We start from the raw sequence: 72,089 nt of genomic DNA, 5'->3' as shown, positions 1-72,089 counted from the left end.
ATCTATGAATCTATCTATGTATCTGTCTATTATCTATCTATCTATCTATCTATCTATCTATCTATCTATCTATCTATCTATCTATCTATCTATCTATATCTACCTACCTACCTATCATCATCATTATCTTTGTGTCTATCTAGAAAGACAAAAATGACTGAGGAGACCCAGCCCCCAACGGTTTGAGTCTTCCCAACCCAGATATCTGTGGAGAGCCTTTGTGATGACCCAGACAGTTCCTGTCTGCAACCACACAAGAGACCACCAAGCAAGAGCTGCCCAACTGAGTCCAGTCAATCCCAGATTCATGTGCAAAATAAAGGATCATTATTTTCCCCTCTTTTTTGGGTGGTCTGTTATGGCACAGTAGTTAATTTGAACGTCCTTCCTTTACTTCAGGTAGAGTAAGATGTATAGGATCCAGAAGGGAGATGAAAACTGAGGGAAATTGGAGGAAGCAATGAACCTTTAAGTTACTGTGAATCACTGGAAGCAGCAGTGGGGTAGGGGGTCAGCTCAGAGGAAGGAGTGCCAAGGTCTAAGCAGGTGACACTAGGAGTCACAGGGACAAAAGGGAAAGGGAGGGTACTGACTTTATTGAGTACTTATCATGTGCTGGGTCTGCTTGACACCAAGCCTTTGTGTTCCCACCATACTTTTAAGTAGGGCAACATTGTGGCTGTAGGCTGTCCAAAGAACCCCCAGTGATTCTCTCCTCCTGGCATTAACACACTTGTGTGCTCTCCTACCACACGCACTGGGCTGACCTGTGATGCACTAGGATATTGTGGAGGTGATGGAGTATGACTTCTGAGGCTGAGTCATAAGAGACACAGATGCTTCCACCTTGTTTTCTCTTGGGTCACTCACTCTGGGGGAAGCCAGCTGCCTTGTTGTGAGGACAGTCAAGTGGCCACATGGCAAGGAACTGAGACCTCCTCCAATAAATAGTCCTGATGTTCCAGGCCCATGACTGAGCTACATTTGAAATAGATTACTTAGCCCAGTCCAGCTTTCAAATGATGGCAGTGCCTGCCAACAGCGTGGCTGCAATCTCACGAGAGACTCTGAGCTGGATCCACTCAGCGAAGTCACTTCTGAATTCCTTACCCACAGAATCTGAGATAATAAAATTTTTGTTTTAAGTCAATAAAATTTTTGTTTTAAGTCACTAAGTTTTAGCGTAATTTGTTGCAGAGCAAACAATAATTAATACAGAGACAGAGGCACTGAGACATCTTCTTGGGTGGCTGCAGCAGAAAACTCGGAAGACTTTCCAGGGATGTGGCTATCAGCTGAACTTTCTGGGCAAGGGGGGAGTTAGTGTTAGTGGCACTGTGTGTGTGTGTGTGTGTGTGTGTGTGTGTGTGTGTGTTTACAGGGGTGTGTACACACACGTGAAGGGGTAGGGTCCCAGCAGTTGTCCTGATGGAAGGGTAAAGATTACTGCTGCCATTAGAGTGTCTTGGTTGAGAAGACAGGCTCTCCCTGGATTCGTTAACCAGCTCTGCCACTTACAAGCTGGGGGACCTAGTTATTTAACCTTGGTGAGCCTCAGTTTCCTCTTCTTTGCAGCAGTGATGATAGCACCTAGTTCATGGGGTAATTGGGAGGATTAAGAAAGTTAATACAATTGAGACTCTGAGAATGATTCTAGGTGTGTGGTGAACCAGAAAGAGTGCTGGCCATTGTTATTAAGATTCATACCCTGAACTGCAGAAGTGATGGAAGCAGCTCTATTTGTCACACATCAGTTTGCTGGAGAGTCAGTTTGCTGCATGACTCAGTCACTGGGTTCCTGAGGATACTTCCCCCACCCCTGACCTCTGGGATGCTGCACTGTGAGGTGAAGCAGTGGGTTTTCCTGTAAACACACTTTACTATTTTTATTCCAGACTTGTGTCCTGCCTTGACATCTGCCCCACCCCCTGCATTGTCCCTTTCTTGGGCTCACCCTGCTGCCCCTCTTCTATGGGCACAGTGGTTCATGAGTGGGCTTTCCCTCAAACCCACTTTACTGTATTCTCTATTTTTGTGGGCTTATGTCTCCATCTCTGGCAGAGACATGGCAGTGATGGAATATCTAGGTCTTAGTATCTTACGGTTTTAGGTGAATTGACTTATCTTGAATTGACTTCAGGTGAGGTGCCAGAAGCAGGCACTGGGCTTACAGCCAGCCACTGCAGGTGTCAATGGTCCCATGGCCCTAGCCGCATTCAGCTAAAACTTGACCCTCCCTATCCCAGTGACTTACAAGTGGCTTGCATCGTTGTACCCATGACCATTGCGTTATGCCATGAGAACTAGAACTAATGATTAATTAATTGGTCTATTTGCAGAGTGATGTGACCTCTGCACTCCTCATCTTACTAAAATTTGTAAGTACTTGTGTGAAGTGGAGATGATTCCTTCACTCATGTGTTCATTCAAAATCACCATCCAAGGACAGCACTCTTAGGCCCCAGGAATATAGAAATGAATAAATTGAAGTTCCTACCCAGGAGGATCTCATAATTTAATTAGAGAGACAGACTCATAATTATTGCACAATCAGTGTGCCCCCAGACACCCTCTGCTCTGGCACGTGAGGGAAAGAGAAGGGATCTGTATTAATTTGCTAGGGCTGCTATAGTTAAGTATGACATACTGGGTGACTTAAAGAATAGAAATTTATTCTCTCATGATTCTAGAGGCTGTTATTCAAAGATCTAGGCATCAGCAGGCTTGATTCCTTCTGAGGTCTCTCTGATTGGCTTGTATATGGCCACCTTCTCCTGGGTCTACACATGGTCTTCCCTTAGTGCAAGTCTGTGTCCTGAATCTCCTCTACTTTTAAGAATCCAGTCAAATATGATAGGGCCCACCCATATGACCTCATTTAATCTTAATTACCTCTTTAAAGATTCTATTTCCAACTACAGTCACATTCTGAGGTGCTGGAGGTTAGGACTTCAATGTATAAATTTGGAAGGCACACCATTCAGCCTATAATAGGATCTGAGGAGGGAGTCTGTGGGCCTGCAGGTGGCTGTCACAGGAAGGGTCAGAGCACCCACAGCAGTGAACGTACACTCTCATCAACTCTGGTGGAGGGTGTGGCTTGGACCTGGGTGACAGTGAAAAGGACCCAGGTCAGCAGGGGTGACTCTCAGGCCTGATAGAGTCCGGAATGCAGCAGTGAATACTAGAGGAGAATGCTCACTATGCAGAACCAGTGCAAGGAGTAGATGTCACCTGCAAAGCCCAGGGGGAGGCTCTGAGCTCACTTTCCCAGTCCCGTAAGTTAATACCCCGGAGCATCCCGATATCATCCTAAGAGGAGCAGGGGAAGAAGGAGCTGGATCAGAGAGACCAAAACTCAGAAATCTCATTACCCAAGTGAGACCAAGAAGTTGTTTTCTGGTAACAGGAAATTCTTTCTCCCTAATCCCACCCCAGGTCTCATGGGGATGAAAATCTCAATTATGAAAAGGTAAAAAGCTACATTTCCTTTGAGCATCTGTGTGCAGTTTCAAAAACGCTATATCTCTCATTTCTGCAGTTGGTATCATAACATAGTTGACTGATGAACAATGATGACATGAAAGAAGCAAGGAGTTGGAAGGAGTTTCAGTGTTTGAGCACAAGGCTTTAATTTTACAGATTTCTCATTCAATCCTCCTAAGAGCCCTCTGAGGGAACTGAAGCACAGAGAGGTTAATGACATGCCCAAGGTGAGGGAGGTGGATAAGCTGGAACCCTCCAGACCCGCAGCCTTAACAATTATGCTGTGCTGTTTCCAAACAATCTCATTAGTCCCACTGCTGGGATTAATGCACCCCTCAAGGGGTGGCCTTGAGGCTAATGTTGGCCCCACTGGTGTCCTCTCAGGGCCTAGAACGCTGCTAAGCACATAATAGGCCTTCAGTAAATTATCTCATGGCTGTTTGTGACCATGTATTGGAAACACCAGTGGACTCCCACTGGCACCACTCATCCTATGGCACTTGGGGATTTCCCAGCACCCGCTATCAGGAGGTTCATCTGAACCTCAAAGACCCCGGGGAGGTCAGCAGGGAGGTCTTTGTCCAGTCTTTTGTTTGTACCCACAGACATTTCCTGAGCACCGCTCTGAGTCAGGCATGAGACCTCCCAGTTTCCTGGGGGAAAAGTCAGACCTGTGAACAGACCGATTCAATATTTCAGGAGGTCAGCCCCAGTTCTGCGGGAGGACGGAGAAGGAGCACTTGTCCCCAAAGTGGTTTGGGAGGAGCTAACAGCTGTCTGGGGCTTTTAAAAACTTATTTAATAAAATCAAATTTATAGGGTCTGTCCCGGTGGCGTAGCAGTTAAGGGTGCGAGCTCCACTGCGGTGGCTCGGGGTTCACAGGTTTGGATCCCTGGTGCGCATGGACGCACCGCTTGTCAAGCCATGCTGTGACGGTGTCTCATATAACGTAGAGGAATATGGTCATAGATATTAGCCCATGGCCAATCTTCCTCAGCAAAAAAGAGGAGGATTGGCATTGGATCTTACCTCAGTGCTAACCTTCCTCACACACACACACAAAAATCAAATTTGTAGATATGTATGCTTTATAACATTCAGTAGTCTTAGAAAGTTTATAACAAAACTAGGAGTGCCTTGCCTGACCTGATCCCCACTCTGATTTTTCCCTGCAGAATCCACTTTCAACCTGCTTATTAGCTTCTTCTGGTATTCACTGATATTTCATGAAATGACATGCTTATACTGTTTCTTGATTGCTCTGGAAAAGGACAGTTTAAGTTTGTGATTGTCCTCCTTGCCTCACAACCACTTCCTGCCTTCACAAAACAGGGATAAGAATTAGATTCTTATTCAATGTCTGCAGCAATGACTGAAGTACTCGTTATACACAGTTGAGCCAGGCACACTTGTCTGCTTCTGCTTTTGTTCTTGACAACTTTTCATTTCTTTCAGAGTCTGTAATCCACTTTGTAATTTGATGGATTTTCTATTCCCCATTATCCACTTTCCACCAGAAGGGTAACTCTCCTCTCTGCAAGATCAAGCCCTCCCCGGCTCTCTCTTTGCTTCCGTCCAGGCTGCTCGCTCTGGTGGCATCTCCAGGGCCGTCCTCCCTAGTGCTCCTCTCGTCTCTCTGCTTTGCTGAAATACATTTTCCGAATCCTCTGGGTTTGTCCTTTTTGGTTTCTCCCTGGTTTGGGGAGAGGGCACCTTCTTGTACCTTTCAGAAACACAGCTGATTTGACCGAAGAACTGCGTTTCTGATTTTATCTAATTTTAACTGCTTTATATTTAAATTTAACTAGTCACATGTAGCTAGGGTACAGCCATATTGGGCAATGCAGTGTATTGACCTTTTGTTCTTGGAAATTTTCTTGAAATACACCTTTTTTTTCTTTTCTCTTTTTTTTTTTTTTTTGGTTCTCTCTTCTGAAACTCCTATTGGTCAGATGATTGAACTGGAATGAATCTCTAATTTTCTTATTTTTTCTTTCCCATTTTCCATTTCTTAATATTTCTTTCGAGGTGAATTAACTTCATCTTCCTACTTCTACAAAATGTTACATCTTCTGTGATCTTTTTTTTATTTCCAAGAGTTCCTTTCTGCTCTCTGCTCTGTTTTCATGTGAGTACAGCTCTCAGGCTGCTGTGACTGTTTTCAAAGCTTCCTTCCTCCTCCCACATTGATACTCTCCCTTTGAGCTCCTTTCTCTGCTTGTTTTGATCTTTCCCTTGAATGCAGGCTGGTCCTTGCATTTTGCTTATATTTGAGAGTGTGTTGGATTTGTCAATGGTGGGCTTCAGTGTAGAACCATCTGGCTGGAGAGCCCCTAAATATCAGGCCCTGTAAATAATTTGGACTACTCATCTTCCCAAGGAGGAATTCTCTGGTTTTCTGCCCAGAAGGTGGAGATTGATAGAAATCTCATGGTTTCTTCTGCTTTCAGTCCAACATCCCGGCCTCCTCTCTGCCAGGGGCCTCCAAGTCCAGAGTTTGTCCAGTTCAACAAGTGCAGAGAATTGTCCCCCAGCCTTCTGCCGGGTACATGATGTGGCCATGATATAATAGTGTACCACAGACTGAGTGGCTTAAAACCACAGAAATTTATTGCCTCACTGTTCTGGAGGCCGGAAGACAGAGATGAAGGTGTTGGCAGAGTTGGTTCCTATTGGAGTTTCTGGGGAGAATCTGCTCCATGCCTCTTCCAAGCTCCTAGTGGTTACCAGCAATCTTTGGTGTTCCCTGGCTTATGACAGCATCAGTCCAGTCTCTGCCTCTATCTTTGCACAGTTGCCTTCACTCTGCGTGTCTCTGTATCTCTTCTTATAAGGACACTAATCCCTGAATTAGGGCTGACTCTACTACAGTGTGACCACATCTTAACTAATTACATCTGCAAAGACCCTATTTCCAAATAGGGCCAAATTCTGAGATTGCTGGTGGACTTGAATTTTAGAGGGAACACTTCAACCCAGTACAGGAGGGAATCTGGAAGTCTAATTATTTCTTATACAGACTTTAGACCATCCTCTGTTTTCAGCCTCAATTACATCTTCCGATTTCATACATATGAGGTTGATTACCTTCCTGAGTCTTATTGGGCTCCAAAACCTGATTCTGTTTGTGCCTATTCGGCACAGTGCTCAGGCTTCAGCTTCAGCTCTCTCTGCCCTTTCATGGCAGAAGTACAGTGGTCACAGGTGTAGACTCTGGGGCCAGAGTCTGGGTTTACATCCTGGCTCTGTGACTATGTGACCTTGTGTAAGTGACTTAACCTCTCTGTACTGTAAAAAGGGGTGATGATAAGAGAACTTCCTGCATACAGTTATTCTGAGGACTAAGGACAGTGCTTAGAAAGGTGTCTGGCAGGAAGAGTTTGTGATGACTCTTGGCTACATCTACTTGCTGGGTTGAAATGTTTGGTGGCTCCTGTCTCCTCTCTGGTTGTCTTTGTCCTTGTGGATTTCTTAAAAGACCTTTCAAGAAAGCCCTTTGGTGCTTTTTGTTTTGTTTTGTTTTTTGTGAGGAAGATCACCCTTGAGATAACATCCATGCTAATCCTCCTCTTTTTGCTGAGGAAGACCAGCTCTGAGCTAACATCTATTGCCAATCCTCCTCATTTTTTTTCCCCAAAGCCCCAGTAGATAGTTGTATGTCATAGTTGCACATCCTTCTAGTTGCCGTATGTGGGACGTGGCCTCAGCATGGCCGGAGAAGCGGTGTGTCGGTGCGCACCCGGGATCCGAACCCCGGCCGCCAGTAGCGGAGCGCGTGCACTTAACTGCTAAGCCACGGGGCCGGCCATGATGCTTTTTACTGGGGCTTCAGGAGGCTTTTGAAGTAAATGCATGTGTTCACTCACCTTCTTTAAGTTTCTGAAGGAATGTTAAAGTGGAGGGGGCATTCAGGAGAGAATAAGGCAAGCAGAGCACCCTGAGCAAAGGTGTGGAGGTGTGAGCTAGAACGGTGTGTGCAAGGACCTGTGAAGAGTCCAGTCTGAGGCAGCATGAGGTTGAGGATGGGGGCTGGGAACTCAGCTGGGGCCTTCACCTCTCCCTGGATAAGGCACAGGCAGTGTCTGACTGCGGAAGTGGTTTAATCCGGGAGTGCCCTGATTAGGTGGGCAAAGGTGGCCCTCTGATGGGAGATCAGCCAAGAGGCTGTGGTTATTGTCTAGATCAGAGATGATGAGTGTCTGACTACAGGAGGAGTGGGGAGTGAACCAAAGTGTTCTGTCTGATATTAGTGTAGTCACTCCTGTTCCCGGTTGGTTTTCATTTGAAATTATAACTTTTTCCATCCTTTCACTTTCAACCAATGCATGTTGTTAGATCTAAAGCGAGTCTCCTGTAGGCACAACATAGTTGGATTCTATCTGTTTTGCCCAATCTCACAACCTATGTCTTTTGATTGAGTCATTTTATCCATTTATATTTATATTTAAAGTAATTACTGATAAAGAAGGACTTGATATTACAATTTTGATGTCTTCTCTATGTCTTACAGTGGTTTGCCCCTCAATTCCTCCCTTACTGCCTTCCTTTGTCTTTGGTGGATGTTTTGTAGTGACATGTTTTGATTCCCTTCTCATTTCCGATTGTGCATTTTCTATAGAGATCCTCTTTGTGGTTACCACGGAGATTGCACCAAACATCCTAACGTTGTAACAATCTACTTTAACTACAATCACATAAAAAAACTCTACTCTTTTTACAGCTCTGCATCCCCCCTGTTATTGATGCCATAAATTACATTTTTATTTAGTATGTATTTATTAACAGAGATTTATAGTTATTTTTTATGCTTTTGTCTCAAATCCTTTAATAGGATAAAAAATGGAGTTACAAACTAAAATTACGATAATACAGGTTTTTATATTTGTCTATATATTTACCTTTACTGGACAACTATATATTTTTGCATGGTTTTGAGTTATTCAGTAGAAAAAAAAAAAAAGAAGAATAAAATAACAGGAGAATCCATTTCAACCAGCCTATCAGAGTCCTAAGGGAATGGTCCACAATTCCTGCCTCCTTTCTGAGGGGTATTTAAAAAATTTTGGTTTCTGTCATTGCTAAAATAATTTCCCCAGCGCTGGGTTTTGGTGATGAAATTCCCCCAGATAATTTAATGGATATGAACCTGTTATGTTTCATTCAGCTTCCATACAGACTTTTCTTTGGTGATTACAATGTTTGGGCAGGCAAGTAACTTCCTTTTAGGTTCTACTTCAATGGCTACATTCTGTGAGAATTGAAATTGTCAAAGAAATCTTGATTTTTAGAGGCAGGCACTAGAGTTGTCCCATACTAGTGTGTTCCTGGGGTGAGCTGAGTTCATATTCTCAACCTTCCTGAAGTAGTCTGATTATAGGTGAACTCCCTAAGGTTCATGTGACAAGTTGAGGCCATTGTTTAATATTCAACAAGGATTATGCCAGCGAGGCAGTGCTGTAGGAAATCATGAGATGTGTGTCATCATTTGTGACTTGATTTGAGTTGCACCATATTCCATCTGGCTGCTGATCTCAGCCACCACCCCTGCCTTTTCTCTCTATCTCTGCAACCTTGGAAGTTTTGAACTTAGCTCATGGAATCCTAGTACCTGGGCACTGAGAGCAATGAAGTACAACCTCTCATGTGACAGACAGAGAGTTGAGAGTGGAAGGGTCTTGTCCACGGTCAATTGAGTGAATGACATCTTGGAGTTGGGTTAAAACTCCCATGATGACATCCTCCCAACAAGACTGTTCCAGTTGTCCCTTCATTTCCTCCATAATCTCACGTCTCGTCTGATCTGGCTGTTTCCTGCTTTCCACTCCCTGCCTTCTCCAATGCCCCCGTCCATAGGTCACTCTGTGACTCAGAGACCCTCTGTGCCCCTTGACCATATTCTTAGAAGCAATGCTTAGCTTTAATTTACAAAGATGTTCTGGGTGAAGCCAATGGGAGGCCTGGCCTTGTCCACTTGGTACCGTCATCTTCTGACATCTGTTTCCACCTCCGGAGGTGCTTTCTGCTTGAAAAGGCCTCATTCAGAAGGTCTGACTCGACCCTCTGGCTGATCTTGGGGTGTTCACTCGAGCTCTTGCCCTGTTCTTACTGTGGCTTCAGAGGTAAAAGCATGTGTTGAATCCAACAGGTTTAAGTCTGAAGGAATTTCACAGTTGAGTAGGAGCTCAGGAGAGAATAGGGCAGGCAGAGCAGCCTGAGCAAAGGTGCAGATCATGGGATGTTCAGGGACCTGCAAACACTCCAGTCTGATGCAGTATGAGGTTGAGGAGGGGCACCGGGAACCCTGCTGGGTGTGGTCACCTCTCTCCTGTAGGAGTCACGTGCAGTATGGGACTGAGGGAGGGGTCAAATTCGAGAGCATCCTGATCAGATGTGCAACAGTGGTCCTCTGAAAGGAGATGAGCCAGGAGGCTGTGGTTATTGTCTAGATCAGAGATGATGAGTGTCTGACTAGGGCAGGATGAAGGGGGATTGAGGAGAAGGGGAGAGTTTGAAAGATGCTTAAACTCTTAAAAGATGTTGATAGTTATTGCTTCTAAAAAATTTAATGACAATTTGTTGAATACAGAAAATTTGAACAAAAAGGTGAAAAAATTGTTTAGTTACCATGTACCCACCACCAAGATTGAACAATTACTGTTTTGCTCTATGCTTTATCACCTATCTATCCAGCCTTTGATACATCAATTGACCCATTTTACTTTTAACTGATTTTGGTGTATGTTGCAGAATGATAACACTGTGCTCCTAATCATTGCAGCACGTGTGTCATTAACTGGATGAATCCCAGGGTGTAAGTAAAAATAACCTACTGATCCTGTGTTTATTTAAAATTTTGATATTTTGTTCCACCTAGATATTTTTTGCATTAATATTGATTTTGAAAAATATTGGTTAGAGTATGATTTATCATGATTACTGAGATTTTTGGCAATTTCACACTCAAGTGGAAAGTCTCACACTCAAGTGGAAAGTCTCACATTCATTGCTCTAGTCCTGGCTCTGTCTAGAGGTTCTGACTGAACTTTATAAGCACTGTGTCTGTAAGGAGGGAATTAATTCTCCATCCTCCTATTGATGGTTTCTTTGACATCTGCCTTTTCTCTGCCTGCACGCACTCGACCTTGGGAACTGTGTAGAAACAGATTCTGCCCCAGTCTACGAGGGGGAGAGTGGGAGGGATTTCAAACAAGGTGGTCTTTGAGATCCTACAGGGGTGAGGAAAGGGGGTCATGGTGCTCTTCCTCTGGGCCTTGTGCTCAGACAGCTGAGCAGGCACCACCAGCCCCATTTAGGACCCAGGAAATTAAGTCTCTGAACACTTGTGACCTCAGTGGCTCCTACACAGCAGGAGGCAAAAAGAGCCATTTAAGCATAATCAGTAAGAAAGAAAAAGGTAAACAGTCCGCACAGCAAACTCCCAAACTTTTAGTTAGTTATTCAACTAAAACTTAAACTCACGTCTCCTCTTCTTGCTTAAAAAAATATTACACAGTTTGGGGTTACTGTATAACACTTGTCTTCTCTCAGCCACTATTTGAACTGTTCATGTTTTCATATAGGTTGAACATTTCTGGACGGCCTGCCATGGGTCAGGTGTCTGTCTGGGCAATATCACAGGTTCTCTTCACTCAGAACCGCCAGGTGCCAGACTTGCAGATCAAGGCCCCAAGACCCTGCAGATTGTGGTCCAGGGTCTGGTCTGATCTAGGCTCCTTTGACAAGGAAAGACATAATTATTGATGCTCATTTTATAGATTAGGCAACTGAGGCTGAGAGTGTTTATAAAACACCCACAAGGCCTACCTATCAGTCACATTCTGTGAATCCCTACCTGCCTGCTGTCTACACAACAGAGAACATGGATGTCCCTGGAGTCCATAGAGAGCTCAGGGGCCACCAGGGCCAGGTTCCGAGCCACACTCTTTCCTTATCCCCCTCTAGCTCTTGCATGTTTTTACAGATTCTTACCAATTGTGGTTGCACAAAGTCAAGGTGCCAGACGTTTTACTACTTCCCAACGACTAAGATGGCTATTAAAAAGAAGAAGAAGAAAACTGCAAGTGTTGGTGAGAATGTGGAGAAATTGGAACATTCAGACATTGCTGGTGGGAATGTAAACTGGTGCAGCCACTGTGGAAAACTGTTTGGCAGTTCTCCAAAACGTTAATCATAGAATTACCATAAGACCCAGTGGTTCCACTCCTGGGAATATACCTAAGAGAAGTGAAAACAACTTCACTAATAAATACATGTATCTTCATGTTCGTGGTAACACTACTTGCAGTAGTCAAAAGGTGGAAACAACACAAATCAGTGGATGAATAGGTATACAAATTGTGGTATGGACTGTTAACCAAAATTAGCAGCTTTCCAAGGCAAAGATACGTTTTAAAGAAAACAGAGGCTTTATTAAAAGGTTTGCAAAACGAGGAAGTACACCTCAACCCACAGGTTGACAGGTGAGCCTCCCTTTGGTCTGTAGGTTGCTGGCTTTTAAAGGCAAAAAGGTGCAGAGTGTGCAAGGCTAAGGCTGAGTCCAGTTCTGAGGGGTTGCCATTCCCAGCTACAGTGTATCTTTGTCTGGGGCTTTCTAAATGTCCTAACTGCAGGGAAAGACTACTGTATTGTTCTCTGGCCACCTGGAGACAGTCAAGGTTAAAATGTAATTTTTTATTTCTGCCCGTAATGCAGCCTGGTGGTAGTCATGGTAACCATGACGTCAACTCTGGCCTCATTCTTATTTCTTTATTTTATCAATACATAAAGTAGAATATTATTCAGCCATAAAAAGAATGAAGTACTGACACGTGCTCCAACAGAAGTGAAGCTAGAAAACATATCCTAAATGAAAGAATCCGGACACAAAGGCCACTTATTACATGGCTCCATTTATATGAAACATCTAGAATGGGTAAATCCAAGAAGATAGAGTGTAGATTGGTAGTTCCCAGGGGCTGGAGAGAGAAGACAGAGGGGAGAAACTGCTTAGTGGGCATGGGATTTTATTTGGTGGAATGGAAATGCTTTGGAACTAGACAGAGGTGTTGGTCACACAGCATTGTGAATGTACCAAATGCCACTGAATTGTTCACTTTGAAATTGTTAATTTTATGTTATGTGAATTTTACCTCAACGAAGGGTTTAGATCCGAGAAATGTACCCTAACAAGTACAAGACAGGCCACTCTGGTGCTTGCCAAGCCCAGTGTCTTGTTCTAGAGGCCCTGCACAGCATCTAGCCTCCTGATGACCAGTTGAGGGCAGAGCCTAAGCCCTAGAAGCAGAAGATCCCTAGCCTGGCTGGTGATCTGATTACTTTGTCTTAGCAGTAATAAAAGTTGGCTCAATTTAGACACTGTGTTTGCAACCAAGAAATGACAAACATACTCACCAGTGATAATGACGGTAAGCTGGGCCACTCTCACAGCCTGAAATGCCCTCTCTCCTTGTCTTCTTCTGGCAGAACACTCCTGTATCCATGATGTGCAAACAGAGTGTCTCTCTTGGAAGCTCACCCAGCCCAGGTAACTCCAGATCCCACTTATCTCTGCCTTCTTCAAATTCCTGATGCCTTTGGAGGTGTCTGCTCACAGTGGAGCACTCCATCTGGGTCCTCCGGGTAAGCACCATTTGTGATGGTCTTGGTCACACTTTGTCCCCATGGTGTGTCATGGCACTGGTAAAGTGAAGACCCAATTCACACTGATAGAGAGGTCCCCATGGCCCTGGGGATCACAGTGTGATGGGTCAGAACAGGGCATCTTGTGCTGGCATTCAGAGTGGGCTGAACTTGGCTACGCTAGATTGCTGGATAAGTCACTGGGCTTGGCAGACACCAAGGTGATATGCGTCCTTGGGAACCGCTTGGGTCTGCATGCAGATATGAGTGTTTATTTTCTGGGGAGATGGTTCATTACTCCCATCTGATTAACACAGGAGCTGGTGTTCTAACTAAAGGTCAAGAACCCCAGCCTGTGAACCTAGGTGATCTCGGCTGAATGAACGGCTGTCCTCTCCTTTCCCCCCTGCCTCTTGCTGGTCAGTTGAAGCAGCCTCACAAGGGAGGAAAATATTTAATGTTTTCAGTGATTTTCAAATTGTTCACCCTGAGATCCACAAGCTGGATTCTTGATAAAAACTATTAGTAACATACTTTCCATTTATATCAAAAGTTAATTAATAGGATTTTCATTATTTACAAAATATTATTTTAGAAAAGGCTATATGTGCACATAGTAAAACATTAAAATAGAAGTATACAAGGATAATGCTTTTATACTATGGAGATTGATGTTTTCTTAGGTTTTCAGGTAGATACTTCGATTAGATTTAGGAAATTACACACTATTAGTAGTTTAAGAGTTTTTATATCATAATTGGGAGTTAAATATTATCAAATGCTTTTTGTGAAACTATGGAAATGATGTGACTTTTTTTCTTTTAATCAGTTAATGTGATAATTCATATTTATATATTTTCTCTGTTAACTGACCTTGAGTTCCAGGTTCAAATCCATCTTGGCCATGGTGTATTTGGGTTGCTTCTAATTTGTTCAGGTTTTTTGAGTTGAAGCTCATGAGTGAGACTCACATGCAATTGTCCTTTCTTGTCCTGTTTTCATATGATTTGGATCAAGTTGATATGCCCTCATAGAATGAGCTGGGCATGACGTGTTCTTTTGCAGTTCTCTGGATTGATTTTATGTGACACCAGATTTTCTTGGCTTCACCTCTGTGGTCACAGCCTCTAAGACTTCTTTCAATGGTCCCTACCTCCTGGTAGCTATGTCCCTGTGTAATCCCCTGTCCTTGGTGTGTGCTGGATCACGTGCTTTGAATGAAAAGAATATGGCAGAAGAGATGGGATGCCATGTCTGAGACTAGATTATAAAAAGACTGTGGCATCAGGGCTGGCCTGTTGGCACAGTGGTTAAGTTCACGTTCTCTGCTTTGGTGACCACGGGTTCACAGGTTCAGATCCTGGGTGGGGACGCCATGCTGTGCTGGTGTCCTACATAGAGGGTGGAGGAGAACTGTCACAAATATTGGCTCTGGGGAAATCTTCCTCAAGCAAAAAGAGGAAGATTGGCAACAGATGTTAGCTCAGAGCCAATACCCCTGATACACACAGAAAAAACACTGTGGCTTCTTTCTTGGGCATCCTCCCTCCCTCACTCTGAGGGAAGCCAGCTGCCATGTTGTGAGCTTCCCTATGGAGAGGCCCAGGTGGAGGGATAACTGAGGGAGGCATCTGACCAACAGCCAGTGAGGAATTGAGTTCTGCTGATGACCACCTAAGTGGAACTGAAAGTGAATCCTTCCCCAGTCAAGACTTTGGATGGGACTGCAGCCCAGCTGGACAGCAGGACTGTAACCTCATGAGAGTGCTTGAGCCAGAGGTAACCAGCTAAGCCACACCTTGGTTCCTAGCCAAAGAACTTGTGACACAATAAATGTTTGTTGTTTTAAGCTGTTACATTTTGGGATAATTTGCTATCTCGCATTAATAACTAATTTACCTATCTTGCTCTTTGGCCACTTGTTAGGTTTCAGCCACCACAGCAGGGACCACCTTTGCATGGATTCCAACTTAACTTGTGTAGGTGTAGCCTGACAGTGCCTCCCAACTCATCTGTAATACAAAAGTTTTAGAAAGTTAATGCTCGAGGAGAAGAACATCTGACCAAAGGGAAAGTGAAACCAGTGGACACCTTCTTTCCCCTTCCTTTCCTTGTATGGACTGCCCTGGAAAGCATTGTTTGCTTTTGATATCAAATGTAGGCCAGGTTAATAAGGATCCCTAGTAGGTTCTCCTTCTGTCCATGCTTCATTCTCATTTTCCTTCACTGTTGCTCACTTGGTATCTTATTCACAAATAAAATAGTAGCACTAACATCTGTCTCTTAGACTCCCTTTTCGGAAACTGGGCTAGGAGATATTTGTCCTTGACATTTACTGTAAAACTTGCTGGATGTGATGTTTTCTTTGTGGGAAGGTTTTGACTTCTGCTTAATTTTTTAAAGGAGTTTTTGGACTATTTAGCTTTCAATTTCTTCTTGGGTCAGTTTTGGCCAATTATGTTTTCCTAGGAACTAGCCTCTTGATCTAATATTTCAACTAATGTTTTTCACAATTCTTAGCAACAATGATATTAATAGATATAAGTTTTGTTGAGTTTAGGTCTTCATCCCACAAATTTAAAAAAATTACCAAGATGTGTTACTGTTTAACTGCTAGTAAGTGCTTGCATTTGACAAAGTGAATGTATAAGCAGCAAGTAAATGTTAACCAAACAACTGGAAAATGACTGATTATGCCTTTTTCCTCACAGACATGTGCACTTGTGGATGTGACTTTATATTCCAAGTCACGTGTGATAGTGATATAGTTTTTTTAGTAGTGTATCTCATACTTGGTAAGGTAAAATTAAAAATATCAATATTTCAGGCCAGCCCCATTGTCCTAGTCATTCAGTTTGGCATGCATATTGACAACAGGTGTTAGCTCAGGGTGACATTCCTCAGCAAAAAAAATAAATAAATAAATAAAAATATATATATACACACACATATATATATATACACACACACACATATATATGTATATATATCAATATTTCATGAAAATAGACTCATGGCCTCTAGAAGCAGTTGTGTCCTAAGAAGGATTGAGCACTGCTGGCTTCTCTCTGATGTGTGGCCAGGATGGGAACCAACCATGCCCTCCACCTTCTCTACAAGCCCCTGCTTTGAGTCTGGTCCACTGGGAAGCAGTGAATACAGATATAGCCAAAGACTCTCAAATGACAGGGATGATAAATTTATTTCACATGGGAAATTGTTTTGTTCTTCCCACCTCTAGAGCAAACAACACCTTAAATAAACCAGTTTCTCTAAGTGGTGTTTGCATTTATTTTACTGTAACTTAGTTGGCTGCTACATATGATCAGTCAGATCCTTCTTGGTCATTGCTCTCATTCCTCGACTGTTTCTCAAATTTATCTCCCTTGGCTAGTAGCTTACTAGCTAGTTACCAGGTACTGAAATTTCGGTGTCTGGCTTGCTACCGTCTCTTATTTGGGATTTCTAGGCTGTTCTTTGCTACCTTCTTGTCTTTTATTTAACTTCATATGTTTACTCATTCAATAAGTCATTTATTTATTTAACTAACATTTAGTAGGTGCCCCTGATATGCCAGGCAGTGTGCTTCGCCAGGGATTCAGAATCAATAAGACAAACTTCCTACTCTTAGTTTAAGAAGAAAACCCACACGATGTGTACCTCATCTCCATCAGTGATTATCATCTGCATTTTAGCATGGCCTGGAGGAGAAAGTTTTTAATTTTGTTGTTGTTTTGTGTTTTAATGTTGATTCTTTCCTCCTACTTCAACTTTTCTGGTGGGGCCAGAATCTGTATTTTTTAAACCTCCTCGTGGACATGCATTGTAAGGAGTATCCTGGGCTGAGAGTCACTACATGTTCCTCCATAAGAACTGTGACTGTGCAGAAATGGGTTGTTTCCCATGGCCTACCTGCTGGGGAATGGACAAGGCTTGTTGGAGATGATTGATGCTCTGGCTGACTCCTGGAGGATGCCTAGGAAGTGTCCAGTTGGAAAATGGGTTGCGGCCATTCCTGGCAGACACAATGAGATACAAACATGTCTCATTAGGAGAGCTTGGATAGTGGCAAATCATACCATTTGCTTTAAATATCATGTACACATGGGGAAGTGAACAGACAAGACTGAAGAAGCCAGCTGTAACCAGATGAACAAGCCTCCTGCGTTCCTACCCTGAGGTGTTTTGATTTTATCCTGGGGATGATGGGAGTGGTTGGAGGGGTTTGAGCAGTGAGGAATGTTACGAGATCCGTGTTTACCAGACTCTGTCTGGTGGCTGAGTAGGGGACTCCCTGGATGAGGCCAGCCAAGGGTCAGGCCAAAAATGTTAGGAGGTTACTGCAACAATTAGGAGAGACATCCAAGGCTTTGCCCTCTTTTGCAACATACCCCGTGACACTCATCTTTTCCTTCATCTTACGTTTCCTGTTTCATTAACTCCTTTCCACATGGTCTTCTGAAATTTGCCTTCCATTCTCTGATTCCCCTTCTACTCATCCCTTGGTTCATCATCTTCTATCTCTGCTTTCTTGGAAACCCATATCATTCTGATTGAGACATATCAGAACTGTTTGCAACATCCCCTATCTGCTGTCACCTCGAGTTCAGTCAATATGTAATTCAGTAATGGGTAGAAGGATGTGCATGTCAATTTTGTGGTTGCAACCATCGCTAGCATTTTTCCAACTACAGTGCAAGTGTGCTGGGAGGTGTGGAAGGACACATTTATGTGATGTGAGACTGACACAACCTGCCTAGTTATTTCAGGAGAAATACAAGCTAGTATGCCACAGGCACAATTGGGAATCACAAGATCTGCTCCATGTGTTGGATTTATTTAATTGCTTGGGCAAGACTCTTCCCCACCCTGAATTTCTGTTCCACCTTTGTAAAGTGGGAATTAAGATAATCCCACCACTGCTTATCTCACCGAGTTGTCTTGAGGGTCAGTTAAGAGAGACATGAAAGAAGTTTGTAAACTGGATAGTGCGGTAGATATGTTAGTGGTTAGTTTATCAGGATTGAGACACTCTGGATGGAGTAGAATGTGAACACCCATGAGGACCTCCTCCTCTTCTCTTTGCTGTAAAGCCTCTGGAAGTGCTTCTACTTCAGAGCCAGGGGGCTTTCTGCCTGGTGTGGGTCAGAAAGGACATCCCCTTGTGTCACCCCAGTCCTCATCGATAGGCTTGCTTTGGGGTCTCACCCTGTCTCTGTGGTGGGGCAGAGCGCTGGTCACTACCCTCTCATGTAGATGTAGTGCTAGTCCCCCTGATAATTCTACGTGGCCTTGAACCTGGTTAAAGTTAAGACCTTGGGCTGTAAAGCTAGATAATCTAAATTTGAAAGCAACTCTGCTAGGAATTAGTGATGAGACCTTGGATGGTCATTTAATCATTCTGTGCCTCAGTTTGCTCATCTATAAAGTAGGGATGATAATAATACCTATCTCATAGGATTGTTGGGTGGACTGAACCAGCTCATGTAAGCCAAATACTCAGAATGATACATATTAGCTCTCACTGCTTGAGGCTGTATCTTGCTCTGTGTGTGTGTGTGTGTGTGTGTGTGTGGTATGCCGTGCCTCTTTCTCTGCAGTTCCAGTTGAGAAGCCAATCTAGAATTTAGAGTTCAGGGCTTAAATGGGTGGTTGTCTTCTCCCAGGTCTATGCTATTTCATCTTTGCTCTCCACCTTGCCCTCAGGATGCTTGGTTCCAAACTGGTATGGGGGACCTGGGAAAACTTAATTGACAATAAGGAGAATAAAGAAGGAGGAAGGAGGGTTTAGAAAATGCACAAAAGACACAGAGGTTGAGAGAGTCAGGCAGTGAAGGGGTCCTGTGGTTGGGATAATGTCCTCTTAGGTTGATTTTGTTCAATTTCCTACAGGGCAGAGGAGGAAACAAGCCCAGGCATGCCCAAGGTCACATCCTTCCAACGCATCAAGTCCTGTTGATTCCATTATCTTCATATCTTTCAAACGAGCAGGGAGTTTAAGGAAAGATGAAGGGTCCACTGTGTCCAATACTGCTACTTCATGGCACGTGTCCCGATTTATAACTCAATATTTATTTGTGTGGTTATTTGTGTAGTATGTCTCTCCCTTGTGCCTTCATGAGGGCAAGGATTCTGATTCTTTTATAGTCTGGCTTGACTCATAGCCTGAGCACAGCAGGCATAGAGCCCAAACAACATATAATGACACTGAAGAGAGGAGCTCTTTCCTCCAATGCCGAGAGAGAATGTCCATGGACCGGCCGCTTTCCTCACCACTCCCCCAACAAGAATGAGTCCCATCCATGAAAACATAGATTCCACCTGGTTACACCAAGTTGGCAAGACCAAGGTGTGTCCTACTGAGAAGAACATGGGCTTGAGAGCTGAGTTACAGACACTCAATCTTGCTTTCATTTTTTGCACATTCCAGATTACAACCTGTGAAATTTGAATCTAATGCACAAATCGTTCCAGAGCAACACTTCCTCCCCATACCAGGAGCAATTTTATTGGCCACTGGAAGTCAAGACAGGCTTCCCAGAAGAGCAACTACTTGGGATAAGAATATAAATTATCAGGAATATCAGACTGATGTTGCTCCTTGTATCACTGAGTCCCTGACAACCTCCAACTGTCTTGATATCTGAGCCTAATGCTTCCCTGAATGTTATTTGAGGGTCAACGTTGACCGATTGCTAAGGAGACCGAGACAGCAGATAAGCCACTCTCTGTTAATGAAGACACTGTGTTTATCATACCTGTATGATTACTCTTACTTGACTCTACTATAATTATCTTTTAATTTGTTTCTATCTTCAATCTGAATAATGTCTGGGTCTTAGTCATATTTGTACCCTAAGCATTTAGAACAGAGATTTGAAAGTGCATGATGAGCCCATTAGTACATAAAAAAGTAGATGTGAGACAAGGTGTGCGCGGTGTTCTTGCACCACACAGTGTCTTCCTTCACACTTTCAGCACAACTGTTATGCGAGTCTCTTCATGTTAGGTGTTCCCTTCTGTGGAATGAAGGGGCACAGAAATCATGCCTTCTATTATTTCCCTTTGCAGAGAAGGCCATTTGCATTGGGTAGCAAATGGTGCTGGCTACATTTTAGTCCCAAGCAATGACTAGCTTATCACCATAGGTTAGATCCAAACCAGCTGGACAAGGCCCTTCAGACCCACCAGGGCAGGTGGATGGTAATACTTGGCTTAGTTACAAAATCACTGTAGCTGAGTATGCATTTTGGAGGAAGATGAATATATATTAGTTTCCATCGAGGTTTTGTTTTCAAGAAGAAGAAGAAAGGCTTTGTGTTTAGGTGAGAGAATTAAGTTGTCAATAGTTATCAGATGAAACTCTAGTCTTTCCTTGTTTGGATATATTTTGTGTACCTCTCTGGTTGAGAGTACAGAGGAGAGATCCTACCCAACAATGTCCTTAGTATCTTCCTGACTTGCATCTGTCTTTGTTCCTGCTGAGATGAGGTGGAATCCCTGTTCTGGATGACCCATGGGACAGCTGTTGTGAGGGTCTCCATGGATATAGGAACCAGAATTTTAACCAGTTTGGGCTTTCAGCCTTGGGTCTCAGTAGTTCCCATAGTGGCCCTTACCAGGAAATGGCAAACATTGGATATTGGTATTTCAGGGCAGCAGCAGCAGCGTTTTCTGTCTCCCTTCCTATTAGCTTATTTATACTATGTTGTGATCAATTGTTGTTGGGAAGCCACTTGCTGTCACTGAGCCTCAGTTTCTATATCTGTAAACCGGGGGTGATCGCATGACCCTATTTAGCATGTGCCCAGGGAAGGCACAAAAAGGACACAGAAACATATTGGAATTCCTGTGACTCTCCACCTTACTTTTCCTGGGGATCATCTTCCAGCTTCCCAAGTCTGTCCTTTGTTAGTATTGCAGCTGTCAGCCACTTCTTTCCTTAATTACTTCTCTGTGGGGCTCCATTATGCCACAGATTGCAGTGGTAATCCATGTTCTGAGAACAGTTGTGTGTCTCTCTCCCTCTAGTGGGATGTTGCTCCCAAAGAAGGGGACTGTATGTCTTCTAGCCCACAGCCTTCAGGATACCTACACATAACATTCACCCACTTGTCTTGGGATCAGTGCATGAATGAGTAGATGCATTCGTGCAGTACACTTTCCAGTGGCAGCTATGGATTTTACCAGGTGCCTCCTTGAGAAAACCTTAACCCAAAGGTGACAAAGTGTGATGGTATAAATTTAAGATTTCATAACAAGATACCAAGTAAATAAAAGGAGGCCATGAGCTAGTTTACCAATGAGACATCCGCCTACTCAGGCCCGTGACAGGCAGCCCTGGGGACTTTCAAGTCAGAGAGTTAGAAAGAGTTGGTGAGGGGAGACTATCACTTCCTGCAGAAGCGCTGGAGGTGAGAAAGTATAAAGAGAGAAGGAAGTGCACAAACACAGGTTAAATGTCTCTGTTTTTGGCGAGTTCAGAGTTTTGATTTCCACACAACCCACAGTTTCTCAGGCCAAGCAGACACAGAGCATGCGTCAGAGTGATGATAATGAGCTGGTGTAATTTCCACATGCTCAGCCGTTGGATCTTTCCCATCAGGTTTGTGGTGGGGGGCTCACAGGTGACAATGACTGCTACTACAGGCTTTCTCCTTACCAGCTCCTCACCACCAATTAGAAACTCCCCCACTGATCAAAAATCAGGAAGCCATCTGCTCTGACCTCTTTGCCCTGGAGAAAAATCTCGTGTCACTTTTTTAGAGTCCTGGTTGCTTGTGTGCTGCCTGTGGTGACATCTTTGGTGGCTAAAGTGGTTGGGGTCCACCTGGCCATCCAAGCTGCTTTCTCCTCTTCACTCCCTTCACACCCATTGTTCTTGGACATTGATCTTTCTCGAGAGAGAGGGCCAGTCTTTGGTCAAGGATCTGTGTAACTGGCTGTCTACTGCAGGACCCTCTGAGGGGCTGGGCAGGACACAGAATGAATTGATACCACTTGGTGCAGCCATCACCACCTTGTCCACGTCCCGCCTCTCCTTCAGGAGCCCTCTCATCAACAGAATGTGATGGATCATCCTGAATGTGTAGTGATGGTGGTCCAGGCACAGCTAGGCCCTCCTATTGTATTAACTATCCAGGAAGATGGTGTGGTCACCAATGAGCCACAGGGAAAGGACGTACAGGGGGCCCAGCAATCTCACCTCTACCAACTCAACTCCAATACCTTTCTGGATGTCCCCTCTGCATAAGGCACTCTGCTAGGGACTATGGACTTAATGATGACTAATACCCAGACTGTGCCCTTGAGAATGTCTCAGTCTGATAAGGGAACTTGGCATGGCAACCAACAATGGTGCTGGAGGTCAGAGAGGACAATAACAGAGTTGGGGGGGAAATAGAAGATGCTCAGTGGAGGAAGTGGTTATATCTGTTCTAGGAGGCTGGTGAAGACAGACTTAGAGGGGTTTCAGTCTGAGCTGAGTTTTGAAGGATGAGTAGGAGCCTTCTAGGGGGCACAGGTGGATTTCTGGGCAGAGGATAGTGCATGGGAAAGGATCTATTGATGGCCAGTAGCTTTACTTGAGTTTCTGTAACCTTTGGGCTAACTGATAACACTGATTGAGTTGTTTATTGATTTACCACAGAATATGAACTCAAAGGACATCAAACTGGGAGTAACCATGATGCTGTGCCAACTCTCAGGGTGGAGAGGGCGCCTGCAGGTGGAGCACAGATGGCCTTCCTACTGGCTGCAACTGCAGCACCGCCCCCTTTCCCAGCACTTAAACCTTCCAGCCTCACTGAATCTCCGCTGGGCTGGAAGGGAAGCTCTGTATCCACAGGTCTGCACACAGTAGCACTGACTGCTGAAAGGAACACTCAGAGGAGAGAATCTCAGAAGGAAAGTGGCCATGGACCTGACCCCAAGCTTTTCCACAGAAACCTGGGTTATCCTGGCTACCAGCCTGGTGCTCCTCTATCTGTGAGTAAATGTCCAGGCTCATGTCCTCTGTAACCTTGGACTTGGGGAGCTAAACAGATCCCCTTTCTCTCATCTGTTTGGAAGATTAAACGAGTTAATCAAGGGGAAGTTGCTTAATTGTTGGATGCTAGAAACACGTGAGAGGTTATTATTGATCTGACCCAGATTCGTTGAAGGAGTACGCCCCCTCACCTTAAATTTCTGTAGCAGGGAGGGTTTAGTGACATTATTTGCTCCTGTGGATGATCTTCTGACTGACTACCAGTCTGGACCTAACCACTCAATGAGAATTCAGCTGAGGTTCTTTAAAAACCAACAGGCCACTGGGCAGTGGAGTCCTCAACCCTTTTCCCATGTCTGGGGATCCTGGGGGCAGGAGGAAGTTGCTTGAGTTTTTTTCTCACAATCTCCACCTTCCAGGCTCTGTGTTTACTACAAAAGACAAGTAGAAGGACTGGCTCCTGTGTCACTCAGGTGACTCCCACTCCCCTGCCTCCTGCTATCGGGGATCATTTACACAATTCACACGATGCCCCTAGAATTTGCTAAGGCTGGAGTCTGCTCTGCTGCTCTCCTCAGACTCAGCTCATCCTTCTTTGCTGTTCCCCTCACCTATGTATTCCCTCCTAAGAATCAATTCCCCCATCATGTAATATGCAGAACTATTTTCCCTAAATGAGAAATCTTTAGAGCAGAGGAAACCTGGCAGAAATCTTCAAATTGTATTATTTTCCTTTACCTTTTCCTTCCAGTGTCTGGGAGGGTTAGCATCAGCATAGAGATTTCTTTTCTCCCTGATATGAAATCTGCTAGCAGCCTTCAAAGGCACAAGCCCCAAAAGCCAATTGGTATTTTATATATTTTTTCCCTTTATGTTACAGTACAGGATGATGAATCAAAACCATCCAGCAGAGGAATTCCTTTCAATGGTGGGATCCTGGTATCATAGTGCAGGTTGGGCGAGGAGTTATTTTCAATGTGTGAGTAGGGAAGGCCCCCCCATGTCACATTTGACCTCTGTCTCAATCTCACTTTCTGAGACTAGAAAATCATGATAACATGAACATAGGAAATATAAATCTAGTTGTAATTCATTGATAGAAATGTGAGGATATCCGTGTATTTTGGCAACATATTTTCTGACTGATGACATTTTAAAGTTAATTGATGTGTTTTAATTTCATTCTATTTCATACTAGATATTTTACTGAGATAAAACTATTTCCATCAGGTACTTTCTGAAGGATCAAAGAGGGCTGTTGGTTCAGTATTTGTGGCTAGAAAAGTGCATAAATAACCTCACCTTTGTAGAATAAATTGAGAAATATGAATCTAGGGATCAAATATATACTTCTACGATGCAGATTGTATACATGCATTTAAATATCCCTGCCCAGAAGTTTCTTTTAATCTCTCAGTGCAGGTGAGTACAGGAGACTGTGAGCCAGTGATGGTAACAGAGGCCTCCCCTGTTTCCCACAGTCAGGATAAAGTGGAAGAATGTTCCTTATCCTTTTGAGCAGCGATCCTGCTCGGTCCTGGTCCTACAGCGCAGCAGGGTTAGCATCTCATCTGCTTGAAGCATATGGATCAGGACACTATCTAAACACTCTGTGTGTGGTCTGCTGGCAGTAGGACTGTCACCAGATAGTGTCACCACTGGACAAACAACACCGTAGCCAAGAGTCAGTAGCTGTAGAGTAGAAAATGCCCTCTTTATGCCAATACATATAAACAAAATAAAAATAGTTGGCTTTATTGTTAGAACCTTCATTTGTACCAAAAGCCTCATTACTCTACTAAAAAGAAGGAAGCTGGAAAGAAACTGAGGAATTCACCCAGCCCACACTCTGCCTTGATATGGAACCATGTTGAGTTTAGACACTAGACCAGATCTTTCCTTGGGGACCAATGTTGCTGACATATTCACTTAATTTCTTGGACTCACTTGACAGTTCATATCACACATTGAAAATTCAGAAGCAGAAATTGGTTTAATTGATTTGCCATTGTTGTTACGGTATAGGAAGGAACTGGGTGGGACTAACCGAGGCCTCCCCTGTTTCTCACAGTCAGTGTTCATACTTCCATCAACTGTTCTGGAGGAAGGATGCAAATGCCCAATTGGTCGAGGTGCCTCTGCTGGGTCCTTCAAACACAGGTCCTTTCGTGCAACTTTTTGGTTTTATTTTATCACATATTATAAGATTTGCTGGATTAAAACAGAATATTTGGAACCTGTACAGCCTTAAAGGCTAACCTCCAAAGAAGAAGAGACAAGGTCTTAATTCCACTCTCTGGAACATTCATTGGTTACTCATTTTATGTTGCATTATGCATCTTTTTCTATCAACAGGAGGATGCCTGAAGTTTGGAAGTTCCTCTATATTTTGCTGAAAGTCCTTGTAGAGAATGTTGTACCATTTATACATAACATACTTTTCAGCCATACTTTCCTAATTTGCCTCTACAGAGTAAGTCTTGTAAGCCTAGCAACTTCATGGTTAAAACAGTTGCCGGCAGCCTCTTCCCTCAGCCACTCTTCTTCCTTTATTCTGCCATGTCTCAAGAAACACAAGGATCCAGAACCCCCAGTTGTGGGATTCCACACACGACAGATGAAAGATGAGTTGCAGGCAGGCCTACCATAGGGACCACCACGCTTAATGGGTTTCTGAGACAGTTAATGCACAGAAGCAGTAAACTAACTGCTTTGTGACTGACCATCTTGAACATTGAGTGTTCCCTAGCACCGTGCGTAGCAGATGAGTATCACAGGTTGGAGAACCAGATGCCACGAGAGGTAGAACAGTCTGGAAATGGATTCTTGTCTATTGGATCCTTTATATAGTATCATTTGGGGTAACATATGTGTCAATCACCCTTGTCTTTAGCTCAAGTCAACCTAATTGTCTGACAGCAGAATCCTGAGTGGGACTGAATGATGCTCACAATTCTATAAGGCCAATGAAAGCCTTAAACAGTCTTCACTCTATTGAAGTAAGAACCCTGGCTGCTCCAAGGCCTGTATGAAGACAGATTTAAGAAGGACCAAATCCTAAAATGGGGCCAGGGCATAGGGGAAGGAAAAACAAAAAAGTCTTTGGGCCAAGGGTAACAATAATGTCACAGTAGGCTCTCAGTCAGTCAGTGTTATTCAGTGGATATAGTTATGCAAAATCTCATTAGAGCAGAAAAAATCTTTTCCCCTTTTTACCTAGAATGAGAATCTCTAAATCATGGGAGAGTCAAGTTACTAACGGACATGAATGAATTCCCTGGAAAAATTCCAGCCTGACTCTCTCAGGGGCCCTCAAGTTTGGAAACAGTTGTCAAGTATTCACTCTCGGATTGGGACCATGGAGACTTCAGCTGCTTTTAGCTACTTAGCATTACTTTTTGTGGGTCTTGCAGTGGTGTTGGGAAAGAAGATGAGCGAATGTAATTATTGCTATTGGAGTTGCTGTTATTGTTTATTGCCTCCGTGTTATCTCCTTCTCTTGAGTGTTTCAGTTCTGAGGCGAGCACTGGCCAGCCCCAACACCTATTCCACAATACCTGCAACCTGGCTCTTTCTTTCACTTTGTAGGTATGGCACCTATACTCATGGACTTTTTAAAAAGCTGGGAATTCCTGGGCCGACACCTCTGCCTTTTTTTGGAAATGTTCTGAGCTACCGTAAGGTGAGTGTTGTTTGTACTTCGTCTTTTGCTTCTTCTTTTTTTTTTTTGGTGAGGAAGACTGGCCCTGAGCTAACATCTTTTGCCCCACGGCTTGATGAGCCGTGGGTAGGTCCGTGCCTCGGATCCAAACCCCTCAAACTCCAGGGCCGCTGAAGCAGAGTGTGCGAACTTAACCACTACACCACTGGGCCGGCCCCCTCTTTGGCTTCTTATGGTTGCAAATCCCAGCTTAGTTCCATAGTAACAATGACCCTGCTCAGGGGGAATATCTGAGCTTTCCATCTTCCCAGAAATGGTGTTATAGGCCCCACCCAGCACATGGCCAGGTTTACCCCAGGGGTCTATTGTCAGCTGTTAGGAGTCTCAGGTTTTCCTCAGTTGGACAGCCCAGCTCTCTGGCTGATTCAGCACAGGACTTGATGTTCTAACTTGCGAGCCTCGTGAAGAGGATTTTCTTTCTGCCAGGTGCAGATTCCCAGGAAGGCACAATCGCACTTAGTATTTGGAGAAAATAAAGAAGGGAGTTCCCAGTTATAGCTCATGAAGTGTGTACACTAGAGTCAGACTTTCCTGTTTGTAGCATAAGGTCTGAGCAGCTCTTTTTTCTCTCCTTCCTTCTGGGTAGTTTTTTTTTTTTCCTGCTTAGGAATATTCTCCCTGAGCTAACATCTATTACCAATCTTCCTCTTTTTGTATGTGAGTCAACATCTCAGCATGGCCACTGGCAGACGAATGGTGTAGGCCTGCACCCAGGAACTGAACCCGGGCTGCTGAAGTGGAGCGCACCGAACTTAACCATTAGGCCACTGGGGCCCCCTGCTGAGTAGTTTTTAAACATCAGTTTAAAGGCAGCCCAAGTATTCATTGTCAGGTATTTTGCACATACGTGAATTCTCTCAGGAACTGCTAAACCCCTGCAGTTATACCCATTGATTTATTCCCCGTTTTGCTACCTGTGACATCTTTTGGGATTTGAGAGATGGAACAAGAGCTTTCTGCTTTACTTCTCTTCCTTCAGAGGAGGCGCCCTATGGGTGAGTCTGAGCAGTGAGTGCGTATGCTGAGACAAGATGGTGGCTGTCAATGGACTTCATGTATTCAACCACTAATTGAGTTGTGTGTGTTTTTTAAATAAATGCAGACTCACTTATACAAAATCACTAGAAGGGAGGTGATTGGGCAACATTATTAACAGTATAATGTAACTGAATGGAACATACTAGGTGACACGTCGACTGAGAGTTTTGGTGGAGCCATTGTGGTTAACTCAGCTCTGATGCCTCTCCCAGCACCTGGTCCCTGGGTGGAAGGTTTCAAGTTCATGTCCAAACTGCAAGAGGGAGAACCTTGCATGTAGGCTGGTCTCTGCCTAGATTCCCACAGACCTGAGGTTTGTTTCTTAGATCCCAATTCTCCCAAGTGAGGCCTTCAGTGCCTAACTACTGCCTCAGAACTTTCATATATTTTTCCCTCTGAAAAAGCAATATTTTCCTTTCTCCCTTTCTCAGATTAGCTCCTTAGTGGATTCACCCCAAGATCCACATTTCTGCGGCCTTTTTTTGCATAGTCAAAACGTCACAATTGAAACTTAGTGATGGGGAGATTTTCTTTTTTAAGTTGTAGAAATGAATACTCAGAGCAAGTGTTTTAATTTGCTCTGTGGAGTGGTGGCTTCTCCCCATCTTTTCCATGTTGAGCTGGAAAATTGCAAAGCAGGTCCACTTTGTCATTCAATCATTTACTCACTCACTTTCTCACTCAACAAACATGGCTTAGACTTATTTAAATCTGCTAGACTGAAATAGGTCACTGTTGTCTTAAACTTCCCAATTCTGCTAGAATTCTAGGGAGGGATCATGAGATAAATGAAAAGGATGCTTAACTAGGAGATGAAAGAGTGTGCAGGGCACTGTCACTTTTCTTCAGCTTCAGTTTTCTCATGTGTCCATGGAGGTCACAATTCAGAGGGTTATTTGATTTGAGAGACAAGCATGTACAAGGGAAAACACTTTAGAAAGCAAAGGAGTGACTTAGTATCCATATACATGGGTAAGTCATTTAGTATCTATGATACTTGGAGAAAATTCAAAATTAAATTCTCCGTTTCAGATATCTCCTCTATTTTCTCTTCTTTCCTCTAAGACATGTCTGAATAATAGCTCCCTCTCATTGCCAGTAAAACATAGGAAGACTGATATCATGGGTTTTGAGTAATTTTTGTGCCAATTATAGGTAGGGTTCAATACATTTAGATTAGTAATCTAATTTTATTTCTCCCTGCAGGGTTTTTGGGATTTTGACAAGAAATGTTTTAAAAAGTATGGAAAAATGTGGGGGTGAGTATTCTGGAAACTTTCATCAGATAGACTTGTTGTTATGATGATGCGCTCGCCGTATGGAAGGCAATCTCAGTTCAGAGTCTCTTTTAGACATTTTAGAAATAGGGCAGCGAAATAATTCATAAACCTACTATGTCTTTTTGAGCATTCCAAATCTTTTTCCATCTGTAGACACATTTTTATATATTTGTGATCAGTATGTCTACAGTTTTCATCTAATATTATGTCATATGCATTTGTTATGTTTTTGATAGATCTTCAGAATTATAATTTTTAATGACAGAGTGGGTGGACTTTCCTAATTAATTATTGTTTTGTTCTCAGACAATTTACTTACGTTCAGTTATTTACTAACCTCACTTTCTTTTTACAATGAAATACTTTAAACATAGAAAAAATTATGGAGAATGGTACAGGAAATACCCATGTACATACCACCTAGACTTCACCAATGTTCTAATGTTATTTCCACCATCATCTCTAGGAGTATGGATTCTGTAACGTCAGGATGAAAGTCTGGACTTTTAGGTTTGGCTCCAGCTGTAGAATCCAGCTTGTTCAATGTAATCAGCTCTGTTTTCCCAACAGGGTTTATGATGGTAGACGGCCTGTGTTGGCTATCACAGATCCAGACATGATCAAAACAGTACTAGTGAAAGAATGTTATTCTGTCTTCACAAACCGGCCGGTAGGTATCCATTTCTTTTAATGTAAAATTTTATTTATTTGTAAAGTTTGTATTTAGAAATAATTATAGATTCACAGGAGTTGACAAAAAAAAAAAAAGTACAGGGAGGTGCCATGTCATTGCCCTTCAGTCTGCTTCCCCCAGTGGTAATAAGTTGTGTAACTATAGTACAGTATCAAAGCAGGACGTTGACATTGGTACTGTCCAGTGAGCTAATTCAGATTTCATTAGTTATATGTGTACTCATTTGTGTGTATATGTGTGTGTGTATTGTGTGTGTGTATATATATATGTATGTATACACACACATTTTTATTATCCATTCATCTATCCATTTACATTTGAAGTAATTATTGATCAAAAGGACCTATTATTGCCATTTTGTTATTCTGGGTGTTTCATAGATAATTTGTTCCTTCCTTCTCTCTTCTTCCTCTTTTCTTTGTGATTTGAATATTTTCTATAGTGGTGTGCTTTGATTCCCTTCTCTTTATCTTTTCTGTATCTACTGTAGGTTTTTACTTTGTGGTTACCATGAGGCTTACATAAAATACCTTGTAGATATAACAGTCTATTTCCAACTGACAACAATTTAACTTTGTTCTCACTCAAAAACTCAATGCTTTTACTCCCCCCGGGCATTATATGTTTTTGGTGTCACAATTTACATCTTTTTATATTGTGTACCCATTAACAAATTATTTTAGCTATAGTTACCTTTAAATTTTTTGTCTTTAATCCTAACACTAGAGTTGTGATTTGCACACCACCATTACAATATTGCTGTATTATGAGTTTGACTATATATTTACATTCACCAGTGAGTTTTATACTTTCATATGATTTCTTGTTACTAGTTAGTGTCCTTTCTTTTCAGCTTGAAGAATTCCCTATATCCCTTCTTGTAAGGCAGGTCTAGTGATGATGAACACTTTCTGCTTTTGTTTGTCTGGAAATGTCTTTATCTCTCCCTCATTTCTGCAGGCTCGCTTTGCCAGGTAAAGTATTCTTGTTTGGTACTTTTTTTCTTTCAGCACCTGAATATATCATTTCAGCCTTTCCTGGGCTTCTTGGTTTCTGCTGAGAAATCCACTGATAGCCTTATGGGGGTTCCCTTGTAGCTCTCTGTTGCATTTTATTTCAGTCTTTATATTCTTTAGCTTTAAAATTTCTTTTTGGTTCTTTTTCTGTTTTATATCTCCTCGTTGAACTTGTCATTTTGTTTTAGCAATTTTTTTCTGATTTTGTTAAATTGCTTATCTGTGTTCTCTTGTAGCTCTCTGTGCTCCTTTAGAACATTTATCTCAAGTTCTTTGTCAGGCAATTTGTGGATCTCCATTTCTTTGGAGTCAGTTACTGGAAGTTTGCTGTGTTCATTTGTTGTTGTCATGCATCCCTGATTCTTTGTGATCCCTGTAGTCTTTCAGTGGCGTCTGTGCATTTGAAGAACCAGTCACCTCTTCGAGACTTTATGAACTAATTTCTGTAAGGAAACCCCTTTGCTTGTGTGTTGGGGCACACTATAGTGTGCTGTGGCCCTCCATCTAGTGGTGCTGGGTGCCAAGTGTGGGGCTGAGTGGTAGCTCTATATGCAGGGGTCATGGCTGGCTCAGGCAACTAGGTTCACGACATCACCAACTGCGTGATCTTTGGCAGCAAGAGCTGTGGAGGGTCCACAGTGGCTGCAACGGCTGTTGAGGTCTTCAGCAGCACCTCCAGTTCAAGTAGCAATGGACCTAGGCAAGAAGCAGTGGTGGAGACAGTTGGTGGTATGCACACACTCATCTGTGGGGGCTGAGTGTAGGCACACGCACTGCAGTGGGGGCTGGTGACTGGAGTTGAGACTGGCAGTGTGCAGGTGGGCAGCTGCAGGGGTTAGCTGTTGGCACATGCAGTGAAGTCCAGTGACAGGAGTCAGGGCTGACTCCAGGCACCTGAGCAGCTGCAGGGTGCTGGGATGCTCTCATGCACACATCCAGACACAGATGCTGGGGCTGCTGCTGGCATGGATCCCAGGGCTCAGGTTGTCATTGGTGGCACTGGCTAGGGCAGCTCTGACAGGGGAGGAGTGGGGCAGGGCAGGACTCAGGCAGCTGGAGTCTGTGAATATGACAACCTGTGGGGCTATCAGCTGCAAAATCTGCAGAGTGTCTACAGCATCTATGCTGGCTGTTGCTTTCCTCAGCAACAGAGGTTTCTGGAATCTTCTGCATAGCAGGCCACAGAGAACCATGGTCACTCCTGCCGCATGGCTATTACCGGCAGTCCCTGCCCTATTTGTTCCTAGCTGTCTTAAGTCGTGTCGTCTATGCCAGTCTCTGAGAGGGGTGAAATCAAAGCAGGTCATTAGTGCAGTGCCCTGAAAGGTTGGGGAGAGTGGTCACTTGCCCTGCTGTCCTTTCCCAGCAAGTAGAAATCTCTCAGGCTGGGAGTTCCCTCTTGGTGCTGAGCAGTGCTGGCTTGGGGGATGGGATGATGCACGCAAATGAAACTATTCTCCCTACTCATTTTGCAGTTATTCTCAGGTGTTTTTCCTCCACTGTGTTGCTGAAGCATCTTAAGTAGACTCCTGAGCTCTCGTAGACCTATTTTCATTTGTGAATAGTTGTCTAATAGATGTTCTCTGAGTAGTGATGGAGGCTGGAGTCCTACTCAGCCAGCTTAGTGAAGTCATTCCAGTATTTCATCATTACTGGGATGTTGGCTGTTTGCTTTCTTGTAGATGCTCCCTATGAAATTGAGGAAGTTTCCCTCTCTTCCTAGTTTTTGAGTTTTTATCATGAATTGGAGTTGGAGTTATCCATTTTAAAGCAAAAGATGAAAGAAAGTCTCAAGGAGCTTGGCTTGGTAGGCCTGTCTCAAGCTGAGAAATAGAATTATCTCTTTCTTTCCTTTCTATCCCTGGAGGAAAAATGCAATGCAAAGGGATTTTCATGTGATTGTACAATTTCTTCAGAATAGAAAATAGATTACTAGTCTTTTAAGTATTAACTACTATTTTTTAAATGTATCCATATCAGGACATCCCTTTTTCAAGTTGTTTTTGCCATAGATACATGTAAAGACAGAGCTGGTCTGATGCAACATACAGTTTTCCAAGGCTATCTGGCTATCTGTCACCAATCCCTTTCTACTCTGAGCAGCCCTGGATAATGTACTAGGTCTTATTCCTGCCTATTTCCCTGGAAGAACAGTTTCCCTACCACACGGGTCATTTACATTTAAAAGGAGATTGTAAGATAAGGCCTGGAACCACATCAGGTGGTTGGATGTCTCCTCTACCCTCACAGGAACCATGGCATTTGGAATAAATATTCATTGAGCATCTATCACAAGGTCTGCTACTAAGTAGACAGTAATTAAGTATTTATTGGATAGCCGATGCCAATTTAACAAATTTTCCCCAATTGTTGAGACCTCCAAAACTCATGAAGGGCAACATGTCTTTTTTTGAGTCTAGCGTGTTGGTGCACTGGGATTTATGAAAACTGCTGTCTCCCTGTGTGAGGATGAGCAATGGAAGAGAATACGAACGTTGCTGTCTCCAACTTTCACCAGTGGAAAGCTCAAGGAGGTAAGAAATTAATAGGACTTTTAATTAGAAACTTAAAGAATGCATCTGGGGTCAGGTAGAAAATAAGGTCATAGTCTCTTTTCAAGGAATATTTTGCTGAATTTGAGCTTCCTAGAAATGGTGTTTTATATTTACATCCTAGAAGAGACATTATAAGATTCACTATAAAGTGTCACTTACTGCTCCATGCTTGCTAAAGCCAAGTCCTTCTAGGACTCAAGTCTCTGCATTTGACTCTGGCTGGTGTTGTGTTTTGTGTCTAGATGTTCCCCATCATTGGCCAGTATGGAGACGTCTTGGTGAGGAACCTGAGGAAGGCAGCGGAGAAAGGCAAGCTCATCACTTTGATAGAGTAAGTAAAAGTGCACTTGCTAGTAGTCTGAACTCTGTCACAAGACCCTCCAGCGGCCAGACATGGAGCTGAAATTCCCACTGTTGAGTTACTCTAGTCACCAAACAGAAGTAGGTGTGTGGTATTACAACTCCAATGGGCCACCCAAGAAAAGGTGGCTTACCCAAAAAGGCAGGGATCCAGGAGGGACAGGGTCTTCTCACCTGTGTACATGAGCCAGGGTTATCCGCTTCATTGTCACATTGGATATTCTGGAAGACAAAAATACATAGTTTAGAAAAAAGAAACAGGGCCGGCCCTGTGGCTTAGTGGTTGAGTGCAAGCGCTCCGCTGCTGGCGGCCCCGGTTTGGACCCTGGGTGCGCACCGACGCGCCGCTTCTCCGGCCATGCTGGGGCCGCGTCCCACATGCACCAACTGGAGGGATGTGCAACTGTGACATCCAACTATCTACCGGGGCTTTGGAGGGAAAAAATAAATAAATAAAATTATATATTAAAAAAAAAGGAACAAATATAACTGTACGAAAGTTTTCTGTGTAGGGGTATGGAGTTGTGGGAGGGGAAGGCATTTGGTACCTATTGGTGAGCAGTGGGTGGGGCAGGAAAGTTACACCCTGGAACTTGGAACAAGTTAAACCCCTTCATGATTTTGCTGAGAATATCAACAAAATACTAAATATTAAATCTTACCACCACTTCTCCTCCCTTCAGTCTCAAAGAGAGAAGGCCCAGTACAGGCTACTGGTAGGGTGACCATACAATCTGTTGTCTAAAGTGGGATATTTTTAATAATGCAGGAAGAACAGGTGTTACTGGGATTGTCGTGGGGAAACTGGGGACATAAAATCAATTAGCTATGAGATCACCTAATTCAATGCTGGAGTGATTCATTACTATTTTCTAGCTAGGAACATTCTTAGTTTTTACATTTCATTGCAGTTCATACAGAAAGGAATCTGCCCTGAGGGCAACCTGAAATCCCTGGAGTAGAGGAGGAGTGGGTCTTTCAGAAGCCTTAGCATGGGTGTACAGATGGAAGGATGACATTCCTGGCAACTCAGAACAGGGTCCTCTTGTTCTGTAATGTGCTAAAGAGGAATTAGCTCTGAGTGTAGATACTGTGGTGAGGCAAGACCAGATCAATGTCATCTTTCTTGACTCCCCTAGAATGACTTAGCTATTCCACCCTCTGTCCTGCTGAAACACAGTGCTCATATAGGTACTATTGCCGATACTCAAAACTCACAATTGTAATTTTTCTGATTATGGGTCTCTATCCCTCTATGACTCAGCTCCTTTAGCTCAGAGGAGGGTGTAACATGCCTTAGTGTCCCCATCACCCCTAAAACAAGGCCAACTGTATCATTGGAACCTGATAAACCCCTCATGAGTGATAGTGATGGTAGTATAGACTCTTCAGATGATCCAGCAGAAGGTTCTGATGGTGTGTGGCTCTTTACTTGTCTTGCCTGGGCATATGAATTACATGCACTTCTTGCTGCATGCGTTGGATAAGGAGAGTAGAGAGGTGCTGATGTTAATTTTCCATGTCTTTCTTTTTCTACTCAGCATCTTTGGGGCCTACAGCATGGATGTGATTACTAGCACATCATTTGGAGTGAACATCGATTCCCTCAACAACCCACAAGATCCCTTTGTGGAAAATGCCAAGAAGCTCTTTAGATTTGATTTCTTCAAGCCGTTTTTTCTCTTATTAAGTATGTGGACTACTATTTTTCTTTTCCTTCATTTCTTCCTTCTTTCCCTCTCCCACCCTCCTTTCCTCCTTTTTTCCCCTTCCTTCTTTCTTTCCGTAACAGCTTTATTCATTTACAATTCACATACCACATATTTTACCCATTTAAAATGTACAATTCAATTGTTTGTACCTCCTAACTATCCATCTACAGATGAATGGATAAAGAGAATGTGTTATATATGTACAGTGGAATACTATTCAGCCGTAAAATGGATGGAAATCCTGCCATTGCAACAATATGGATGGACCTTGAGGGCATTATGCTAAGTGAAATAAGGTAGATGGAGAAAGACACATACTTGATGATCTCCCTTATATGTGGACAGGAAAACAAATAAAAGAACCAAACTCATAGAGAAAAGAAATCACATTTGTGGTTACCAGAGGCGTGGGTTGGAGTGGGGTAATTGGAGGAAGGTGGTCAAACGGTAGAAATTTTTGAGTATAAGATGAATAAGTACTGGGAATGTAATGTACAATATAATGTCTGTAGGTAACACTGCTGTATGGTATATTTGTAAGTTGCTAGAGAGTAGATTCTAATAGTTCTGTCATAAGGGAAATGTTTTCTTTTGTGACTATAAGAGGTGATGGATGTTAATGAAACTTATTGTGCTAATCTTTTCACAGTATATGTATGTCAAGTCATTATCCTGTCCTTCTGAAACTTATACAGTACTGTATGTCAAGTATAATTCAATAAACTGAGAAAAATGATTTTTATTACATTCAAATATATGTTCAACTATCACTGCAGTCAATCGTTAGAACTTTTTTGTCAACACAGATAGCCTGTACCTTTCAACCAACCCCGCCAGTCCCCTTAGTCCTAAGGAGTCACAAATTTAGTTTCCGTTTCTATAGATTTACCTAGCTTGGACACTTCATAGACATGGAATCATACAACACGTGGTCTTGTGTGTCTGGCTTTCTTTATTTGGCATAACATTTTCAAGGTTCATCCATGTTGTATCTTGTATCAGTACTTCATTACTTTTTACGGTCAAATAGTTCTTTAGGATTTTTTTATGTATAAGATCATGTTATCCGGCAATAGAGATAGTTCTACTTCTTCATTTCCTGTATGGAAACCTTTTATTTCTTTTTCTTGCCCAAGTCCCCTGGCTGGAACCTCTAGCACAATGCTGAATAGAAGTGGTGAGAGAGGCATCCTTGTCTTGCTCTTAATAGTAGAGGAGAGCATCCAGTCTTTCACTAAGTATGGTGTTAGCTATGTTTTTTTTTAGATGCCCTGTATCAGGTTGAGGAATTTCCCCTCTACTCTTAGTTGGCTGAAGGTTTTTACCACAAAAGGGTGCTGGATTTTGTGAAATGCTTTTTCTGCATCTATTGAGATGATCATGTTTTTTTTTTTTTTTAATTATTCTATTGATATGGTGTATTACACAACCTTGCATTCCTGGATTAAACGCCATTGTTTATGGTGTGTACTTCTTTTTATATGTTGCTGGATTCAGTTTGCTGGTATTTTGTTGAGGATTTGCAGTGATGTTCATAAAATATGTTGGTCTGTAGTTTTTTTATTTTTTTTCCTGTGATGTCTTTGTCTGGTTTTAGTATCAGGGTGATACTGTCCGTGTAGAATGAGTTTGGAAATGTTGCCTCCTCTCCTATTTTATGGAAGAGTTTGTGAAACATTGGTGTTAATTCTTTTTTAAATATTTGGTAGCATTCCCCATTAAACCATTTGGAGCGGAACTTTCCTTTGTGGGTAGAATCTTGATTACTAACCCAATCTTTTTACTTGTTATAAGTTTATTCACATTGTCTTTTCATTAATTGAGGTCACATTGGTTTATAACATTGTATAAATTTCAGGTGTACGTCCTTATATTTCAACTTATGAATAGACTGCATTGTTCTCACCACCAAAAGTCTAGTTGCCATCCGTCAGCATGCACACGTGCCCCTTTACCCCTTTTGCCTTCCCCCTGCCCCATTCCCCTCTGGTGACCACCACAGATTGTATTTCTTTTTGAGTCAGTTCCTGTAGTTCGAGTCTTTCTAGGAAATTGTCTATTTCATCTAAGTTATTGAAATTTTTGGCATACAATTGTTCATAGTATTCCTGTATAGTTCTTTTTTATTTTACTTCATTTTGTTTTATTTATTTATTTTTGCTGAGGAAGATTAGCCCTGAGCTAACATCTGTTGCCAATCTTCCTCTTTTTTTTTTTTGCATGAGGAAAATTAGCCCTGAGCTAACATCTGTGGTAATCTTCCTCCACCTTTTATGCAGTGCACTGCCACAGCGTGGGTGATGAGTGGTGCAGGTCCATGCCTGGGATCCAAACCCACAAACCCAGGCTGCTGAAGCAGAGTCCACTGAACTTAACCACCATGCTGCAGGGCCAGCCCCCCTCTTTTTATTTATTTTTTTTATGTCGGTAGTAACCTCCCCTCTTTCATTTCTGATGCTCGTAACTTGAATCTCTCCTTTTCTCTTGGTCAATCTAGCTAAAGATCTTTACAAAGAATCAGCTTTTGGTTTCATTGATTTTCTCTCTCTCTCTCTCTCTTTTTTTTTTTGTGAGGAAGATCAGCCCTGAGCTAGCATCTGCCAATCCTCCTCTTTTTGCTGAGGAAGACTGGCTCTGGGGAAACATCCATGCCCATCTTCCTCCAATTTATATGGGACGCCACCACAGCATGGCCTGATAAGCGGTGTGTTGATGCACGCCCGGGATCCGAACTAGAAAACCCCGGGCGGCGGCAGCAGGGTGCACGCACTTAACCACTTGCGCCACCGGGCCGGCCTCTCTCTCTTTTTTTTTTATCCTTTATTTCATTAGTTTCTGCTCATCTTTATTATTTCCTTCTGCTTTCTTTAGGTTTGTTTGCTCTTCTTTGTTCAGAATGTTAAGGTGTAAAGTTAGGTAATTGGTATGATATCTTTGCTCTTTTTAAATGTGCAAATTTGTAGCCATAAATTTCTCTTTGAGCACTGCTTTTGCTACATCCCATAAGTTTTGGATTATTGTGTCTTCATTTTTATTTTACCTCCAAGTAATTTCTATTGCCCATTTAATTTCTTCTTTGACCAATTTGTTATTTAGGAGTGTATTGTTTCATTGCCACATATTTGTGACTTTCCCAATTTTCTTTCTGCTATTGATTTCTGATTGCAGTTTATTGTAGTTAAAAGACATCATGTATTATTTCTATCCAGAGTGGTATTTCTTGAACTGCACAATTAATTAAAGTAGCATACTATGGTCTGGTTTATCCAAAGAGATTCTAGTCCAGTGCATAAAAGGCTAAGATGTCAAGAAATACAATCCTTTTCTTTGGTCACTCCAAAGATGCAGAGGGCCAGTGACCTCACTGCTGTAGCAATGGCCCCTATGTATGGACTTACCGTTGCTCAACCACTGGCTTGGAAGCCTGAGCAAAGGTGATAGAGGGAATGGCTCCTGGTTGAGAAGCCTGTTGCCTTTCATTCTTCTGACTGGTAGTGGAAATTATAATTTCTCAGGGTAAAATTTACATTTTCATTGTGCTTTCTTTTTTCTTTTTCCCTACAGCTCTCTTTCCATTTCTTAAGCCAGTTTTTGAAGTATTAAATATCTCTCTATTTCCAAAAAGTGTTACTGATTTTTTCACAAAATCTGTAAAAAGGATGAAAGAAAGTCGCCTCAAAGATAAGGAAAAGGTAAAATCTGGTGGTGGTTACATGTGGGTGTTGGCTTTTCATAATTTATTGAGCTGTATACATATTATTTGTGCATTTCACTATAATTATTTTTAGGATGTAGAGATCTCTAGGGTTTAGAGCAGGAGACTTCTAACATTTGGGGGAAAAGGAGGAGGTTGAAGTTGGGGAGGGAGATAAGAAAATGAGTCAGAGGGCAATGTATAAAATTAATAATAGGCATGACAATTACTATGTCACTGCATGAATATTTTTGAGGCAAAACTTTACCACTTCCATTGAATCAATTGTCAAAGGATAAACATTTCTATTTAAAAATTATTTTACTGGTATTATAATTTCCCCAGATCTTACAGAGTCAAGGAATCATTTCAATTCCAAGCCTCCTATTTTACACGTTCCCCAGTGGAAGCCCCAATTAGGTTATCTGTAGAGTATAGCCTGTGTTAAATTGGTGCCCTCTTATAGTCTGGAGTGGGCAAGAGTCTTCTCTGGCATTGAGGCTTCATGCTGGCTAACCCAGCTTTGCCTTCATGAGGTCTGGAGATGAGCACAAGGATGTCTGCCATCAGGGAGACAGGGCTGAGTACTCCCAGAAAGTCACTGAACATAGTGTAGAGTTCGGGAAGTGTGGGGCATTTGAAGATGTTCAGAGAAAAGCTGCTGATGAACTTGGCGTGTGTCAGCAGATTAATCAATGTGGCCATTCATTAAAAATTAAGACTGAAGAAAAAAAGGGATTGAAGTCAGGGACTTCTCCCTGAGCAAGCTGGCATAACAGGAGAGGGGGCAGGCAACACTTCGGCCAACAAGCTGTGATCAAAATCCAGAGAAGCTGAAGGTCAGAGAGAGAGAGAACCAAAAAACAGTTGGACACGATGGCTGGATTTCTCTTAGGGAAACATCTTGCTCTTCAAGATATGTAGCTGGGTGTTTCTGTTAGCTGATGACACAGGCAACACTAGTGAGACTTCTGGACTTAAAGGGGCCATAATCTCAGGAAAGAGGTTAAGTACTGCACTCTTCATTTATTTCTGACTTCACAAGTAAGTGTGTATTATTATTATTATTATTTTTAAATTTTTTGTTTATTGCAGTAACATTAGTTTATATCATTGTAAAAATTTCAGGTGTACATCATTGTACTTCTATTTCTGCATAGATTACATCATGTTCACCACCAAAATACTAATTACAACCCATCACCACACACATGTACCAAATTATCCCTTTCACCCTCCTCCCTCCCCCTTTCCCCTCTGGTAACCACCAATCCAATGCAAATCAAAACTACAATGAGATATCACCTCACGCCCATCAGAATGGCTATAATTAACAAGACAGGAAACAACATGTGTTGGAGAGTAAGTGTGTATTATTGAAGCGTGTCTCTCTCCTTCCAGCAGCGTGTGGATTTTCTTCAGCTGATGATTAACTCCCAGAATTCTAAAGAACTGGACACACATAAAGGTAACCAAGGAGTGTGTCAGAGGGCCACAGTGTGGAAGCTCAGAGGGAGAGGATGCTTCTGAAAACCTGCAGAAAGTTTTTCCAGACAGATGAGCGTTTTAAGCCAAATTGAAGAAAGACACATGTTCCTATCTAAATGGTAGCCAGAGGCACTTCCTAGAAAGCTACAGGCATAATTTTTTTCAAATCTTGAAGAGCAACCGTAAACAGGTATTTCATGCCCCAAAGTCAGTCAGTGGTCTGTGGATCACCTACATCAGAACCTCTGGGGAGCTTGTTTCCATGTCAGTTCTTAGGCCTCACCCAGACCCAGTGAATTTGTACCTCCACCTGGCAACTTGCATCAAGGCTTCATCACAGAAGGTACATTGCCCCGGTGTTGGTGACCTTAACTTGGAGAATTATTTAAAGTTCTGTTCACCAGATTAACCTACTGTAAAGTTTTATTTTTCCCGTGTATTAATATGTGACCTCAAGGGAAACCTTTAAGACTAGGTAAACATTCTGTACCTCTTCAAATTTCACCTACTAGTTTTATCATCCATTGCTGGTTTTAGATTGAAACCAATACTCTATGATCATTGCAAAATGATGACTTTCCGATTCTGTCATTTCTTCTAACATTTTTTAGTTGAAGCTGCATTTTAAGGAGAGATCTCCATCCTCTCTCATTTATTTATTTGTTTATATATTTATATCAGTATGATCTCATATATTACTAATTTCCTCTCTCATATTATTCTTTATTTCAATGCTCAAATTCTCTCAGTTTTCTCCACTCAAAGCCCATGCAAGTGGGCACCTGTGTCCTTTGAATTTTTTTCTTTCTTTTTTAATTTTATTTTTTCAATAGACTTATTTAGAGCAGCTTTAGATTCACAGCAATATTCAGTGGTACGGAGATTACCCATACCCTCCTTTCCCCAACTCTACACAGTCTCCTCCCCTACAGAAATCCCTACAAGAGTGGTACATTTGTCTCAATCAATGAGGCTCCCTTGGCACATTATCACCCCATGTCCATAGTTTACTTTAGGGTTCAATCCTGGTGTTGTACTTCCTATGGGTTGTGACAAATGTATAATGATATATATCCACCATTGTGGTATGCAGATTATCCTGCATCTTTTCACATGTTGTTTTCTGAGCACTTCCTTGCTTTCCGACAGAAGACATTCCAGGTTTCTCTTCTATTTCCCTTGACAAGCCCTGGAATCCACTCTTTCTCCAAGGAGCTCTGGTTCCTTTTAGTGAGAAATGGTATGCAGAAAACAAAATCTGGGACGTAGGAGTTCTCACTGCTACTGGGGTTTCTTGCTGCTAGATCATCTCAGTGGACAAAGCTGAAAACATCAAATATAATTTACACAGAACTGATAAACATAAATATTTCTATATCTACCCATAACCAGTGATATAAACATGCTCTGTATCTCTCTCTCTCTAAAAAAGGCTCTGATTTACAGTCTATATTCATGAATTGAATACTCCCACATGATTAATTTCAAGCTACCAATGGTTTGACAACCATCTCACAGAATTCCCGAATATATAACAATTGGCCCTTGAGAGCAGGGATGATCTGAATGTAGCACACCACTATAATTATATCTATATCTATATTATATATACTTCTATCTGTCTATCTATCTATCTATCTATCTATCTATATCTATCTATCTATCTATCTATCTATCTATCTATCTATCTATCTATCAACTGTATGGTACAGTACAACTTTCTGTGATGAAGGTAATATTCTGTATCTGCCCTGTTCAATACAGTAAGCACTAGACACATGTGGTTATTGAACACTTGACATGTGGCCAGTGACACTGAAAACCTGAATCTTCTAATGTATTTAAATTTAAGTAACTTAAATTTAAATTTAAGCATCCATATGTGGCTACCATATTGTACATCACAGCTCTAAACTTTAGGTATCAAGAGATTCCTGCTGACCAGGGGGAGCATTTGATATTTGAATTTACCCACAGCAGCGTAGCAGAAGTCATCATTGGGATGTAAGAACTCTGTAGACCTTTCTTACACTCATTTTGTAGTGTTTTAGCTGTGAATTCTGTGGTTGGAGCAGATACCAACCATGGTTATTTCAGTCCTCTAATTATCTAAAGGTCCTAATCTAGTCCCAAGCAAATCGATTAGAGTGTGACTATGCTTAGTTTCTTCCATGAGAAATTCAAAATGGAGGCCAACTTATAAACACAAGGGCTATTTGCTGACCATAAAGCAGGGCAAAGAAAGGCTGCATATGCTGAGATAGATGACATTCAGGCCATGATTGCTGTTACTCTCACTGGACCCTATTTTTCTACATTTCATGTTGGCCAAAGCTATTCTTTCTTCTACTATTTTAATGCCACTGATTAGACTAGGGTCAATAACCACTCTTGTAGCATTTTGTCTGTCTCTCTAGTTTCTCTACATATCTGAGATATTCCATTTGAAGACTTGTGCCCCAGGTCTTCCATTACCTGATGACTCTCAAGGTACAATCCATGCTTCTCAAACTAGGTTGTGTACAACAACCACCACACCTTGTGAATGTTCAGATTCTGATTTGATAGTTCTAGAGTGGGGGTTGAGTTTTGCATTTCAAATGAGGTCCCAGAAGCTGCTGATGCTGCTGGTTCATGGACCACACTTTGAGTTGCAAGATTTTATCTGTAGCTTATTATTTTTCTCTTAAATTCCCATAAACAGGTTAGGTGAAAGATCCTTTAATTTTCTCTACAGTTAAGCCTTAGTATTGCACACTCTCTTAAAAAAATTTAAGCTATATTTTAGCTAGAATAACTGAAGTTTTTCATGGGGGTGTGCTACTCTACATTACTTGTAGCTAAACTACTTTTAGGATTCTCCAAGGGACATAGTGAGCACTGTATATCTTAGACAGAAATTCTATCTCTTAAATTACCCAGCTGTGTTTGTGAGGATGATGGCATACCCAGGAGGAAATGTCCAAGAATAGTATAGACATCAAGAAAAACTGAATTAAGACAATTTTTGCCTTTTTCTGTTCTCTCAGATAGACATCAGAGTGCAAATCACTCTCAGTTTGACTCTGAACTGCTTTTCTACTTTTACCCTAGGGTTTGGGGAGTTTCATTTGGGTTTCTCATCCTCTAATCTGTGATGTGTTACATTGACCTGCTTTACCTAAAATGTCTTTCCTTTTCTCTTAGCTCTGTCTGATCTGGAGCTCGTGGCCCAATCTACTATCTTTATTTTTGCTGGATATGAGACCACTAGCAGTTCTCTTTCCTTCCTTATGTATCTTTTGGCCACTCACCCTGATGTCCAGCAGAAGCTGCAGGAGGAGATTGATGCAACTTTTCCCAATAAGGTGAGTGGCTGATACCTGGAGTGAGAGGGAGAAGGTGAAGTCTTAGCAAGAATGTCTCCTAACCACTTCCTATGAGAATTTCTAAAAAAGCATAAAATCAGTTCTTTCAACTACTTTATTTTAGATGGATGTACAGAGACCAAAACAAAGGGAAAAACCTAGGCCATGTATGCAACCCCGTAAATATGAGATCTTTGAAAAATGAGCTGGCCCTGATGTATCTGTTATCTTTTACCACAATATTGCCAGGTAAAAATCACAAAACCTCAGTGGCATCTAGCAATAAGCCTTTATTGCTCAAGAGTCTGGGTAGTTATCTCTGTTGATATTGGCTGGACTTGCTTTTGTCTGGCTATTGGCTGATCTAGGCTGAGCTGGCTGGGCTGACTCAGCTCCACACGTGTCTCATGCTCCAGAAAACCAGCACGGGTGTGCCCTTCTCAGGTTAACAGCAGAGGGCAAGAGCAAGAATCCCAGTCACATGGGTGCCTTTCAAAACTGTGCCTGCATCACACTTACCCAACATTCCATTTGTCTAAGGCAAGGGACATGGCCAAGCCCAGAGTCAGAATGGAAGGACACCACAAAGTTAGATGCCAAAGGGCATGGACATTGGAAGGGGTGAAGAATTTGAACCATTAGTGCAGTCTAATACCCATAGAAAACTTTGCAGACTAGGAGAGGCTGGTCACAGGGAAGAGCATAGGGTAGGAAATGGAAGACATGACCCTGAGACCTGACTGTGGTTTGTACAAATCTTATGACCTTTCTGAGTCTTAGATCCTTCAGATATAAGACAAGAAAACATTTTAGGGCCTACCCAAATTAGAGATTACCTTTTTTTCTGGTGAAGCCCATATTGGAATTCCTTTGTTTGCAAGATGATATAAAGGTCAGTTTGAGGCAGAGACTAGCTAAACATTGTGTTCTCCCTTTTTCATAATAATAATTACAAGGACAATAACAACATGAGGAGCTAACATTTGCTTATTACTAGATATGTCTCTTCTAAATGCTTTCTATTTATAAATGAATTAATCTTCATAAAATTCTGTATTAGTCAAGATAGGCTAGGCTTACCCTCAGTAACAGATTATCCCTCAAGTTTCAGTGGCTTTACATAGCAAAGGTTTACTTCTAATTGACATTTAATGTCCAACTGGATGTAGTGGAGGATGAGAGTGGGAGTCTCTGCTCCACATAGTTACTAGGGATACAGGCTGTGAGGCTCCATCTTCTTGTAGCTGATTGTCTGGAACAGAAGGCCTTCCTGTTGCTGGGAAATAAAGAGCTAGAGTGTTGCTCACTGGTTTTTAAATGTGTTGTCCCATATGACATATATCACCTCAGCTCACAGACCATTGCCAAAGCTGATTTCCCCTAAGTTCATGGGGCTGAGAAATGTGTGGCATTACATGGATATTGGGTAAGCAGTGAATGTCTCTGTCAAACAGCCCTGTGAAGTATAAACTCTAAATATCTCCATGGAACATACAGAGAGAGAAAATACTTTTATACACTAGTCATATAACTTTCGGTGAAGAAGCCAACCTACGATCCAGAGTGTCTGGCTCCAGACCAACTCTTAACCTCTACAACATTGCGTCTTCAAAATAATACCAGGTGATAACCACACATTGTCCACACAGTTTTCAGATCTCTTCCAAAACAGGATTTCTTTGTGATAACCACACATTGTCCACACAGTTTTCAGATCTCCTCCAAAACAGGATTTCTTTGTGATGAGAAGAGACCTGGCCTCTGTGGCTGGTGTGGCTTGTTTAGATCTTCAGAGCTTACAGTCAAATCCTGAAGCAGCCACTAGGAGACATCAAGCAACAGGGAGTGGGGTTCCGATCCTCTTTATAACTTTCCCTAGCAGTAAAATTGAAAATGCCAAAGTAGCATCCAATTTTATCTTTCTTTTTTCCTATTTGGCTTATAAAAGAAGTAGTTTCTCCCCAAGTTATTTGTAATTTTTTTTTGATAATACAGTGTTTCTCTCCAAATTACATATATATATACACTAAAGAGTTATCAAGTAGGATTTTCCAACTCAAAAACATTATGTTGAATAGGGGATTTGCTCTTTTATACATTTTCTTTCTTTGTTACTGATATGGGGCCTCTCTTTTGAGAGGAAACAGTGACTTTGGTATATTTAACTTAAGAGTAAGAGTCATAGTCTATTCGTCACATTTGTTCACATGAGAAAGAAAAACCACTACATGGTAATGTGAGGGATATCAGACCATGCTTAGGGGATTGTCCCAATAGTCTCTTATAGTCCTGGGAGACCATGTTACTCCATGGATCTCAATGGGCCATTGAGCGGGTCAAAGGACATAATAGATTTGAAAATGTCTATAAATGCTAATCACCTTTATCAAAATAATTTATTCTTTCATACGCCTAACATTTCAACAGTACTGCAGAGAATGAGTGAAAAGTTGATCCCAAATCTCAATTTATCAAAACCTGTTTCTTTCTTCCCAGGCACCTCCCACCTACGATGCCCTGGTACAGATGGAGTATCTTGACATGGTGTTGAATGAATCTCTCAGATTATTCCCAATCGTTAGTAGACTTCAGAGGGTCTGTAAGAAAGATGTGGAAATCAATGGAGTGTTTATTCCCAAAGGGACAGTGGTGATCGTGCCAACCTTTACTCTACACCGAGCCTCGGAGTTTTGGCCAGAGCCTGAGGAGTTCCGTCCTGAAAGGTACAGGGCCCCTGGCAAAGAGAATCCACCCTGATAATGGCAGATTAGAGCATATTTTGACATCTCTTAATATAGATGACAAATGTGTGATTATACAACCATTTATTTGTACATCTTTTTATCGTTGGCAGTTTTCTTTTCTTATTACAAGAGTAGTCAGGGGCCACCCCAGTAGCGCAAGCAGTTAAGTGTGCGCTCTCCGCTTCGGCGGCCTGAGGTTCGCACGGTTCCAATCCCAGGCGTGCACCAACACACTGTTTGTCAACTCATTCTGTGGCGGCATCCCATATAAATTGGAGGAAGATGGGCACGGATGTTAGCTCAGGGCCAAGCTTCCTCAGAAAAAAGAGGAGGATTGGCAGCAGATGTTAGCTCAGGGCTGAACTTCCTCACAAGAAAAAAAAAAATGAAAAGAGTAGTCATTGTTGTTTTCAAAATTTTAGAAACTGTAGACTGGAAAAAGGAAAATTATAGCTGTCCACGTTGTGAATAACTTAAGATAGGCCTCATTAACAATGTGATATATATCCTTTTGAACATTTTTCTATGCGTATTTAGATTTTAAAAAATTAGAATGAGTCCAGCCCCATGGTGGAGCAGTGAAGTTTGGCGCACTCTTCATTGGCAGCCTTTGTTCATGGATTCACATACCCCAATCGAATCTAGACCACTCACCAGCCATGCTGTGGTAGGAACCCACATATACAGTGGAGGAAGATTGGCACAGATGATAGCTTAGGGCTAATCTTCCTCAGAAAAAAAGAAAATATTAGAATGGTATTATATTTTATTTGATTTTGAACTGCTTACTTTATTTCCCAGTCAACTACAAAAAAATCCTGTTACTATATCTATATATGCATATATATACACTCAGATATTTATGTATATATAAATAGTATATATATTTCTGTGTCATTGCATGCATTTGACATAATTTATTGAACAACTATCTGATTTTAAGAATATAGGCTCATTTTTCCTTTATGTTTTCTATGCTGTTCCCTTCAGCTCCCTAATTTACGACCAACATCCCCACATGCTGTGTTTTCAAACATTGCTGCTGTTTCCTCTAGCATTTTTGTGAGAGGGAGGCAACTACCTGAGAGGTCCTCATCCTGGTGGTTTAAGCAGCCTCATTGAGGACGGAGGTGACCACAGGTCCACAGTGCTGTCTGTGGCTGCAGTCCTGTCCCAGCTCCCATCCACTCTCAGTATTGTGTGACCCTTCCAAAGGGAATTCCTCTGCTGTCTAGACTCTGAGACATCCTCCTTGGAGGGGTCTTGAGCATGCTCTTCTGGGAACTCAGAGCCAAGGTCTGACTTTGGGCACAGCTTGAAGTCTGGAAAGAGTTGATGCTTTTGCATTTATTGTATCGGTGAGCACAATTAGGAATGAATTTTTAGGACACTAGTTGGGATCTAGACTTTTATAAGCTCCTGACTATAAACTCCCTGATGGCAGGGACCTTAACTTGTTGGCATAGCGTCATTAATGCTGATATAACGTCTAAACACGTGCTTGTTGAAAGAATAAGTAAGAGTAGACTGAGTGCTCTATTTCTGGACCAGAGGATCTCTGTGGTTCCTCCAAGCTCAGCAGTTCCCCTCCTGTAGTTTGACAAGCATAAAACCAGAGAGCACTTGCTGTACTTCTCTTTTATTCATTCAGTCATCAAACAGAGACTAAGTGCCCACTGTGTGTCAGGGACTGGACAAGGCAGTGAGAAATCCAAATGTTAAAAAATGCCTATTATGAAGAATTATTGATATATACACAGTATATGTGTTTTGACTTATATACAAGAGTATTCTATAGACACTAATCTATGGAATAGTTTTAATGTATCTATATGTGTCCACCACCTGTCCAATAACCATCAGCCCATGTCAGCAGCATCATCCTCACACCTCTGCTACCCTTCTCCTGATTCACATATATTTAAGGCACATCATGTATAACTATTCCAGAATGTCCTTCAAACTATAAGGACTCTTTAAAAGTACATAACCACAATGCCATTACCACTTCCTCTAAATCCACAATTTTTCTTCATGTAATCACATATTGAGGAATCAAATTGAATAAAGCATAGGTGTAAACTTCAAGGAATTTTTAGCTGGTGAAACAGAAAGAGAAGGAAATCAGTGATTATGCTATGTAGAGTAGCATTATATGCCCATGTAAATCATTTGATGTAAGCTATTCCATGGCGGGGGTGGGGGGGGTGACGGGGGTATGGGGGGGGTGACAGGGGCGGGGGGGAGGTGGGGAGAGAGAGAGGGAAGAGAAGGGAAAATAACAATTTAAATAATGGGAAGCATTTCTCTTTTTTCAATAATGGCTTATACCTTTCAGAGTATAGATGTTTCACCTCCCTGATTAAATTTATTCCTAGGTATTTTATTCTTTTTGTTGCAACTATAAATGGGATTGTATTCTTAATTTTCCTTTCTGCTAGTTGTTGTGTCAGGGGAGGGAAGAAGGGGCACAACGTTTGGATTGACTTATGGAATGGATTTTTTTGGCTCAATAAGACACCAATATGCTGGTTTTAGTGAGAAATAGTGCATATATTTATTAGGAAGGCAATAGGCTATATATATATATAGGTACACTACAGCATAAGCATAAGCAAATAATAATTTAATAATAATTGCAAGAAATAGAGGAGAGAGAGAGAGAGAGACATCAGATTGGCACTCACAATATTCACACCCCTATGTCGGGGAGAGTCTCTTTGACTGACATGGCTAGGCGGGAGTGCCTATCAAAAGAGGAAAAACTTCATGACCGAGAGAGGAAAACATCAGATCGATGGAAAACGAGAAACACCAGATGCCCGAGAGAGAGAACATCAGATTGGGTACTTATAACATTCACGTCCTGACGTCGGGGAGAGTCCCTTTAAAGGACACGGCTAGGCGGGAGTGCCGATTGAAAGAGGTCCTGGGCAAGGCATACCCCCCACAGGCGAGACTCGCGCCCAAGCAGAATTGTGAGTTGCTTTTATGTATGTTTTTACTTAGAGACCATCTCTGTGGGAACATTTTTTTTGTTTGTTTTTGCTGTTATCGTGTGTGTATGTGCACTGTAACTCCCGCTAGTTATCTTGGACTGACACAGATGGCCTGTCTGTGCCTGTCCTTGACATCCCAGGAGTTTTATAACCTAAATAATTGCAACTAGTATTGTGGGAGAAGGGCCGGTTCCCACTATAAACAGCTGCTCTCCATTCTTTTAGTGCGACTGGTTTCCCAGGGGTCACCAAGCGGACAAACAAGGCAATACTTAAGTCATCTCGGCCGCGGCTGCTCGGTTATCCATAAGAAACCAGCCGCACAGACAGTGAACTTTGTACACAGCTACACATAGAACATCCCATGATTACAATGCCAGTGCATAGAACAAATAGAAAGCAATCACGAAAAGTAGATCCCATATGCCAAGGCAACCAATGAAACAATCCTTTGGAATAAGAAATGTTATCAATTTGGTTTTGTAAGTCATTGATTGCAGAATCTAAAGGAGAATTTTCATCAGTAACATTAAAACAACACATTTCTGGCATCTGAATACATGACAATTTATGTAATAGGAAAAGGTAATCTAGAGTTGCTCGTTGAATTAATGCTTCTCTTCGTAACTCTTGTAATTTTTTAGAAATAGTAAATAAAGCTCTAACAGTGTCATTCATAACATGAGTGAGTAAACAGGACAGATGTTTAATTTGTTTGTAATTATTTACAATTAATCCTGGATCGGGTAACAACAGGATAGCTAATATTGCCACTGTGGATATTGGTAGTAAGTTGACATGCAGATCACAATCTGGAGCTAAAGTTCTCTTATGTTGAACTCCTTCTTTAGGATATCTAGCGAGCAGGGGTATTATTACTCCTACTCCACAAGCCATTGAAGTATCTTTTGGAACATATGAATAGGCTTGATTACCGCATAGCCAAAATAGTCCTGTAGGAAGAGTTACAGTTGTGGCGCAACGGGTTACAGTATGACTACAATAGGTAGAGATATAAGTGCAATTAAGGCAATAACAGGTGGTACTGGTAGTACCGGAAATAGGAATTGAGGGTAGGGGGAATGAAGTACTGGCGTTAACAGATGAAGTAAAAGTATAGGTATGGGGTAGACCTAATCCTAGCAAGTTAGCTTGGAGTAAATTGGAAGGATCATCACTATTGCGCAAGCAGAAAGAAGTAACATTAAGAATATTGTTAGCCAAATGAAGCCAAATATTAGAGTTACCTAGAGTGCTGGTGGCATTTGGTAAAATGCTGACAAAAGCAGTACTGTTCATATACAGCGAGTCAGGTTTCCCTTTTTTTTTTTTTTTTCTTAATACATGAATAAAATCCTCCACTTCGTAAAGTGGAAGCAAGCAAAAGGATGGAATAATTTGTATTTTGTCTGTGTGACTGGTCAGAAATGTCATGATATGATGAGGTGGAAATCAGCTTTTGTGACCAAATAGTCTGTCCATTTAATGTCCAAGTTACAGGTCCAACCAGCGTGAAGAAGTCCGTCCAGCACTGCAACAGCAGTGGTTATCCAACTGTGACGTTTAATGGCATAGCAGTCCAAAGAAAACAGGAGGTGCTTATTGTGGCAGCAATCAGAAAGCTGATTAACAGTACCTATTCATGTAAAGAAACAGTGCTTTTAGGAACATGATATTGATTATTGTCTTTGGGGTACATAACAATCAGGGTGGTTGTGGTTCCTTGTGCTATTACTTCGGCCACTCGGGGAGTGGTATGTGGAGGGTGTGTAACCCAAACTTTGGCTCCAGGTTTCCAACAATCTGTTGAGTTGAAGCTTTGTAGTTCTCTTTTGGATAAAATTGAGGGAGGGCTCCCCCTTTCTATTTGTGGTGTTATTATGGGAAGGATAAGTAGTTGTCCAATTTTGTCTCCCTCTTGTAATGTAATTTTAGCATCATTGGTATTATATAAAATAAATTTTAATTTACCTTGAAAGTCAGGGTCAATAACTTCTCCTAATACATTTATACCTTTAATGGCTAGTCCAGACCTTTGTTGTAATAATCTAGAGGTCTTATTTGGGAACTGTATTTTAATACCAGTAGAGACTACCTTTCATCCTTTTGGGGGCAAGGACGTAGAGACAACAGCAGTTAAGTCTATTCCAGCTGCCCCCATAGTTGCTTGACAAGGTGCTTTTCCTTTGTTATTAATGGGCCAGTATTTTAGAGTGGCCAAATCTCTAGATACAGTGTTTACATGAATGGATGTTGAAGGCAATAACCTAGTCAAAGGAGTGTCATTAGGTCCTATGGGCCTATTGTTTAAAACATGCAAAGCAGCATTTAAATGTGCATACCAGTTTTGTAAAGAATTTTTACCCAATTTGCATAGCTGTTGTTTTAACAATCCATTCATTCTTTCAGACTAGCAGCTTGGGGGTAGTAAGGAATATGGTATTTCCATTCAATATAATTTTTTTTGGCATAGGTACATACCAACTTACCTGTAAAGTGGGAACCATTGTCACGTTGTATTTGTTGAGGAGTGTCATAATATTGCCGAATTGAATCTAATACTTTTATTGTATCTTGTTGTGTAGCTGCTCATGTAGGAACCGCAACAAGGTATCTTGAGAATGTATCCACAGCTGTACAAATACATATGTAACCCTGGGAACGTGGGAGAGGTCCCACATAGTCTATTTGCCATATTTGTGCAGGTGAGATTTCTCACTTAACTTGTCCTGTATAAGGGTGGAGAATCTCCCTCTTATTTAATTGTTCACAAATCGTGCACTGTTGGATGGCAGATGCAATCTCATCATGTGTGACAAGGATTCCCCTTTGTAACGCCCACATGTATGTAGCTTGTTCTCCCAAATATCCACTCCTTTCATGGACCCATTGTGCCACTGAATTAGTCTCGGTGGAGTAAATCTGTACTAGTTGATCCACTGTTGTGTTATATTTTCATTCTGTTGAAATCAAAGGACTATGAGCATCAACATGAAATACTGAAATAGCAGTTGATTTACTCCATTCCCAAATATCTTCCCATAATGGTGGACCCAATATTTGTTTGTCTTCAATTTTTCATCCCTGTCGTTTCCATTGTGTCATCCATGTTGTCAATTCCTGTGCTACCGCCCATGAATCAGTATAGATGAAGCATTGTTGCCCCTGTTCCTGTTGTATTGCCTGATATACTGCATAAAGTTTAGCATATTGGCTATTCATATTATCCCTGGTAGTAACAATTGTCTGTTGAGTGGATGGATTATAAGCTACTGCCTTCCATTTTTTCAGTCCCCCTACAACTTTAGCAGAACCATCAGTAAACCAAGCATGTTGTTTTTGCTCCTCTGTGAGAGAATCATATGGGTCTCCCCATTTTACGGGGGATTCTTCATGCTGCCCTGTGGGAGAATGAGTCTCCATGTCATAAGTAGAAACTTGTTTACGTAATAGTGATATTCCCTTAGGTCCGGTTTTGCCCTATCTTGGATATACCATTTCCATTTAATTATATTAGCCTCCTGAGTATGACCAATTTTATGTGTAATGGGGTTACTTTGGATCCACTGCATTATAGGGATTTGAGGTTTTAATATGACTTTATGGTTTAAGGTTAATCCTTCTGAATCTAAGGCCCAATAACAAGCCAATAGCTGTTTCTCAAAGGATGTGTAATGTTTACTAGCGTCTGAAAGTTGATGGCTTCAGAAACCTAACGGAAAGCATTTGGCTCCGTGATTTTGTCAGAAACTCCAGTTAGCATAGCAATCAGTAACATCTACCTTAATTTCAATAGGTCCTTCCTGTATAGACCATAAATCTAATGCAGTCTGTATTGCTTGTTTAGCAGTTTTAAAAGCCTCCTCCTAGGAGAGGCCCCACTCAAAATCATATTTTTTCCTGGTTACTTTATATAGGGGAGCTAATAAATGGCTAAGATGAGTTATATGAGCCCGCCAAAATCCAAATAATCTGATTAACTTGTGGGCTTCTTTTTTATTACATGGGGCCGCAAAATCAAGTATTTTTTGACGTACCTTAGGTAAAATTATTTGTTTACCAGCATTCCACAGTATTCCTAAAAACTTTACCATTGTGCTGAGTCCTTGTACTTTTGCTGGATTAGTTCTCCAGCCTTCTGTAGTTAAAAGCTCTATTAATTTAGTTAATTGCTCTTGTGTTGTCTCTTCTGATGTTCCTTGTATCATTATATCATCTATATAATGTGTCAACTGCATTGCTGGTGGTAATTTAAACCGAGAAAGAGTTTCAGCCACCTGCCTATGACAGATGGTCAGACTATGTATATATCCTTGGGTGAGTCTAGCAAATGTATATTGTTGGCCCATCAATGTAAGGGCAAATTGCTCTTGGGCTTCCTCAGGAATTGGTATGGTAAAGAAAGCATTGGCTAGGTCCACTATTGCATACCAAGTGCCAGGGTGACGTTGAATGGACTCTATAAGGGACACTAAATCAGGGATAGCAGCCTGTATCGGGGGAGTAACTTGGTTTAATTCCCGGTAATCTACTGCCATTCGCTGGGTATCATCTCCTTTTTTTATTGGCCAAATTGGATTATTCCAAGCTGTTGTAACACGTTTTAATACTCCTACAGCTAAATAGTCTGTAATGGTGTCAGTAAACTCTTGTTGTCCTCCTGGGATTCTATACTGCTTTTTATTAATTAGCTGAGTAGCAATGGGTATTGGCACAGTGTATGGCAATTTGCCCACAATGACTGCATGTATGTGGAAGGAAACAGCTCTTATTGCGAATTGATATCTCCCATCAGCAAGATTTAAGGGGAGCCCCTTAAGAATGTCAATCTCTATTATATACTCTGGTATTGGAACAATCATTACCAAATGTATTTGTTTTGGTAATTGGCTTATTTGCATCATAATATTAGCAGCTGTGGCTCGAATTTCCTTTCTTCCCAATCCAGTAATCATAATTAGTGCTCCCTTAAACTTTGTAGAGTTTCCATTAATGAGACTGGCCTCCGCCCCCGTATCTTCTAGAGCTTGTACCGCAGTAATTGAACCATTTTTTCAATATATTATTAGTGGGACGTGGGGGCATGCACCCCGCCGAATAGTGGCAGCCATCTCAAGCAGCAAGGGGGCTTGGCCTGTTTCTCAGTCCAAAGTCCTGCAAGTAATGGATCTGCTGTGGGAGGTGTACTGGGATTGACAGGGGTACATAGTTTCTTTAGCGGGGGAGGCCCCTCTTCCTTGCTGACCCTCTTTACATTTAGCCCCCTTTTTTTTGGTATAGTTTCCATGGATCTCTTGTGTCTGCCCCATCTATTTGATCTTTTGGAATTCCTGCCTGTAGCAGGGCCATGAACATGTCTTTCCATGACATTCGATCTTTTGTTTCCATTTTATTGGAAGGAGGCTTGTTAGCCTCCTAGTCCCTCCAATATCCTAATTGCATAATTTTATCTATAATCCCCAGAATAGGATTCTCAGTTTCATTCATTAATAGAGTCATAATAACTTGTTTATATGTGGGGGGAGCAGTTTTTTTTTTAATTTTTTGTTTATTGCAGTAACATTGGTTTATGACATTGTAAAAATTTCAAGTGTACATCATTGTACTTCTATTTCTGCATAGATTACATCATGTTCACCACCAAAATACTAATTACAACCCATCACCACACACATGTACCGAATTATCCCTTTCACCCTCCTCCCTCCCCCCTTCCCCTCTGGTAACCACCAATCCAATCTCTGTCCCTGTGTGTTTGTTTATTGTTGTTATTATCTACTACTTAATGAAGGAAATCATACGGTATTTGACCTTCTCCCTCTGACTTATTTCACTTTGCATTATACCCTCAATGTCCATCCATGTTGTCACAAATGGCTGGATTTCATCGCTTCTTATGGCTGAGTAGTATTCCATTGTGTATATATACCACAGCTTCTTTATCCATTCATCCCTTGATGGGCACTTAGGTTGCTTCCAAGTCTTGGCTATTGTGAATAACGCTGCAATGAACACAGGGGTGCATGTACCTTTACAAATTGGTGTTTTCAAGTTCTTTGGATAAATACCCAACAGTGGAATAGCTGGATCATATGGTAGTTCTATCCTTGATTTTTTGAGGAATCTCCATACTGTTTTCCGTAGTGGCTGTACCAGTTTGCACTCCCACCAGCAGTGTATGAGAGTTCCCTTCTCTCCACATCCTCTCCAACACATGTTGGTTCCTGTCTTGTTAATTATAGCCATTCTGACGGGCGTGAGGTGATATCTCATTGTAGTTTTGATTTGCATTTCCCTGATAGTTAGTGATTTTGAACATCTTTTCATGTGTCTGTTGGCCATCTGTAAATCTTCTTTGGAGAAATGTCTGTTCAGGTCTTTTGCCCATTTTTTAATTGGGTTGGTAGTTTTTTTGTTGTTGAGATGCATGAGTTCTTTATATATTTTGGAGATTAAGCCCTTATCAGAAGTATGGTTTGCAAATATCTTCTCCCAATTGTTAGGTTGTCTTTTCGTTTTGTTGATGGTTTCCTTTGCTGTGCAGAAGCTTTTTAGTTTGATGTAGTCCCATTTGTTTATTTTTTCTACTGTTTCTCTTGCCCAGTCAGACGTGGTGTTTGAAAAGATGTTGCTAAGACCGATGTCGAAGAGCGTACTGCCTATGTTTTCTTCTAGAAGTTTCACAGTTTCAGGTATTACATTCAAGTCTTTAATCCATTTGGAGTTAATTTTTGTGTATGGTGTAAGGTAAGGGTCTACTTTCATTTTTTTGCATATGGCTATCCAGTTTTCCCAACACCATTTGTTGAAGAGACTTTCTTTTCCCCATTGTATGTTCTTGGCTCCTTTGTCAAAGATTAGCTGTCCATAGATATGTGGGTTTATTTCTGGGATTTCGATTCTATTCCATTGATCTGTGTGTCTGTTTTTGTGCCAGTACCATGCTGTTTTGGTTACTATAGCTTTGTAGTATATTTTGAAATCAGGGAGTGTGATACCTCCAGCTTTGTTCTTTTTTCTCAGGATTCCTTAGCTATTCGGGGTCTTTTGTTGTTCCATATAAATTTTAGGATTCTTTGTTCTATTTCTGTGAAAAATGTTGTTGGAACTTTGATAGGGATTGCATTGAATCTATAGATTGCTTTAGGAAGTATGGACATCTTAACTATGTTAATTCTTCCAATCCAAGAGCACGGAATATCTTTCCATTTCTTTGTGTCTTCTTCAATTTCTTTCAGAAATGTTTTATAGTTTTCAGTGTAAAGATCTTTCACTTCTTTGGTTAAGTTTATTCCTAGGTAATTTATTCTTTTTGTTGCAATTGTAAGTGGGATGGTATTCTTAATTTCTCTTTCTGCTACTTCGTTGTTAGTGTACAGAAATGCAACGGATTTTTGTATGTTGATTTTGTATCCTGCAACTTTACCATATTCGTTTATTAATTCTAAAAGTTTTCTGGTGGATTCTTTAGGGTTTTCTATATATAAAATCATGTCATCTGCAAATAGTGACAGTTTCACTTCTTCCTTTCCAATTTGGATCCCTTTTATTTCTTTCTCTTGCCTGATTGCTCTGGCTAGGACTTCCAGTACTATGTTGAATAGGAGTGGTGACAGTGGGCATCCTTGTCTGGTTCCTGTTCTTAGAGGGATGGCTTTCAGTTTTTCACCATTGAGGATGAAATTAGCTGTGGGTTTCTCATATAAGGTCTTTATTATGTTGAGATACTTTCCTTCTATACCCATTTTATTCAGAGTTTTTATCATAAATGGATGCTGTATCTTGTCAAATGCTTTCTCTGCATCTATTGAGATGATCATGTGATTTTTATTCTTCATTTTATTAATGTGCCGTATTACGTTAATTGATTTGCGAATATTAAACAATCCCTGCATACCTGGAATAAATCCCACTTGATCATGGTGTATAATCTTTTTAACATATTGTTGTATGCGATTTGCTAGTATTTTGTTGAGGATTTTTGCATCGATGTTCATCAGTGATATTGGCCTGTAATTTTCTGTTTTTGTGTTGTCCTTGTCTGGTTTTGGTATCAGGGTAATGTCAGCTTTGTAGAATGAGTTAGGGAGCTTCCCCTCCCTCCTCAATTTTTTGGAAGAGTTTGAGAAGGATAGGTATTAAGTCTTCTTTGTATATTTGGTAGAATTCACCAGGGAAGCCATCTGGTCCTGGACTTTTATTTTTGGGGAGGTTTGTGATTGCTGTTTCCATCTCCTTATTGGTGATTGGTCTTCAAATTCTCTACTTCTTCTTGATCCAGTTTTGGAAGGTTGTATGATTCTAGGAATTTATCCATTTCTTCCAGATTGTCGAATTGGTTGGCATATAGCTTTTCATAGTATTCTCTTATAATCTTTTGTATTTCCGAGGTGTCTGTTGTAACCTCTCCTCTTTCATTTCTGATTTTACTTATTTGTGCCCTCTCTCTTTTTTTCTTGGTGAGTCTAGCTAAAGATTTGTCAAATTTGTTGACCTTTTCAAAGAACCACCTCTTGGTTTTATCAATTTTTTCTTTTTTTTTTTCGGTCTCTATTTCATTTATTTCTGCTCTGATTTTTATTATTTCCCTTCTTCTACTGATTTTGGCCTTGGTTTGTTCTTTTTCCAGTTCCTTTAGGTGCATTGTTAGATTGTTTATTTGAGATTTTTCTTGTTTGTTGAGATAGGCCTGTATCGCTATAAACTTCCCTCTTAGAACAGCTTTTGCTGTATCCCATAAATTCTGGCATGTCGTATTTTCATTTTCATTTGTCTCCAGGTATTTTTGATTTCTTCTTTGATTTCTTCGTTAACCCAGTCCTTGTTCAGTAGCATTTTCTTTAATCTCCACGTATTTGTGGCTTTTCTGATTTTCTTCCTATAGTTGATTTCTAGTTTCATATCGTTGTGGTCAGAAAAGATGCTTGGTATTATTTCAATCTTCTTAAATTTATGGAGACTTGTTTTGTGGCCTAATATGTGATCAATCCTGGAGAATGTTCCATGTGCATTTGAAAAGAACGTGTATTCTTCGGTTTTTGGATGGAATGCTCTGTATATATCTACTAGGTCCATCTGTTCTAGTGTGTCGTTTAAGGCCAATGTTTCCTTATTGATCTTCTGTTTGGATGATCTATCCGTTGGTGTAAGTGGAGTGTTCAAGTCCCCTACTATTATTGTGTTACTGTCTATTTCTTTTTTTATGTCCGTTAATAATTGCTTTATATATTTAGGTGCACCTACATTGGGTGCGTAGATATTTACAAGTGTTATATCCTCTTGTTGGATTGTTCCCTTGATCATTGTGTAATGCCCTTCTTTGTCTCTTTTTACAGTTTTTGTTTTAAAGTCTATTTTGTCTGATATGACTACTGCTACCCCAGCTTTCTTTTCATTGCCATTCGCGTGGAGTATCTTTTTCCATCCCTTCACTTTCAGTTTGTGAGTGTCTTTAGGTCTGAAGTGTGTCTCTTGTATGCAGCATATATATGGGTCTTGTTTTTTTATCCAGTCAGCCACCCTATGCCTTTTAATTGGAGCATTTAGTCCATTGACGTTTAAAGTAGCTATTGATAAGTATGTACTTACTGCCATTTTTTAACTTTTTTTTTCTCAGTGTTTTAGTAGTCCTTCTCTGTTCCTTTCTTCTTCTATACAGAATTGATAGTCACTTTAGTTTGACCTCTGTCTGAAAGCTGTACTCTTAACTCCCCTCCTCCCTCCTTTTATGTTTTTGATATCATATCTAACCTCTTTTTTGTGTATTTCTATCCATTACGTTCTAATCATGGAACTAGATAATTTTTCCTATCTGTGGTCTTCTCTTTTCCCCTTAAATCAGTCCCTTTAAGATTTCTTGTAGCACTGGTTTCTTGGTGACAAACTCCTTTAATTTTTGCTTATCTGGGAAAATTTTGATCTCTCCTTCCATTTTGAATGATAACCTTGCTGGGTAGAGTATTCTTGGCTGTAAGTTTTTTCCTTTTAGCACTTTAAATATATCATGCCATTCTCTTCTAGCCTGTAAGGTTTCTGCTGAGAAGTCAGCTGATAGCCTTATGGGATTTCCTTTGTATGTAACTTGACATGCTCTTGCGGCTTTTAGGATTCTATCTTTATCTTTAATTCTGGACATTTTGATTATGATGTGTCTTGGTGTGGGCCTCTTTGGGTTTATCTTGTTTGGGGCTCTCTGTGATTCCTGTACCTGGATGTCTGTTTCCTTCCTTAGGTTAGGGAAGTTTTCATCTATTATTTCTTGAAATAGATTCTCTGCCCCTTTGTCTCGCTCTTCTCCTTCCGGGACACCTATAACACGGATGTTAGTGCGCTTGATGTTGTCCCAGAGGTCCCTTAGACTGTCCTCACTCTTTTTAATTCTTTTCTCTTTTACCTGTTCACCTTGGGTTTTCTTCTAGTCTTTCGTCCAGCTCACAGATCTGTTCTTCTGTATCCTCTACTCTGCTTTTGAGTCCCTCTAATGAATTTTTCATTTCTCGTATTGTATTCTTCATTTCTGATTTGTTCTTTTTTATATCTTCCATTTCTTTGTTGACATTCTCACTGAGTTCATCTATTCTTCTCCCCAGATCAGTGAGCATCCTTAACACTCTTAGTTTGAACTCTCTGTCGGGTAGGTTGCTCATTTCTGTTTCACTTAGTTCCTTTTCTGGGGTTTTGTCCTGTTCCCTTACTTGGAATGTATTCTTTTGCCTCCTCATTTTGCCTCTTTCCCTGTGCTTGTGTCTACATATTAGGTAGGTCAGCTACGTCTCCTGCTCTTGGATAGGTGACCTTATGTAAGTGATGCCTTAGGAGGCTTCCAGTGTGCTTCCCTCAGTTCTCAATGTTCCAGGGGTGACCCCTATGTGGGCTACGTGTGTCCTTCTGTTGTGGCCTGTTTGCTCTCCCTGTAGGCGCCCAGGGAGGCTGAGTTATGCTCCTGGCCAGCTGTTGTAATGCTCAGCTGCTTGTAGTTGTTGTGGGCCCTTCAGTCTCTTTATCAGGTGTGGGGAGCCCCAGCACAGTTGGCTACAAGTTCTAATACTATATTTGTGTTGCAGTATTTCTTTTAAGTGAGTAGGCCCCCAGTGCAGCAGGTTGTTAGGCTCAGGGCCTTACAATTGCTGTAAACCTCTAGCCTATTAGGTCTCTTGTCAGCTCTCTGAGGATTGCAGCTGGGTGGGGCTGGCCTCAGGAACAGGAGCACCCAATCGTTTCAGGCTTTGGAAGGTGGGGCAAACCTCCTATGTGGGTCTTTGAGAAGCACAAGTCTTCTGCAGCTGACATACCCTGCCGCCCACAGGTCCACACACACAGTCAACACAGTCTTGCCCCGTGTGAGCGCCTCCCCAAGCGGACCCAGTCTCTCCACGGCGGTAGCCCCACACACTCCGCCACCGCCCCACACTCTCCACCTGCTCCTTGTGCACATCCTGCCCCGCTCAAGTCGGCTCAGTTGCCAGGCTGCAGAGAATCCAGTCACCAATCTATGCAGCCCCACAAGTTGCCTGAGGGCTTGTTGTTGGGTGGGGCCAGTCTCTAGGGTGGGCTGCCTGCCCTGGCTGAGCTGGATTAAATTGGTGCTCTAGTGGGTGGGGCAGACCCTGGGCTAGCAGGCCTCAGGGAGAACTCCAGTGGCGTCTGCGTCAGCACGCCCACACTGGGCCACAACAATGGCCGCCGCCAATGTCCCAGTCCCTGGAGAGGTCTCACCCCTCACCGAGATGCACTCAGGGCCTATTAGGTGAGTCTCTTGTCACCACAGCACTGTGCACCTTTCTTTCTGGTGATTTTAGGATGCTTTGTGAAACGGGTGAGTTTGCGCACGGGCCCTTTAAGAGCCAGTTTTAGTTTCTTTGTGAACCGGGTTTTCTGGGGGTACTCCCCAATGCTTTAGTAGCAGGCAAAGTCAGATATTATGCCGCTGGTCTCGATTGTGCTGGGTCCACAAAATGCCCACAGCGGGGGCGCTCCCCCGCTCAGGGCCCCATGCCTCCAGGGAGGCTGCATACCTGTGAGCTGCTCCCGGCGGCCGTGAAGCTGGCGGCTTGTGAAGGCGGCATTTTTCTCTCCAGAAGGGAGTCTCTGCCTCTTCTACCTCAGTTAGGATTGTCCGTTGTTGCAGGAGTTCCTCTTATCCATTTTTCAGTTCTGTCTCAGGGGTAATTTTTCCACGAGTAGTTGTAAATTGGCTGTGTCCACAGGAGGAGGTGAGTTCAGAGTCTGCCTACGCCGCCATCTTGACTCCGCCTCTGGGGGGAGCAGTTTTAATTAGCTTATTACGAACCTGGATGCTTAGACCCATTTCATTGAAGGCTTCACCAGACCCCAAGAACATAGGCCGCTTCATTGTTTCTTCTCTCAGTCTTTGGACATAATCTTTTAAAGTATGCCATGGTCTATCAGTGTCCAGCCACATATCATCCATAGGATATTTGTCTTGAGCTCCCTTTACTGCAAGAGCCAAAAAAGTTGTATCATCAGTGTTTTGTCCATGATCATTGCGGGGGTGAGCATTCATGCTCCAATCTTGGAAAGCTCCCCCTATTGCGACGTCATTGGAGAGCGTCACAAACTTAAATGCATCTCCGGCATCCAAGTTGATCCCAGCAGCCCCCATATCATATAGATGAACTAACCAAGTCAAAATAGTTTCACGAGGCTTTTGCGTAGCCCAAACTAAGATATTAGAAATTTCCTGTTGAGTAAAATCTTCTGTTATGTCCCTTCTGATTAAATGTTCCCCATTAGTTTCCATTCGCCTGTGCCACACAGGGCGTGCTTTTCGCTGTTTAGGTCGGCGGTTAGGCTCTTCCTTATAATCAGTCCCCTCTGAATCATCATCCCAAACATCATCATCCCAGGTATCAGTGTCCCACTCAGGACCGGTCGAGGCTATTGCCATATGTACTTTTCGATCGTTTACATTCCCTTTCCTCTTCTTATATTTATCTTAGCCACTCTCACAGCTGCTTTTTCTGCTATATGTTGGTAATTACGAGCCTGATCTCCCAACACATAGTTTTGGCATTGAATCATGGCTGGTCGGGACTGTAAGTCTGACATTTCTTTCTCCAAAAGTGCCTTCTCTTTTTGTATTTTATCTCTGTCCTCAATAGCCCAACAGTAAGCAGTTAACAGGCACCAGCCCCGCCTTGCTAGAAAAGCAGCATCATCCTTGCCTCTCCTTTCTACTGACTGTAAAGCTTTAGTGACATCTAGTGGTTCATGTTGGCGCAACCGAATGTCCCAAGATTCATAGAGGCCCGACCTGCGAGCCCACTCAGCAGCCAAAACGCAAAAAGGAGGGTCTTCCCACCTGGGAATTTCAACCCGGGTGGTAGCAGTATTGGTGCGTTTGAACAGAAAGGCCGTTCTGCCAGTCACTCCTGCTCATAAGGCCAAAAATGTTGTGTCAGGGGAGGGAAGAAGGGGCACAGCATTCAGACTAACTTATGGAATGGACTCTTTCGGCTCAATAAGACACCAATACGCTGGTTTTAGTGAGAAATAGCGCATGTATTTTTTAGGAAGACAATAGGCCATATATATATAGGTATACTACAGCATAAGCATAAGCAAATAATAATTCAATAGCAATGGAAAGAAATGTTGGGGGGGGCGGAGAGAGAGAAGGAAGGAGGGAGGGAGAGGGAGAGAGAGAGACATCATCAGATCCGCACTCACAATATTCCCACCCCTATGCCGGGGAAAGTCCCTTTGACTGACATGGCTTGGCGGGAGTGCCTATCAAAAGAGGAAAAACATCACATCCATCGAAAAAGAGAAACATCAGATCGACCGAGAGAGAGAACATCAGATTGGGTACTTACAACATCCACGCCCTTACTTCAGGGAGAGTCCCTTAATTGACATGGCTAGGCAGGAGTGCTGATTGAAAGAGGTCCTGGGCAAGGCATACCCCGCATAGGCGAGACTCGTGCCCAAGCAGAATTGTGAGATGCTTTTATGTATGTTTTTACTTAGAGACCATTTCTATGGGAACATTTGGTATTTTTTCCTTTTGGTGTTATTGTGTGTGTACGTGCACTGTAACTCCCGGTACTTATCTCGGACCAACACAGGTGGCCTGTCTGTGCCTGTCCTTGACATCCTAGGAGTTTTATAACCTAAATAATTGCAACTAGTATTGTGGGAGAAGGGCCAGTTCCCACCACAAGCAGCTGCTCTGCATTCTTTTAGTGTAGCTGGTTTCCCAGGGTCACCAAGCAGACAAACATGGCAATACTTATGTTAAAGTCACTAGTTCATTGTTAGTGTATAGAAGTGGAACTGATTTTTGTAGGCTGATTTTGTACTCTGCAACTTTGCTGTATTCATTGATTATTCCTAATAGTTTTTGGGTAATTCTTTAGGGTTTTCTACACATAGAATCATGTGATCTGCAAATAGTAATAGTTTTACTTCTTCCTTTCCAATTTGGATCCCTTTCATTTCTTTTTCTTGCCTAATTGCTCTGGCTAAAACTTCCAGTACTATGTTGAATAAGCGTGGTGAGAGCAGGTATCCTTGTTTTGTTCCTGTTCTCTGAGGAATCTCTTTCAGGTTTTCACCATGGAGTATGATGTTGGCTTTGAGTTTGTCATGTATGGCCTTTATTATGTTGAGGTAGTTTCCTTCTATACTCATTTTATTGAGAGTTTTTAAAATCATAAATGGATGTTGACCTTGTCAAATGCTTTCTATGCATCTATTGAGATGATCATGTGACTTTTATTCTTCATTTTGTTAATATGGTATATCACCTTGATTGATTTGCAGGTGTTGAACCATCCCTGCACCCCTGGAATAAATCCCACTTGATGGTGATGCATGATCCTTTTAATGTATGGTTGTATTCAATTTGCTAATATTGTGTTGAGGATCCTTGCATCTATATTCATCAGTGATATTGGCCTGTAATTTTTGTTTCTTGTGTTGTCCTGGTCTGGTTTTTGTATCAGGGTAATGTTGGCCTTATAAAATGAGTTAGGAAGCATTCTGTCCTCTTTGATTTTTTGGAAGAGTTTGAGAAGATAGATATTAAATATTCTTTGAATGTTGGTAGAATTCTCCAGAGAGGCCATCTGGTCCTGAAGTTTTGTTTCAGGGGAGGTTTTTGATTACTCTTTCAATCTCTTTACTTGTGGATTGGTCTATTCAGATTCTCTATTTCTTCTTGATTCAGTTTTGGAAGGTTGTGTGATGCTAAGAATTTATCCATTTCTTTTAGGTTATCCTATTCATAGGCATATAGCTTTTCATAGTGTCCTCTTATAATCCTTTATATTTCTGTGGTGTCTGTTGTAATTTCTCCTCTTTCATTTCTGATTTTATTTATTTGCATCTTCTCTCTTTTTTTCTTAGTGTGCCTGGGTAGGCGTTTGTCAATTGTGTTTATCTTTTCAAAGAACCCGTTCTTAGTTTCATTGCACCTTTCTATTGTTTTTAATCTCTATTTCATTTATTTCTGCTGATTTGTATTATTTCCTTCCTTCTACTGACTTTGGGCTTTGTTTGGGCCTTTTCCAGGTCTTTTAGGAATCGTGTATACTTGTTTATTTGAGATTTTTCTTGTTTCTTCAGGTAGGCCTGTATTGCTAAATTCTTCTCTCTTCATACCACTTTTACTGCATCCCATGATTTTTGGTATGCTGTGCTTTCATTTTCATTTGTCTCCTGGGATTTCTTGATTTCTCCTTTGACTTCTTCATTGATCCAATAGTTGTTCAGTAGTGTGCTGTTTAGTCCCCATATGTTTGTGGCTTTCCCAGCTTTTTTCTTGTAGTTGATTTCCAGTTTCATAGCAGTGTGGTTGGTAAAGATGCTTGGTATCATTTCAATCTTATTAAATTTGCTGAAGCTTGCATTGTTTCCCAACATGTGGTCTATCTTTGAGAACATTCCAGGTGCACATGAGAAGAATATGTCTTCTACTGCTTTAGGATGGAATGTTCTTTATATATCTATTAAGTCCATCAGGTCTCATGTTTCATTTAAGGTCACTGTTTCCTTCTTGACTTTGGATGTACTATCCATTGATGTAAGTGGGTATTAAAGTCCGCTACCAATATTGTGTTGCTGTCAGTTTCTCCCTTTAGGTTTGTCAAAAATGGCTTTATATAGTTTGGTGTTCCTATCTTGGGCATATATATATGTTAATAGATGTTATATTTTTTGATGGTTTATTCCATTTATCACTATATAATGCCCATCTCTGTCTCTTGTTATCTTTTTTGGCTTGAAGTCTATTTTGTCTGGTATAAGTATGGCTACATTCACTTTTTGGTTGTCATTTGTTTGGAGTATCATATTCCATTCCTTCACTCTGAGCCTATGTTTGCCTTTGAGCTGAGATGTGTTTTCTGGAGGAAGCATATTGTTGGGTCTTGGTTGTTAATCTATCCAGCCACTCTGTGTCTTTTAATTGGTGAATTCAATCCATTTACATTTAGAGTGACTATTGATATACGAGGACTTCATACTGCCATTTTATCTTTTGTTTTCTGCTTGGTCTATATTTCCATTGTTTCTTTTTCCTTATATTTCTGTCTGCCATTTCAGTTTGGTGGTTTTCTGTGATGTTTTTCTCAGTTTTCTCTTTGTTTATGATTTGTGACTCTGCTCTGATTTTTTGTTTTGTGGTTATCATGAGGTTTGTATAAAAGATCCCATCAATTAGTTCGTCCTTTTTCTGATAGCCTCTTATCTCCATTAGCCCATGCAGGTTCTGTCCCTTTCCCTTTTCCTGTCTAGGTTATTATTGTCACAAATTATTCCTTTTGTGTTGTGAGCTTGTGACCAAATTGAAGTAGTTATAATTACTTTTGATGTTTTCTTTCCCTTTAGCCTTATGTTATAATTAAGTGTTTACTAAGCTATTCTGATATAGAGTTGCAATTTTCTGATTCTGTCTATTTATCACCTTGCTCAAAGTTTTGTAAACCTCTACTATTTTGTTTCAAGTAGGAGGGCTCCTTTCAACATTTCTTGTAAGGCAGATCTAGTGGCGATATACCCCCTCAGCTTCTGTTTGGCTGGGAATACTTTTATTTCTTCATCATATCTGAAGGATAATTTCACTGGATAGAGTATTCTTGGCTGGTACTTTTTGTCTTTGTTATGTTGAATTTATCATTCCATTCTCTCGCGGCCTGTAGGGTTTCTGCTGAGAAATGCACTGAAAATCTAATGGGAGTTCCTTTGTGGGTTATTTTCCTCTCTCTTTCTGCCCTTAACATTTTTTCTTTGTCATTGACTTTGGACAGTTTTAGTATTATATGCCTCGGAGAAGGTCTTTTTGTATTGATGTGATTAAGAGTTCTATTAGCTTCATGTACTTGCATGTCAAGTTCCTTTCCCAGGTTTGGGAAGTTCTCAGGTATTATTTCTTTGAATAAGCTCTCTGCTCCTCTCTCCCTCTCCTTCTTGGATACCTGTTATCCTTATGTTACTGTTCATAAATGAGCCAGATATTTCTTGAAGAATTTTTTCATTTTTTTTTTGTGAGGAAGATTGGCCCTGAGCTAACATCTGCCAATCCTCTTTTTTTTTTTTTTTTTTTTTTTTGGCTGAGGAAGACTGGCCCTGGGCTAACATCCATGCCCATCTTCCTCCACTTTATATGGGACGCCTGCCACAGCATGGCCTGACAAGCAGTGTGTTGGTGTGCGCCCAGGATTCAAACCGGCAAACCTTGGGCCACCACAGCAGAGCACGCACGCTTAACCACTTGCGCCACTGGGCTGGCCCCGAATTTTTTCATTTTTTAAAAAAATCTTTACTCTCTCTCCTCCTCCACCTGAATCATTTCTCGATTTCAATCTTGAAGCTCACTAATTCACTCCTCCAGATGGTATGCTCTATTTTTAATGATTTCTCCTTTATTTTTAGTTTCATTAATTGTGTTTTATCTCCAGTTGTTTGTTTGTTTTTTTAGTTTCTGTCTCTTTAGACAAGTACTCCTTCTGTTCATTAATTGTATTCCTGAGCTTATTGAGCTGTCTTTCTGAGTTCTCTTGTAACTCATTTAGTTTCTTTATGACAGCTCTTTTGAATTGTCTGTCAGTTAGATGGTAGTCTTCTGTGACTTCAATAGTGGTTTCTGGAGAGTTGTCCTTCTTTCTGTTGTGCCATGTCACCTTAGTTCTTCATGGTGTTTGATGATTTCATCATCTGCCAGTGTATTTGTGGTAGTAACATCATTTCTTTTTTGGGCAAAGTTTTGGTTACTTTGATTTCAAGCTGCTTCTGATTGTATTTGAGAGCCTGCACTTTCCTCCCCCAACTGCCTCTGCTAGAGGTGTTATCAGTGCTCTCCTTGTGCCTCTTCTCCCTCTGAGGTTGCTGGTGCCTTGTTGCTTATGATGTCACTGCCATCTCAGGTGTCACCACCCAGGTCACCAGGCTGCAAGGACTTTGGTTGTTTTCAAGGTCACCTGGGTCTCGTGTTCCTTAACTGGCTCTCCATTGGTTCTCCATAGGCTTGTATGCTACTGCCCTGTGTGCCACCTGCACTGCTGTTCCTGGATTGTCTAGTGGTGCTGGTTGCATCAGTGCCAGGGGTGCCGGGTTCACAGGTGTTGCTGTTATTGCTAGGGGTCTTGTGTCCAGGGGACTTGTATGCAGCTCCTGCAGTTGGTGGAGCTGGTATTGGTGGTACCACCAGTGGGGGCTGTTTCACTGGTTCTGCTGTTGTTCCTGATGCTTCTGATGGCAGATCCACTTTGCCACCATGGGTAAGGAGCAGGGGCTAAGCCAGAAGAAGTTGTTTTTGCTGCTCATTCATGCAACCTCTGTTCTCTGGCACTAGCTGGTGTGTCTTGAAAACTCAGGTCAAGGTACCCCACTCCAGACAGGAAAATCCGAGTTTTGTATACTATCCCTACTGTTAGAAAGACCTGGCCACTGCCAGGAGAGAGGGAAGGGGCACACATGCTGGATCCTCTGGGAGACAGGAAGGGATGCTTATTGGTTTTTCTCTGGCTATATCTGCTTGCAGTCATGCCAGGCGTGGTTCGCACTTCCTCTGCACCCACTGCCACTGCTCTTTCTGCTCTGCTTGCAGTCATGTGAGCGAAGGCACCTGCTGTTTCTTCTCCATTCACAGTGCCTGCAGGCACATACACGGGCATGTGGATCCACACCCTGGATTGCTGCTGCCGGGGGTGGTGCAGGTGGCTGCACTTCTAGTTCCACTGCCTTTGGGGGTTCCAGTCCACCCACCTTCAGATGTACAAATGTATGGATCTCTTATGCACCCTGTTGTTCTATGTAGGGAGTTCTCTGTTGCTCAATGGATGTCTGATTGGTTGTAACTTTGAGGAGAGAGACAAAGGGAACAACTTCCTCCACCATGATGCTGACATCACTCTCCTAGCTCTTGTGGTTTTTATGTTTCATTAAGTTGTTTTCATCTACTATTGTGGAACCAGGTTCAGTAAGAAGAATAAGGATAGTATAAATCCTTATCTATACCTACCCTTTGGAACTGGACCTCGCAATTGCATTGGCATGAGGTTCGCTATTGTGAACGTGAAACTTGCTGTCGTCAGAATACTGCAGAACTTCTCCTTCAAAACTTGTAAAGAAACACAGGTAAGACAGTTAACATTCTACAAAAGCAATGTCGTATGGGGAGTTTTTAACTGTGGGGTCTCTCTCTATATATATGAAAGAATGTATTCTATTGAAAGAATAATTTAGTAGTGACCAGAGAATCTATTTGGAGCCATCTGTGACCTTAGGGCCCTTCAGCTCTGGACTGCCAAGTCTGTGGAATTATAAAGACCCAACTGTAAAGGTCATCTAGAGTCAATTCAATTAGCATGGCATGAATATGAGCAGTCCTTTGAACTTGAGCAAAGTTTTAAATTTGGTTTCAAGTCCACTGGAAGGAAGGGGAAATGTTGTACACAGCCATGAAATGCAGAGAACACCATGAAATGACTTTTGAAGGATGCTCTTCTCCACCAGAACTTGCAGAAGCTTTGTGACAGCAATTCTCAACCACTGTCTATATAATGAAATCAGTGGGGATCTTTTGAAAATCCTGATGACTAGGTCATCTCAGAAATTCTAAAATAATTCATGAAAGTGTGGTTTAAAAGCACCTCTGTTTTATCTCATGATTACCCAAACTTGAGAATCACTGATTTAAAGGTTTTCTGCCAGATGTGAAGGACTCCCACAATTTTGGACCATCCTAGCTGTTTGACCTCACCTTCTAGGAGCCCTGCTCCAGTCAAACTGGGCTCCTTTTACATCCTAGTAATAACTTTATGAATGTTCTTCCCTCTCTACTCCACATTCTGTTCTCATCCTTCAAGTTCATGTCCAATCCCCAAGCCCCTCCATGGAGCCTTCCCCATCTATCCCTAATGTTGGATAGACATGGCCACTGCCAGGAGAGAGGGAAGGGCACACATCCTAGATCCCCTGAGAGGCAATTCTCTCCTCTGCTCTGGTATCGATTTCTGCAGGTTGATATCGTCAGTCTGAACACCTAAGATAATACTTCATCATTAAACCATCTAGTTTAATGCTCTATGTTTTCTTTGTGCCTAAGAATATCTTTAACAACTGCTGTTTCCTTGCAGTCATCCAGTAAATACGTAAGGAGTGATTTGAGTTGATTTCGAGCTCTTGGATAAAAATTTTGAACAATTTTAACTGTAAAAACTTAAATGACGTTTGTGTATGTGTGTGTTGCGTGTTTGTGTGTGTGTGTGTCTATCTGCCTGCAGGGAAAATATATATATATATATATATATATATATATATATATATATATATATATATATATATATCATTTTAAATTACAAAATAACAAGGTTTTATATTTATAGAAAGATCTGGAATCTCTCCTCTGATGAACATAAAGAACAGTTGCCATGGATTTATATCAAACAAGGCCCTATAATCAGGATTATTTCTAGGACTCGTGCATTTAATATGCAGCTCCTCCTTTAAGTAGGCTTTCTTCGGGGGAGAGGAGGATAGAGTTGGTTTCCATCTTATTTTTCACTTTAGGGCAATTGTGTGGCAGGCCTGTAAGTGTGTGCAAACAGAGTTCTCAGTCTTGAGAGAAAGCAGGTGTCTGGCACACCTGGGATGGGCAGACACACCCTGCAAGCTTCCAGTCATACACATACTGGGGCTTCTCACCCTCCATGACAATTTGCTTGCCCTTCAGTCAACTGAGTCCCAAAGATGAATCTACTGCTAGTCTCCCTACACTGAAGTGAGTTAGGATGGAGCTAAAACTATCAGTAATAACACTGTAGGTCAGAAGTTTACCATTTGCAGTACACATGGGACCCAAGAGATGTTAGAAAACAGGCATAAGGCTTCACAAAGAAATTTTCCCATCATGAAACTGGATGGCTTCCACCGGGAGAGGTGACCAGACTCTTTAGAAGTCAAGGAAGGTCCATACAATTAAAATGTGTAACAGCCACTGAGGATTACCTTGCAAGTTCCAACATATACAAAATGAATTCTATATGGCTTTTCAAAATAGTTTGCTATAATCCCTAAGAATATGGTATACATTTTAATAGTTCATTCTTTTTACTTAAAAGTGAAGTCACAAGGGAAGACAAGCCAACATGATTTTGTCTCTGGCTGGTCCAAAATTGTGCTACATAGATATTTCGTTGAATGAATGCGTGGATGAAATCTTTACTATCCAGTCTGACACAGCTGATAGACTAAGTATACAGAATCAAAGATATATGATGTTAAAAGTAGTTTATATGTTTTTAAAGTATTATTGCCCTTAATGTGTCTTGTCAACTTTGCTTCTGTTTTGGGGGGAGCTTATCAGTCAGTTCATCATCATATGCATGTTTGTTGCAGATCCCCCTGAAACTAGGCAGGCGAGGACTTCTTCAACCGCAAAAACCCATTGTTCTAAAGGTTGAGTCCAGAGATGGGACTGTGAGTGGAGCCTGACTCTCCCTAAGGACTTCCGTTTTGTTGTTCAAGGAAGCTGTATCCCATAACGCCAGAAACCTCAATTTACTTTGTGAATAAAACCCAGAATGAAGATGGGCTTAACCTGCTGCGCTGGATGGATGCCCAGAGATTCTTACATTCACTACACTTTGTCAGTGTCTGCGTAGAGTATAATATGTTGTTAAAGATAAAGGAGGGGCCCAGGAAGTGCCAGATATGTGGACTCAGTTTATCTGGTTCTCACAGGACGATCTCCATCCACCCTGGATAGTACCATCTACTCTTCCTGAGCACTGATCAAGAATAAAAGCTTCTCAACAATTCTATCAGCAAACTTTAATGAAAACAAGAATTATTGTGCTGATTG

The 72,089-nt window shown here is 41.7% G+C and overlaps 1 protein-coding gene across 1 annotated transcript; it reads left to right on the top strand.

Annotated features, from left to right (window-relative positions):
• The first annotated feature begins 23,042 nt into the window (after positions 1-23,042).
• On the top strand, positions 23,043-71,719 carry LOC131422200 (cytochrome P450 3A12-like). Its single transcript, XM_058569208.1, has 13 exons — positions 23,043-23,113; positions 26,703-26,796; positions 29,080-29,132; positions 29,724-29,823; positions 33,284-33,397; positions 33,661-33,749; positions 35,320-35,468; positions 39,055-39,182; positions 40,586-40,652; positions 43,859-44,019; positions 46,516-46,742; positions 69,199-69,361; positions 71,624-71,719. The coding sequence occupies exons 1-13, from the start codon at positions 23,043-23,045 to the stop codon at positions 71,717-71,719; spliced, it is 1,512 nt and encodes a 503-aa protein (XP_058425191.1).
• Positions 71,720-72,089: the final 370 nt, after the last annotated feature.

The sequence above is a fragment of the Diceros bicornis genome, chromosome 26 (genome assembly GCF_020826845.1).
Source record: "Diceros bicornis minor isolate mBicDic1 chromosome 26, mDicBic1.mat.cur, whole genome shotgun sequence".
NCBI classification, from domain to species: domain Eukaryota; kingdom Metazoa; phylum Chordata; class Mammalia; order Perissodactyla; family Rhinocerotidae; genus Diceros; species Diceros bicornis.
Note: the sequence above shows the minus strand (reverse complement) of the source record. Positions and strands in the feature narration are given on the sequence as shown.

Bases quoted from the DNA above. Each gene is read 5' to 3' on its own strand.
- LOC131422200 (XM_058569208.1), top strand. From the start codon at position 23,043: ATGGACCTGACCCCAAGCTTTTCCACAGAAACCTGGGTTATCCTGGCT. The intron at 23,114-26,702 runs GTGAGTAAATGT...TTCACTTTGTAG, and splicing joins AGCCTGGTGCTCCTCTATCT to GTATGGCACCTATACTCATG. The intron at 33,398-33,660 runs GTAAGAAATTAA...TTTTGTGTCTAG, and splicing joins CCAGTGGAAAGCTCAAGGAG to ATGTTCCCCATCATTGGCCA.